Here is a 72,089-nt window from a genome sequence, read left to right as displayed (position 1 = left end):
ATGAATATCATCTCCTGCAAATGAAACAAGTTACAGATCCTAAAACATGAGATGTTAAATGGAAATGAAACATGGTATTTTTTGTGTTTTGATGAGATGAAACATGGTATATTAAAGATATAAAGAAGTTATCTACATATATTCATGATTAATATTATAATATATTCAGTTCGTGTTTTTCTAGAGTACAATTCAGAATTTAGAAACGATTGATATGCATTTATTATTAAATAAGGCTTTTATTAAAAAGAAAGGGAAAAAAGGAACCAAAGAAACCCGTCAGAGCACAAGAAAGCAAACTACGGGCACAAGAAACGATTGATATGCATGAAATCAAATAACTACAAACATATTACTAGTTATTTAAAATATGAATTACTAATTTGTACTTAATATGAATCACTGGATAATCTTATTAAATAATTATAGGTATTTTGAATCTGTGATAGGCTATCAGGAAAAGCATGAGACATAATTTAAATCGTGGATGCAGAACTAAGCAAGGCCAAAAAAATCACAACGCTAATGAAATTACATAATTATATGCATTAATTATTCAAGCAATTCTAGTTCGTGCTATTATGAAGAAAAGTCCACACCTTTGATACAATTAATATGTATACCGGTCATGAATCACATAGTTGATTGCATGAATTAATTTATATAGAATTGAATCGGATTTGAAATAATTTTCGATTCGTGCTGTATCAACAGATGATTCGTGCAATTTAATTTTTGATTTTTTCTGTAACAGCACGTAATTCATGCAATTCGTATAAAAGTAATAAGTTTGTGTTGTTTGGCATACATCTGGAAAATAAATAATTAGACTTGGATGATTCGAAGAGAGAAGTGAGAAGAAAAACGTACCAGACGACTCCATATGCAACAACTCTATTACTATATGATTTTTGGATTGACTCATATTCTGTATTTTGCGGCAGAGAGCAAAGAGAATTTCAGATTAATATGTATTTTACGTGTTGGTTAGGATTTAATGTGTAAAGATATGTTTTGATATGAGAATAATTAAATACGATTATGGTAACCGAATCTGCTAAATTAAAATGACAAAGAAATCCCTAAAGCTTATTGGCGTTTATTTAGTGGCTGATCTTTAGGATGAAATCAAGCCACAGGATCTATAAAAATAAAGGGATGAGATCCATTCCTATTTTATACAAAAAAAATTATTTTTATTTTAGCCCACCTCTATAGGAGCGCTCCAATGAGACCCCGTAGTTTTAGTGAGACCTGAGACACGATATCGTGCGTTTATTTCATAAATCCTATGTCTGATATTGTACCTAGAGGGAGAATGTTTTTTCTCAGGGTTCGAATCTTGGAGGGAGCAAAATATTTTAAATTTCGTTATTCATCAGTATATACTGCAATGCTTATCAGTTTATATGTCTTATTCATTACCAATTTTTTAAATTCTGTTATTTATCAGTATATACTGCCTTGTGGCCTTTGTTCATCAGTATATACATTTTATTCATTGTACTCAATGTTTCACAAAAAATAAGGGGTCTCACCGGAGCGCCCATATATATATATATAGGGAGAGGTTCAAATAAGAACCACTAATAAAATAAGAACGGAGAACCATTTTAAGCCATTCGATCATCAAGATCTACGGTGGATGCATCATCTTGGTGGATGGATGCAGGTGCTGGGTTCGAATCCTGAAGGGAGCAAAAAAATTATTTTTTTCGGATGCATTAAATTTAATAGCGGATGCATTAATTTGTATAGCAGATGCAGTAATTTTATTGGTTCTTATGTTCTCACGATAATTGTGGTTCTCACTATAACCGCACCCTATATATATATATATATATATATATATATATATATATATATATATATATATATATATATATGAATAAGTTAGTATATAGTGTCGAGTAACGGTTTTTAGTTAATTGATAAAATTTTTGCTCACTTCATGATTTGAACTCAGATAAAATTTCATCTCCTCAATTTAAATATCAGTCATATGATTTGAAAATTTAACATTTTAGATTCATTCTTATTTCTCATTGCATGTGTCCATTTTCATTGGATCATTTCCTTAGGAAGAGGTTTAAATGAGAACATATATATAGATTTAAAATGAGAACGAAAAACTATTCTCAATGCTTAAACCATGAAAATCTATAATCGATACATAATTTTGATAGATGAATGCATCACTTAAATTCGAATTTTGAAGGAAATAAAAATTTATTTTTATTTTCATTTTTTAAGAGTTCAATCAATTCTCATTATATATGACCAATTTCTTTGGAACCATTCATTTTTTTGTAAACATAATCATATTTATCAATTTTGGCCTATGTAAACTTAATTTATGTACATGTATTGATTGTTTATGTTTCTTTTTCGTGATCTCCATAAGACAAACCATTATGATATTTTGTTACTCGATAATATTGAATAGTACTTCCTTTATCCCTTAATTTAGTATTTATTTAAAAATGATGCGAGTTTTAATAAAATGATTGAGCATGTTCTGAATAAAATAAAAGTCACACGTTTATAAGAGTGTTAAAGTAAAGTAAGGGGCCCATAATTTATAAGATTGTGTGGAGTATTTTTAAAAAATATAAAGTAATATTTCATCCCTCCAATTGATAATGATTCATTTTCCCTTTTCGTCTGTCTCATTGATAATGGTTTGTTAAAAAAAATAACTTATTCTCTCATAAAAAGTTGTGGGCCCCATCACTTTCTATCATTTTTATATTTTAATCACTCTTCTTTTTAATAATCGTGTCGAAAAGTAATGAGCCATTAATAATGAGACGAAGGATTTACTAAATTGGGGACAGTCTGAAATGGAAATATAAATACTCCGTCAGTTTTTCATAAATACCCATAGGTGCTTTCAACACGAGTTTTAATGAAAAGTTGTTTAAAATATTAGTAGTGGAAAGAGACTCTGACATAAATAGTACTCCCTCTGTCCCAATATTCAAGTCTCGTATTCATTTTTGAGCCGTCCCATGTAACAAGTCCCCTTTCCTTTTTTGGCATTAATTAGGACTCAATTAAGCATTTAATTAAATCTCTCTCCTCCCCACCAACCAACCCACCTGCTTCTCTCTCTCTCTCTCAACCCCACCCACCATCCTCTTCCACCGCTTCCCACCTCTCACCGCCTCTACAACCATTTTCTTCGGCCGAACAAACAGAGCCACCACTGCGCCGGGCTCCAACACCTCCGCGCCACCGTTCCTCTCACCCCTCCACCTTCCACCGCCTCCAACACCTCCTGCTCCGCCTCGCGTCTCCGCCGCCAACGCAACTCGCGCCGCCTCGCGCTTCCGTCTTCACCGACTCCAACGCCACCGCTGCTTCGCGCCTCCTCCTGCGCCGCCTTCCACCGCGGGCAGATCTGCTCAAATAAGTTAGGGATTTGCAGGTATTTAGGGAAAATTGAATTATAATTTAGGGATATGCTCATATATGCGCCGCCTTCCGCCTTCCACCGCTTCGAGCCTCCCACTGCGCCGCCTTCCACCGCGAGCTCAATTTTATGATTTTGATTTTGAAGTTAGGATTATTTAATTATGATTTCGTCTATTGGAGTTGATTTTTTATTTTGATTTATGGAAGAGGGAGAAGAGATTTTGCTAGATCTGGGAAATGATGTAGGTATTGCTATGGGTGTGTGTTCGTGTGTTCTGTGAGACCGCCGGAGGTGTTTTGTGACACCGCCGGAGCGAGAAGGTGGTCTGTGAGACCTTCCTTTTTAATTTTGCTATATTCCTTGTTGTATTAGTCAATTGAATTAGTAAATAAAATAACATTAAATAAAGCACTGATAACACTCATGTTTCCATGGTTTTTAATGTTCTTATGATGTTAATTTTATAGGAAATTGAGTGTTTGATGATTGTTTTGTGCTTAAATTGCTTTATCTTGTGAAATATGTTACTTGTTTGTACTTTGATGAGTTTTATAGAAATATGGAGTTCGAATTTGGACTGTTAGTCTTAATGAAAGTTGTAGTTCGTCTCCATACGAGTTCGTGAGCGCAAACGGATCATAAATCGGAGTTCGAACAAGAAAGATATGGCCGAAACAAGAAAGTCGCGCACAGTAGTGAATAGTGTTGACGGAAATTTTCGAATTTTCGGGAATTTTCGGGTTTTTTTATATTTTCCCAGTATTTTCGAGTTCTACACTGTATTTATCTCCTGTGCCTATATATAAGTCCTTTTAGACTTAGAATTTTATTGCTTCCATACATTAGCTTTATTTTTTTACTGCAAGATTTCAGCTGTCATTCAACATTCATTCCGGGTTTTATTTAATTCAGTTTTTATTATTGCTTTCTTTTTAATTATGTTTATGCTTTTGTTTTATTTTGCTATGTCTGGCTAGTTTTTTTTTTTTTTTTTTTTTTCTGATTCTAGGGTTTGTAAATAGTTAATTAGATTTATGTGTGATTTATTTGTTAATACCTTTGTGCCTTCCAGTTTATGATTCATAATTCCTGGTGCTTGTTTTCTTGTGAATTATCTGATCAATAGTTTGCATGTTTAGCTATTCGGTTTAAGACCTAGCGGAGATAACTATTTAGTGGATTCAGGAATGTATGATATAATCTTAACCTTGAGACCTAGCGGAGATAGGTGGATTATAGGGAGCTATTCTTAGGAGCTATTGGGAGTTAGTAGATTTTTCTTGAGACCTAGCGGAGATAGAGAATTTACTAATCTACGATCGTTGCTGCTCTAGCGAGAGTAATTGATTAATTAAGTGATCTCTCATCATAACTGGATTAAACTGGTACATAGGATTAATAGATTAATTGCATAGATTTAGTTAATGAATTTAGTACCCTAGGATCAGTTGTCTTTTAATATTTGATTTTTCCTACGTGTTTTGATTTATTGTTATTTGCGTTTTAGTTTAAGTTAATCAAACCTTCTTTGTTTTCGTTTACCTGTCTACTGTTATAGTCTGTTTAGGAGATAGCTAGAGTTATTTCGTTGTGTCAGTCCCTGTGGATACGATATTCGATTGCTGTTTATACTACAATTACACCGTGTTAGTTGCGGTATTTTATTGCTAATAAATTAGTGATCAACTTTTTGGCGCCGTTGGCGGGGACTGTGTAGAATTTACTTTAATATTTCTGATAGGACTTTGGCATTATTTCAGGCTTTTATTTATTTGTTTTTTTTTTCATTACTTTTTTTTTCATGGCTCCTGATGTTTGACTGATGTGTCCCTCAGAGTATAGGCTTATAGTGGAAGATTTGGAAAGATTGCTCGAAGAATCGGACAGGCGTGCACAACATCAGTCATATTCAGAGCTGCAGGATGCATAGGAGAAAGATGAGGGGATTGAGAAAATAGCAGTTGATGAGCCCTCTATTCCGAAGGAGGATTTTAGCATCCCTCATATTTCTGCTGCTATAGAGCATGTTTCTATTCCTGTTCCTCCCAGGTCCGACTACAAGCTTGCTGCTCCATTCCCCTGCTGCTTGGCCAAGCCACGTACTGATGAAAAAATGACCAAGTTCATGGAGATATCTTTGAAGCAGAATGATCCTGATAGCCTTATCGTTGCTTGTGTGATTGGTTGGCATATTTTTTTAGAGGTGTTATGGGATTTAGAGGTTTATCTTCTTTTGATGCCTCTCTTTGTTTTCCACCGTGTGGGGATAGGATGAGCCATGGGGTATCGTCGAGCTCTAGACGTTAAATTAAGCACTTGTTGGGAGGTAACTCAACTATTTTTCTTTGTTTTGTTTCTTTAAGTTTTTTTTTTTTTGTTTTTTTTTTCTTTGTTTTGTTTGGGATCGAGTTTAGTGCAGTGAGCTTGGAAGATGCGGGAACTTGCGCTTTGTTCATACCACCATCGTGGAGCATGTGTTTCTGTGAGTAGTGACACACATATCATCATCCCTCCAAACTTATTTTCGAACTTATGTTCTGTAATAAGTTTGGGGGAGGGGGGTGAGAGTAGATATGTGTATCACTTTTATCTTTTTGTTAGCTTTATTGTTTTATCTTGCTTGGTTGGTGGTGTGTGTTTGTTTTGTTTTTGAGATGTTTATTGCTCCATTAGATTTCTGGTGAGATGCCAATGATGATTTCTGTGGAAAAAAAATTGGAGTTTGATTTTCTTTGATGATATAAGCATAATTGGAACTAATTTGCATAATTCTAGAGTGATTTTAACCTTGACTTTTAGACGTTGAATAAACCTGTGAGATTTTGAGCCATAGCTGTTTATTATACACAGTTTATTCTTTGTTGTGAGTTTTGTCATGCATGTGGTGATCTTCTAGAACTTGCCATGGTTTCTGTGTTGAGGTTGCTGTTGTGCCCAGGATTAGGAGATGATTTTAGGCCATCTTTTGTTAGCCACATTATTATCCCAAACACTGTCCTTAACGAAAAATTATCCTTTGTTATCCACTTTGAGCCTATTTAGCTTTAATTCTTTAGCTGGATGATATGGGTGATGTAGTATATGGGGATCTCTGTGTGGTGAAAATTCATAGTGGGTTGTGAAAAAGAAGGGATGATATTGTATTACTATTTACTCTTATGAGCTCTAGAAAAGTTGTGGAAAGAAAAGAAAAGAAAAGTTGTTCAAGAAAAAGAAAAAAAAATAGAAGAAAAAAAAAAGAAAACAAAAAAGAAAGAGAAAAAAGTGTGAAGTCGAGTGTACTTTGAGATATTTGTTAGAAAATCGACTTTTTGTTTGTTGTAATAAATGGAGAGCATAAAAGAGCGTTTAGTTCTGCTTTGTGATGATTAAATCCCTTGAGTTGTGTTGATTATGGTGACATAGTTGGGAGGAAGATAGAATTTATTCCATACTTGCTTTGTGAAGTTATAAGGTGGGTGTTCTTAATTTATTTGAGTCACTTAGCCTATATTTCCCTACCTTAACCAATGTTCCTACATTATAACCCAAAAATAGAGACCTATTTGATCTTAGTCTTGGCACACTTTTAGCGATGGAAATTGTAGACGATTGGCAAGCTTATGGTAAGTGATCTATATTGCATTGAATTCGATGAGAGCATACACGTCCTATATTTTCCATCAAATTAAGAGTTGAGTGGTACACATACCTTGTCAGATTCTGTAATACCCTGTTTCCTCGAGCTAAGTTTAGAATAATTTTGAACTTAGATTTAAGATGATTCACGCCGGATAAAGAAAATAAATTTATTTAATTCCAACAAAAATGATTTACAAAAGTATTTGTAAATTTAGTTATTAAATTTATATGCATTGCATATTTATTTAATTTAGCATTCAAGCATTTTCACGAGCTTTTAATTAGCCAATTCTGAAGAATTTCTACAGTTTCGACAATTTTATCCTGAGGGATTTTATTTGTCCAATCAGCCCCAAAAGTTAGCTAAAAGCATACATCCCATCAGCCACCCTACACTATGCTATCCAACTTTTTAGCTAATGCCTTTGCAGGTAATCCAATCCCTCATCTACAATCCAAGTATACAACAGCCAAGTTCCCTTCTCTCATCTCACACACTCCCTTCGTTCCATCACCCCCAAACAAATTTCAAGAGCAGAGCAACCAAGCAAACTCAGCAGCCAACCATTTCAGAATTTGACTGAACTTCTAAAGGTTCAAATTTTAACTTCCGTGTTGCTTTATTTCACATTTCAATCGAGCAACCCAAATTGATATCATGTTAAGATTTCCAGCCATTCAATAATCACACACTACGTATTCCCAGCAACACATTTCAAGCATTTCAAGAAAATGACATTTACATACATGAGCATTCAATCTGTATTTCTACATTTATGAAGCATACTTGTTGAAAAGAAGAAAGAAAAGTTTTGAGCTTTGTCTATGTCTGTCGATTTTGGGCTGGAAGGTCGACGGCGGTGGCTCGGCGCCATTGTCGGACTGGCTGGAAAAGATAGAGAGTCGAAGGCTGTGAGGCGGCTCATCGCCGTTGCTCCGGCGAGGGCTTGAGGGGAGAGCCGAGAGGAGAGGAGGCTAAGCCTAGGGCTCCGGCGGGCGGCTCTTGCTGCTGCTTGTCGGTGAAGAGTGGGGAAGGAGAGGGAGACGGCAGCTCGTCGCTGTTGTCCGTCCGGTGGTTGGGTTTTCACAGAGGGAGACCAGGACGCGGCGGCTCTGCCGCTGTCGCTCGGCCACGGACGGAGGGAGAGATGGGAGTCGCGGTCGGTGGTAGCTTGCTGCTGCAGTCGCCGGAAACAGACCAAGAGAGAGAGAGGTTGAGGGAGGCGGCGACGTTTTCATCGTCGCCGAGGAGGAGAAGGGTGTACTGGGTCTGAGCGGAGGGAGGCGGCGGCGGTACCTATCGTCGTTGCCAAGGAAGGAGGCCGGTCGACGGCTGCCTCGCCGGAGGGAGCCCCGACGGCGGGACTTATGGCTGAGAGAGAGGGAATGTCGATCAGTCGAGAGAGAGAGAGACTGATATGTGTTGGGGCGTGATTGATGAGGGAGGGGGAGAAAAGGGTGTTGGGCTAGGGTTGGGCTTTGAGTTGTGGGCCGAGTCAGTTGGGCTGTTGGGCCTTTTTTTTTTCGGCTGGGCTTCCTTTTGGGCCGATTTTGAAAGGGTTTTGGGCTGTGCAGCTTATTCTTTTAAATGGACTGCACTATTTTAATTAATTAGACTTAATAAGTTTGATTAATTATTTTAATTTGCATAATAATATTATATTATTATGTGCATATTTTAAGTAATTACTTATTATATGTTAAGCATGACATGAAATTGCATTTATTTTTGCAATAAAAGTATTTATGATTTAATTGGTTTTATTTATAATTCCAATTATTAAAGGAAGACGAGTAAGAATATTGTTGGTGTTCTTAACTCAAGAGAATTGTTTTCAATTATTTATTTATTAAATTTTGAAAACCCGGCTAAGTGAATCATAGAATGTTAAGCACTACACCACGACTTAAGATTAGATTCAAGGAGACCTATTGAGAATAGATTTCTTGTAGGCTTTGAACGTCAGGAGGATTAGCACTGCTATTCCGATTCAGAGATAAGGTTAAACGACAGGCATTGCCTATACAGGTGGACTTATTTTCCAAATGTATGATTGAGCTAATGAGCTTAAATGTTCATAATGTATAAACTGTTTATCCAAAAATGTTTATGTGCACTCTGCTCTGTTTAAGGATCGCCACAACGAATCAATTGAGGTTCTCTTATGGCCTAACACGTTATTTGAGAATTGTGTACACCGTTAGCTGACTCGGTGGGTTGATCTCCATTCGGGCACTAACTAAGAGGCGTTATAAGGATGCTTGCTGGATGTGTTCCGAAGCATAGACTGAAAGGGCCTGCCTGGGTAACGTCCCGAGGTCAAAAGTAAACTTGTCTGGGTTACGCCCTCAGTTCAAGTAAATGGGAGAAACGGATCCGTCGGTGGCTAGAGGTCCGGGATCACAGCGAGTAACAGAAATGAGTGTGACATCTGCGCGCAAAATATATATATATATATATATATATATATATATATATATATATATATATATATATATATATAGGGTTAGGTTATATTGAGAAGCTCAAATGTGTTGAGAAGTTGAGAAGCAATTTAATAGATGAACATGCCAATTAGTTTTTATGAACACGAGTTTGATCTGGGGTTCGATCATTGGCGGTGACGTATTTTTTAACAAATTAAATAGATTCGTATGTTCGTCAGTTGTATTTGGTATGTTCAAAGAATTTATTTATATAGTGTCTAATTACCATGTTCATCAAAATGTACTAACATGTTCATCTATTACATTGCTTCTCAACTTCTCAACACATTTGAGCTTCTCAATTGAACCAATTCCTATATATATATATCTATATAAATGAAATGTTTTAACATGCTTAGAAGTTCTTTCACTTTAAAACCTTCTAAGTCATGTCAAGTATGATTGGATAAACTGTTCTTCAGATTATGAAATGTTTTAAAGTTGCAGCCCACTAAGTACATTAGTACTTAGCCCATAAATACTTTCAAATGTTTTTCAGGTTAACGACAGGTGATGACGGGGCGGAGCTGAGGCTAGGGTTCAACTCCTTATTTTGACTTCCGCTGTAGAACTAGCCAGTATCTATCTTTTGTTGAGCCTAAACTATTGACTCTCAAGTATTTCGATCAGTGAATGTTGGTTATCTGAAGCATGACACTAAACTTGTGATCCTGAAGTTGTTATGTTTGTTGATTGATTCGTATCACTTGAATACCTGTCTTTCTTTATCCAAATGGGCTAAGCCCGATTGTTATCCCTTTTATTCGGATTTCACAAGGATTTTCCCTTGTTCATTTAGATGATTAGTCGTGCCCCAGTTATAGTTATTGTTTCAAGAATTGGGGTGTGACAGATTCAATTGTTTGGAATGTCAAGGTTGATTTTGCTATAGGTTGTGTTTATTGGTGAATTTTGTGCTTGATTATTGAAGATTTGAGAATTCCATTATCATTCTTTATTTTTCGGAGGCATCGATGAGCTAGATTTCTTACCCATTCGTGTTATTGATTGTTTTCTTCTCATTATTCGAGGACGAACAATGACTTAAGTTTGGGGGAGTTGATAACACTCATGTTTACATGGTTTTTAATGTTCTTATGATGTTAATTTTATAGGAAATTGAGTGTTTGATGATTGTTTTGTGCTTAAATTGCTTTATCTTGTGAAATATGTTACTTGCTTGTACTTTGATGAGTTTTACAGAAATATGGAGTTCGAATTTGGACTGTTAGTCTTAATGAAAGTTGTAGTTCGTCTCAATACGAGTTCGTGAGCGCAAACGGATCATAAATCGGAGTTCGGACGAGAAAGATATGGCCGAAACAAGAAAGTCGCGCACAGTAGTGAATAGTGTTGACGGAAATTTCCGAATTTTCGAGAATTTTCGGGTTTTTTTATATTTTCTCAGTATTTTCGAGTTCTACACTGTATTTATCTCCTGTGCCTATATATAGGTCCTTTCCCTGACCTATTAGACACATCTTTTTTACATCTCTTTACCTCTTTTCTCCATTTTTTCAATTTTAGACTTAGAATTTTATTGCTTCCATACATTAGCTTTATTTTTCCTGCAAGATTTCAGCTGTCATTCAACATTCATTCCGGGTTTTATTTAATTCAGTTTTTATTATTGCTTTCTTTTTAATTATGTTTATGCTTTTGTTTTATTTTGCTATGTCTGGCTAGTTTTCTTTTCTGATTCTAGGGTTTGTAAATAGTTAATTAGATTTATGTGATTTATTTGTTAATACATTTGTGCCTTTCAGTTTATGATTCATAATTCCTGGTGCTTGTTTTCTTGTGAATTATCTGATCAATAGTTTGCATGTTTAGCTATTCGGTTTAAGACCTAGCGGAGATAACTGTTTAGTGGATTTAGGAATGTATGATATAATCTTAACCTTGAGACCTAGCGGAGATAGGTGGATTATAGGGAGCTATTCTTAGGAGCTATTGGGAGTTAGTAGATTTTCTTGAGACCTAACGGAGATAGAGAATTTACTAATATACGATCGTTGTTGCTCTAGCGAGAGTAATTGATTAATTAAGTGATCTCTCATCATAACTGGATTAAACTGGTACATAGGATTAATAGATTAATTGCATAGATTTAGTTAATGAATTTAGTACCCTAGGATCAGTTGTCTTTTAATATTTGATTTTTCCTACGTGTTTTGATTTATTGTTATTTGCGTTTTAGTTTAAGTTAATCAAACCTTCTTTGTTTTCGTTTACCTGTCTACTGTTATAGTCTGTTTAGGAGATAGCTAGAGTTATTTCGTTGTGTCAGTCCCTGTGGATACGATATTCGATTGCTGTTTATACTACAATTACACCGTGTTAGTTGCGGTATTTTATTGCTAATAAATTAGTGATCAAGCACTAATCATATGGTCCCTACTACTTTTACATTCACTTTAACTCTCCTAAATATCCGTGCCCAAAAGAAAGGGGACTTCATTAACGGGACGAAGGGAGTATTATTAAGTAAATTGTGAGTAAAATGTGTAACTTACAAGTTACAAGGATAAAATTGTAAAAATAATGTTTGAGATAATATCCAAAAATAAAGTGTACATAAATTTGAGGGATGTATCAAAAATAAAATATATATATGTAAATATGGGGGACGAAATGAGTATTAAATTGTAAGAGGGAGATAGTATTAAATAAATGAATTAGTGCACATATTTCTATTGGATTCCAACTTTCATAATTAATGATATGAACCAAATTATGAAACTCAAAGTAAACCTTACTCAATTTTTTATTAATTTCTTTTATAATTCCTTGGTGAAGAAAATGATGCATTCCCCAAACAGTTTATAACAGTTCATAACATTCGAAGTATGTGCGTGCCAAAAATTAAATGAATGTTGATACATTTTTTAAATAAAATAATTAAGAAATCACGATCATAAAGATCCTACATGGACTCCGTCAATGAAGTCTGATTCAAATGACAGAGTTGAGTCATTCAAGTTTTATTTTTTTTGCAAGGTCTTGGGTTCAATCTCATCTGCATACATGTGATTTTTTCGTCTTTGTATGAATAGTGATATTGGTACCTTTGCGTGGATATTTTCTCATCTTTGTATGGATAGTGGTACTAATACCTTTGTGTGGATAGTGATTCCGCCTGCGTGCAATTATTTTTCCACCTTCTTATAGTGTGGATGTCCCACCTTATTTGATTATTGTAGAAATCTCATTTTATTTGATTATATAATAGATATCTATTATAATTCTAAAAATAAATAAATAAATAAATCCTACATGGACCCCACCCCGTATTGAAAGGACCCGACCCGTTTGGGCAATTATTTCCCCCCCCCCCCCCCTTTGTTTATCCTGCCAAAATCGGAGTTGGGCCCGACAGAAATAGCCCATTATCTGTTCATCTTCTAAAACTGAAAGTAGGAGTCAGTATCACTTTCTCTAAATTATTTCCTATTTCATTCCTTTTATTTCACTTTTTCCTTTTAGCTCTTTCAAATTTGTGATATTTGCTTTGCGGAAATCTTTGCAGATTCCGTATATATTATTTTGAAAAAGACTGGTTCGGACTAAATAAGCGGAGGGAGCGGATCCTTCATTAATGTGCTTAGAATCACGTCACGATATGTTGTTCGTTTCAACTTCATTATTTTGGCTTCTATGACTTAATGTTACTCCATTTCTCAACTCTTTTGTATTAGTGATTTATAGGTTGAAGAATTAAAAACAATGTGCATTGCAGAACATCTCTTGTTGTGTTTATTATAAGCTATTAAACATTGACACTTTATTAAGGCGATGGCTACAACTGTGCTAGCAATTACTCCCGTCATCCACGAAATAAACTCCCATTTGCCATAAAATTTATGTCCATCAAATAAACTCATATTCTGCTTTTTGGACAATTATGACATCCCTTATTTCCTATATTTATTATCTCTTACTACTGATGGGCCCACCCCACAACACCTTTATTATTTTTATATTCTATATTTACTACTCCCTTCGTCTTATAAATAATGGCTTGTTTTCCTTTTTAGGTTTTCCCACAAATAATGACATGTTCCCTTTTTAGGTTATAATTAATACTTAATTAAAATTTTTAATTATGCCAACAAAACCCTAAATCTCTAATTATTTCACCCTTCCATTCCAATTCCACCGCCTCCCATCTCCCATCTCACTCTACCGCCTCCATCTTTCCAATTCCACCATCTCCCATCTCGCTAGTTCCATCCACCGCCGCCGCCCTTCATTGGTTCACTCGCCTCAACCCTCTGGCGAAGGCGCGACGAAAGCCAGAGACGACTACTCGCCGGACTTGTAGCAGTAGCAGCAGCGAAGGCGAAGGCAGCAACGCCTCTTCCACCTGAGCCGCATTCTCCTCCATTAGCCTTCCCTCCGCTGGCCGCCGGAGTTCTCTCCTCCGCCGCCTTCTTCCACCAACAACACTCAACTTCTCCTTCAACCGCCAAACCCTAGATCCTTCAAACCCAGAAACTGTAGCGCAGCCGCCTTCACCGTTTAGAAACTCTAGCGCTGCTCCACCGCCTCCGCCATCCTCAACCCTCGCTCGTCTCCACTGTCTTCTCTTGCGCCGCCTTCACTGAAAATCCCCTCCGCCAGCCAAGCCAACGCTGCACTCTGCGTCGAGATCCACGCCGCCAACGTCCTCATACACTGCCTCGACCAGATCCAGGCCGTCATCTGGTAGGCGATGCTCGACCATCCCCTTCTTCGTGTTAGTTTAAAAGACTTTTTTTCCTTTAGATTTTGGATGTAATTTTCGTGTAACATCTTGGAGTTGGAAATGTAACATCTTTTGTTGTTAATTTTGATTTGTGTTTTCGGACCTGTGGATGTTTCTCTGCGTTTTGGTTCTGTGAGTACTTGGAGTTCGAATCTGTGAATGGATCCATTGTTGTTTGAAATGTCTGTAGATGGATTTGGGGGTGGAGAGTGAAGGGAAGGCGCCGGCCTCGCCGGTGATGAAAGCGCCAGCGGCAATAGCAACTAATTTTGGAGGAAGAAATGTTCTTTTATTAACATTATTTAAAACTAATTAACCATTAATTAAATATGTGGGCCATACAACTTATCTACTAATATAACTCTCCTTAATCTCCGTGCCCAAAAGAAACGGGCCATTATTTCTAGGACGGATGGAGTAACATTTATCACTTATGGGCCAACCTCACAATACATTTATCACTTTAGTCAATTACCCTTATATTTCACTCACAACACCTTTATCAGCTTTCTTTGTTTCTGAAATATACTGTTTTAATTCAATAATTACATGTGTTTTCCAATTAATTCTTTTTGTACCGCAAAAGCAGCCCTCTTTATATTCGGACTTTTCTTGATTTATTTAACACACACACACACACACAGATATATATATATATATATATATATATCTCTAGGGAGAGGTTCAAGAAAGAACCATAAATAAAAGAAGACCGGAGAACCATTTTCAGCCATTCGATCATCAAGATCTACGGTGGATGTATCATCTTGTTGGATGAACGCAGATCCTGGGTTCGAATCCTGAAGGGAGCATTTTTTTTAAATTTTTTTAGTGCATTAATTTTAACAGCGAATGCATTAATTTTTACAGTGGATGCATTAGATTTGATGGTTCTCCTGTTCTCACAAATAATGTAGTTCTCTCTAGAACCACACCCTATATATATATATATATATATATATATATATATATGGGTGGGCTAGAATAAAAACACTTAAGTGTATAAAATATAAACGTTTCTTAATGTACGAATTTTATGTAGAACACGTATGAATTTATCCAACAGAGTTACGAATTGCGAAAAATAATTTTTTGTTACCTTTGGGATTCGAACTCAGGACCACGAATTCATCCAACAGGGTTACGAATCAACCGTAGATCTTGATGATCTAAGGGCTGAAAATCATTTATATTTTATACACTTAAGAGTGTTTTTATTCTAGCCCTCCCCTATATAGTATATATATATATAGGGAGAGGTTCAAATAAGAACCACTAATAAAATAAGAACGGAGAACCATTTTAAGCCATTCGATCATCAAGATCTACGGTGGATGCATCATCTTGGTGGATGGATGCAGGTGCTGGGTTCGAATCCTGAAGGGAGCAACAAAATTATTTTTTTCGAATGCATTAAATTTAATAGCGGATGCATTAATTTGTATAGCAGATGCAGTAATTTTATTGGTTCTTATGTTCTCACGATAATTGTGGTTCTCACTATAACCGCACCCTATATATATATATATATATATATATATATATATATATAGGAAGAGGTTCAAATAAGAACCACTAAATAAAATTAGAACAGAGAACCATTTTAAATCATTCGATCATCAAGATCTACGGTGGATGCATCATCTTGGTGGATGAATGCAGATCCTGGGTTCGAATCCTGAAGGGAGCAAAAAATTTATTATTTTCGGATGCATTAAATTTAATAGCGAATGCATTAATTTATATAGTAGATGCATTGATTTTAATGGTTCTTATGTTCTCACGATAAGTGTGGTTCTCACTATAACCGCACCCTATATATATATATATATATATATATATATATATATATTTGTAAATATTTATTCAATTGGACATTTCCGAATACAAGTCTAGTTATTGAGTTGAATATGGAAATAGTAGTATATATTTTCCCCAATTTTCTTTTAGAAGATTATTGTTAATCTAGTAGCATCTAGCATAGGCCCATTAGCCAGCGAACCAAATCAAAACATGGCTTTAAGGAACTATAATCGTGTTAATAATGAGATATCAAGATATCTACATTTTGATGGGATCCGGCAACGGGGCGGAGATTACCTTTCCACCTATATTCATTTAAATCGGGCCGAATTTGGGACGGAAATTACCCAACAAAGAAAGGGTATTCGTCAGGTACCCATCAATTTAATTATTTATTTATTTTATAAGATTTTTTTATACAATAAGCATTTTATCCATTTCATCAAATATATAAAAACTCAAAATAAATAATAGTATTATTCAACATCACAAACAAATCATAAATTTAATAATTAAAACTCAAATATATCTTCTAACAAAAATTCTATTAAATTATATAAAAATACGATCGGGGCGGGTACCTATACCCCCGAATCCGATCCGGGTATAATTTTCATACCCGCCCCCAAAATTTCACCCTCATACCTCATACCCGACCCATTAGAAGTGGGTATCCGCGCATATTATTGCCATCCCTAGGCCAAAATGTAGATATGTTCTCAAAAAAAAAAAAATCTACATTTTGATTTTTCAAAAATAAAATAAAATAAGATAAGATATCTTTATTTTGAACACAAGTAGGATCTCTATTTTTTTAATATTTTTTTGTTAAGTATCTCTCTCCCTCACTTAAATTGAATATTTGAATTTAGTACGATGATCAAGTCGAATATTTGAATGTAAAAAAAAATTTATGTTTTCTAATTAGTTTTCGTAGAATAAAAAAATTAATTGCCAGATGCAGACCACACACAAATCATAATAGAATATTTATAAGTATTATATTAAAGTGTGTAATAAGATACATATAAATATCCTATTAAAATATGTGTGTGTCCACACAATGGATACGTCGGCATGGGAGACTTCCGCCTTGTAGAATATGGACCAATTCTAAAACTATAAACTAGGCATTAATAGGACTCCGGTCTAGGGTTGTAACCGAATCGAATACTGACGAATATCTCAATATTCGATTCGTATTCGTGAAATAATTCGTATATTCGATTCGGTATTCGTTTAGGTTTCGAATACAAAATGCGATTCGATATTCGATTCGAATTGATTTTGAAATTATTCGCTTCGGTTCGTGTATTCGATTCGTTTTTTGAAATTACTCTAAATTAAAAATTTCGAATATTCAATTCATTTTCCCTTCTATTCGATTCGAAACTATTTGATTCGAAATTTTAGAGAAAAAAATATGTGAAATAATATTCTAAAAAATATAATGATATATTTCAATACATCTACCTAATAAAGCCACCCATCAAAAAAAGCTCATTTGATGATTCCACCATTTGAATTCTCAATACACATCATAACATTCAAAAGTTTGCAATACATAAAATAAAGATAGGTTTCAAATTCATCAAAACGACACTTCAATAAAACAATTGTCAAACATCCAATCTTTCTCCACTTCATGCTCTTTCTCTCTAATCTCATCTTCTTGAGATGTATGCTTTATTAAATTTGAAGCATCCATATTCCTGCAAAAATATTAAATAAGCCGAAGACTTCTGACAATAACAGTAAATCTAATTTTACATTTCCAAATTCCAACCATCTAAATTCATATTAACAGTAAATAAAATCAAATCGAAGACCACTTATAATATATCTCACTAGATATTTGACAACTAACATGTGCATTTCTCATTTGTTTTATGCTGCAACTATTGTCCCACTTTTGTTTTATGTACAATAAAATATTAATTAAATATATAGCAAAGTTGCAAGAATGAGAATCAAATTAGGATATCCAATTATTATTGCTAAGATATTCGTATAGTTCACAAACATATCATATTTCTAGTATTTTGATTTAGAGCTCATATTAATACGTGGAGGAAATATGGATCTGCCCAATAACTATAGCAAGGCATCTGTCAAATATGCTACCAAGAATTAAAAGTATACTACAACATACATCACATTCACCAATGCAGCTATTAGATTTCATAAAACACTAGATTTCTTAAACAGAAATCACATTCAGCAATATGTAACATCTGCGTTCTTGCAATAACTCCAAAAATGAAGTAGTGGCGCTGCAGAGGAGAGGGAAGGGGAGATTTCTTAAACAGACATCACATACTAACCTGCTAGTATACGGCAGCAGCAGACGACAGATGGAGGAGAGGCGACGCCGTGGCAGGGTGCTGGCGACTGAAGACGAGCGACGTTAGTTGCTGGCGAGTGGCGACGGGCAGCCCGCAACGGAGAAGACGGACCGCTGTAGCCTGCAGGCGCAGCGTCCGTGGAGAAGAAAGAGAGGGGTTTTTTTTTCTTCCAGATTTCAAAATGAAGGAGCGGCGCGGCGCCTTAGTTAGAAATTAGAATTAGGGTTACAATTCTTTTTACTTTTTTTTAAAAAGGGTTAAAAAGTTAGATATTACAAAAATTATAATTAAAATATAATATCCTATATATATAGTGTATATATATATACACGTTAGAATTAGAATTTGTTTTTGAAAGGAGTGTTACAATTAGATGCTAGATATTATAAAATTATAATTAAAATATTATATTAGAAATGTGGACAGAACAACGACGTGAATGTAGGAACCGATGCAAGAGTTAGACTCTTTCTCCGTAAGACAAAATTGTCCCGCACAGTACACACAGTTTGATGGCAAATGTCCCCAAGATACAACGGTTTTAACGAGTACGAGACCTTGTACTAGGAACTCGAACTTCCAGCGAACTACAGAATACTCGGGACTTGAGTATGAACTAGAAGAGAGAATGAATAATATTAATTATCTGAATTAATTTTGGTGTGTCTAATCTCACTTTGCAGGGCTGTATTTATAGGAGAAGGAAGGGTGCGATCAAGAGGTGTCTGCCAGGAGGTGGCTGTTCGAACCAACCAATGGTCCGAACCATCGCACTGGTTCGGTCAAAGGGTGCGAGCCAACCACCCCCACCTCACCAGTCTGATCCAACCGCTGCCACGTCAGCAACCTCATCCACCCAGATTCCTTATCCGCCACGCGGTGCCACATCACCGAGCCACATGTTCCACGTCACTGCCACGTCACACGAGCCACCGTTTCGTTTGTCAAAACTAAAGGCTCCTCAAAGCTCCTCGCGACGACGCGAACGAGCGAAGTGCGCCTACAAAGCGCCCATTGCGACAAGTGCGACGTGCTCGGCCTCGGCCTCGGACTCGGAAGGTGCTTCCTCGTAGGAATTTGAGTTTTAGCCTTAAAAGGCTAAGTCAAAATCCACTTGGGTGCACCATAAGGTCCACCATAGAGAAACACACTTGATTGTTCCTTTATGGTGGAGAGCACTTTATAAATAGCTTTCAACTTCCTTATTTTTCCAATGTGGGATGTGGGATGACACTCCACATTTCCATTTTCAATGGCTATCTTTTGGCATTTAATTACTCATTCAATTCTTAATAGATTTGAACAAGTAAATATACCAAATTAATCTACTCAAAATGTAGATTCCAAATATGCCATTTAATCCCATTAATTACAAAGTAATTATGGACTAATTAAGCCATTTATTCCAACAGCCTGCAGGCGCAGCGTCCGTGGAGAAGAAAGAGAGGGGTTTTTTTTTTCTTCCAGATTTCAAAATGAAGGAGCGGCGCGGCGCCTTAGTTAGAAATTAGAATTAGGGTTACAATTCTTTTTACTTTTTTTAAAAAGGGTTAAAAAGTTAGATATTACAAAAATTATAATTAAAATATAATATCCTATATATAGTGTATATATATATACACGTTAGAATTAGAATTTGTTTTTGAAAGGAGTGTTACAATTAGATGTTAGATATTATAAAATTATAATTAAAATATTATATTATATTATATATATATATATATATATATATATATATATATATAGAATCGAATATCATAATTTCATATTCGTATTCGTATAATAATCGAATCGAATCGAATATTTGTTATCGAATACGAATAGGGCAATTTCGAATCGAATCTCGAATCGAACAAAAATATTTGATTCGTTTACAACCCTACTCCGGTCCCATGCTAGGCACATGATTTGCAAATGGGATCCTTTGTCCTAAATGTAGTGTGTATTAATGTATCATTGTTAATTTTTTTATATAATTATTTATTATTTATTATTTAATTTTAATTTATTATGCTTTAATATAATATAAAAATAATTAACAAGGATTCACTCATCCAATTAGGATTTATAATTATATTTTTTTATATTTAGTTGAATTAATAATAGATTATTTGAGTTCATTAATTCAAAGTTAGGATATATAATTTTTTAAATTCCAATTTTTAGTGATAAATATTAATTAAACTTCATAATATAATAATAATTTTTATTTTTATAAAAAATAATTATATAAAAAAAAAATTAAAAGTGGTATACGATGGTAGTCACACGAGATGCTGGGACAGATGATCCTATCTTCATAATTTGTAGCACTCACACCGTATGAAGTCCAAAATTAATTTTTGAATTGAAAAATCCGAATTCAAATAAAATAAAACAGGCCCAATTAAAATTTTGATGAAGCCCAATATTTTGATTATCCATCCTCAACAATTATTAGCTCATGGATTAATAAAATTTGCTTTGTTAATTCTGATGAATGATTTGAAAGTTTGAATTTTTTTCATGACTTTTAGACATTCTGTTAATGTAAAATTAGTTTTCTACTCCATCGGTCCCATTACGAATGTCTCATTATTTTTAAGCATAAAAATTAAGAATTATATAATAAATAAATAAAATAAATTGATATAAAAATATTTAAATATTAAGTATAAAGAGAGAATATATTATCAAAAAAAAGAATGAGACATTTGTAATGAAATGAAAAGAGTATTATATTATCATTATATAAACAATTCAACAGTATCTGTAGATATACTTTTTGAACTAAGGATTGGATCTGTCATTGTACTTGCCGTGTTTAAAACAATTCTATGTGCATATTTTTAGCAGCAAGTTTAAGGATAATGTCTATGCGATTCTTGTGGATATACTCCACATCAAATCTTCAGATTTTATTAAGTATTACTCCTTCCGTCCCATCGAGCTTGAGTCGTATTCCTTTTCGGGTTGTCCCACCGAGCTTGAGTCATTTCATTTTTTGGCAAAAATTAGGCAATTTAAAGCACCAATTTACAAAACTAATTGCACCCCTTATTACATTCTCTCTCCTACTTTATCACTTTATTAAATTATCTCTCATACTTTATCACTTTTATACTACACATTTAAAATACTAATCTAGTAATCTACAACTTCTTAATTCTCGTGCCCAAAAAAACGCCTCCGTCCCACCGAGCTTGAAGCGTTTCTTTTGGGCACGAGAATTAAGAAGTTGTATATTAGTGTTTTAAGTGTGTAGCAAAAAAGTGATAAAGTAGGACAGAAAAGGTAATAAAGTGATAAAGTAAGAGAAATAATGTAATAAAGTGATAAAAAAGTAGGAGAGAGAAGGTAATAAGGGGTGCAATTAGTTTTATAAATTAGTGCTTTAAATTGCCTAATTTTTGTCCAAAAAGGAAATGACTCAAGCTCGGTGGGACAGCTCGAAAAGGAATACGACTCAAGCTCGGTGGGACGGAGGGAGTATTAGATTGCAATTATAGATACACTCTATTATCCTCGTTGGAGTTTTATTCAAGACATAATTGTTTTTAGGATTTGCCTATGTAAAGAGAGGGAGATAAACGATTTTTTTGTCGCTTTTATTGATATTCTATTGACCTTTTGTAGAATATATTCGTTCCTATTACCGGTTCATACAGTGCGTGTGTGTGTGAACTTGTTTGTCGCTTGTTTCATCTTATAAGCGAGGTTGTTCTCTTTTGGTTTGTTTTGTTCTTTCACCAACCCATTTGTGGAAGATTAATTTGTTGGGTTTAGGTGGTGAATCTGCGGCATTCACACTTAGAGAGTAACTCGTTGTCTTGCTCTAAATTATTAATCATTTGTGGAGTTTTGGGAAGATATAGAGGCATAGTAAGGTCGAGTCTTATCGTGTAGGTTCTTTATATATCTTGACTTTATTTAGTGGATAATTTATCATGGACGTGCCCCACAGAGATAGGTGTTTTATCACCGAATTGGCTAATCATTCTTGGTGCATTCTTCTTTATTTTAGTACAATCTATGATATTATATCTGTACACGTGCTTACTTTTCTTGTGTGCAAGATTTAATGTGTTTGGATAGGTAACAATCTCACGTTGTATGCACAGATTTTCTTTTATACAATAATTGAGTCTGTGATTGATAATTCGGTCCCATCTAATCACTCAACTGAATGATTATTTATCAGTCCTCTATCAATATTATCTATTCAATCCACTAAAATAGATATGATTGATATGATTTAAGAATGATTAAATAATCTACCAAACTTTAAGGTGATATATAATCGCTCAATTGCTTGATTAGAGTACAAACTTAGTTATCCATCACGAGCCCAGTTGTGCAAACCAAACACTTGATTAAGTTGAATTGCTTTATCAATCATGGCTTATCACTCAAATCAAACGCATCCTATTAGATCTAAAATTGTGATTAGATCAGATAAATTAATACTCCTTTCTTTTTATTATTATTGTCTCATTTATTATTCTTGAATTGTCTCATTATTATTGTCTTAATTCTTATGTCCAAAAATAAACATTATTTAATAATAGAAGGGAAGGAGTATAATTTACTAGAGCAGGTTTATGGCTTGGGCACAAAGTCATCAAATTTTTAGTCAACTATGTTGCCCCCTCACACAACTATAATCATTTAATTTTCTTAAGAGTGCCAGCTTTCATATTATATAATATGAATTTGATCAGTCCCAATAAAACAAAGTTAATATCTAAAGGGCAAACAAAAGGTTATTCATTGGGTATTCGTGATTTTTTAAATTAAAAGTTTTAGAGTTGAATTATATCAATGTTCTATAGATTTGAATCTGACTATGAATTTTATGAACGAAAAAAAAACAGAGTAAATTTCTAATTTTAAAATATCAATACACATGTATGATTTACATTATGCTACTTATCAATTAAATACTAAAAAGGTGTTGCAATATTATATCATCAGAACTTCGGATACATTTTTGCAATTACTATTTTTTAATGGGACAAAATGATATAATACTCATTTTAAAAGATAAAATCTAAAAAGTATCCATTTTTAATAAAGGGTAAATATCATGAAAACCCTCAGAATGTTTTCTAAACCCTCAAACTACTAGATTTTTATCAAATATATTCCACATTTATTTTCCGATCACAAAAAACGTGATGTGGCTCGCCGGATGCCACAATGTAATTTATATTCTATTTTTCTAAAATGCAATGACAAAACGCCGTCGTTTCGTACCATATCAGTTTTAAAAAATCCACTCTGAAATTTAGAATTCACTCCTATCGTGTTTGAAATTCACGCTAATAACCTAAACTTATGGATAAACATGATAGAATATGGTACGAAACGAAGTCGTTTTTTTCCATGTTATTTAAAAAAAATAGAATATAAATTACATTGTGGCATCTGGCGAGCCACATCACGTTTCTGGTAATCAAAAAATAGATGCGGGATATATTTGATAAAAACCTAATAGTTTGAGGGTTTAGAGAACATTTCAAAAGTTTCAGGGTATTTTTGATAAAGTGGATATAGTTTAGGGGTTTTCATGATATTTACCCTTTAATAAAACATATAAATATACTCATTTAAGACATTTTTACCTTTATGTCAAACATTAATGTATTTTGCACTGATGCTCGACTTATAATCGACAAATATCGAGTATTAGTGTATTTTCTAAGCATTAGTGTATTTTCTAAGCGCTCAACTACTAATGCTCGATTGCTCGACTCGCAATGGTTGAGCATGTCGAATATTGGTGTATTTAACATTATTGCTCGACTCACAGAAGTTGAGCATGTCAAGCATTAAGATATTTATTACAAATATGCTAATGCTCGATATATTCGACTCGCAATGTTTGAATATGTCGAGCATGAATGTATTTATCACCAATGCTAGCCATGCATTAGTCGAGCATGTCGAGCAAAGTTTGCGATTTCAGCAAATTTTGTGAGTTAAATAAGGGTAATTTTGTCTTTTCAAACTCAAAATGGATAATTTTATAGTTTTCTTTTGTAGTGGACTTTTTTTTCTTTTTTTTTCTTTAAGAATGGGTAAAAACAACCATTAACCCTTTTTTAAATGTATCAATACTACCTTTTAATTTGGAGCAATCACGACATTCTCATTTTTGTAATTGAAATTTATCTCAGAAACAATGCCGTTTCAACCCCAAAAAACATTGAAAGTGTTGAAATTGCAAGAGATCATATGCCGGAACTATAACTTTTTGGTGTCTAAATTACAAAATGTAATAATTTATTGTGCAATTAACTAAAAAAAAAAAAAAAACATAGTTGTAGTTGCATGATAACGGGAAAGAGAGGGAAGACCCGGGGATAGACAAAGTGAAGAGAGAATGAGTCTCAAATTTGGGCACCAAGAAAAGTTTTGAACATATATATGAGCAATGCATCAAAAATAATCTCAAGAAATGGAGGAGGACAGAATCAGCCAACTCCCAGATGCAATTCTTCAACAAATCTTGTCCTTGATCGACATCAATCAAGCCGTTGAGACAGCCGTTCTCTCCTCAAGATGGAAAAACCTCTGGTTTTCCCTCTCCGATCTCAACTTCCACCTCAGCCGCTTCCCTCACTTCATCTCCAACTTCCTCTCTAATCGCGACGACGCCGCCCCCATCCGCAACTTCCACCTCTCATTGGACACCGGTGGGCCGGTCCACGAATTCGTGGAGGAATGCGCGTACTACGCCGTCAGTCACGGCGTCCAATCCCTCCGCCTCCACGCTCCCGGCGGCCCACTTCTGAATCTCCCTGCCGCGTTTTTCGCCTCGACAACGCTGCGGGAGCTCCATCTCAGACAATTTAGCGGCGGGATTTCTCTACCTGGAAACTTCTGTTTACCACATCTGAAAACCCTGTATCTTGAAAGCACTCGCTTCTTCAAACATGTTTCCTGTATACTATCCTCAAGGAGCCGTTTTCGCGCTTCCCGGAGCTCGAGAAGCTCACCCTGCGCCGGTGTATGCTGTATAGGCTTGTCGTTAAGGCTCCCAAGCTTAGATTTCTTGAAATTATTCAGGAAAGATTGGAGATGGAAGAGATTTCTGCTCCATTGCTAACTTGGTTTAGATATGAGGGGCACTATCCTTTTGAATGTCCCAATGTTAATCTCCCAGTGTTGGAGGAAGTCAATTTGGACATTTATAAAAGATTCTACGAGGAAGGGATGCGTGTGAAATGTGTTAGGATGCTTCAACAACTTGGAAATGCTACCACTGTTGCATTAACTCTGGACATCCTCAAGGTAACTATATATCTGTGTCTCTCTCATGCATATATATATACACACTAGTGCTTACTTGTATGCTTGTTTTTCAAACTGAAAGGTTCTAGGAAAGGATCGTAGTTTGATTGAGCAAAAGCCTTGTCCATTTCCGTACCTGAAATGTCTGAAATTGATGAAAGGGCGTCGCGAAATTCCTACGGTGCTACAGAGCGTGATGAAGAGTACTCGGGAGACGAAGACGACAGTGATGATGAACTGGAACTCCCGCAGCTGTTTGGAATAGAAGATGAAACATAATTATCAAGTTTGATTTTCGCATCATCCACTAGCTTGCACAACCTGGCGGACTCAATTTCTAAACCTGAAATACCAATATCAACAATCTTTACAATATTATCTCTCCTTTTTTTTTTTTAATCCCAGACTTCTAAACCAAAAAATATAGGTAATTGTTTCTTCATCTTTTGGCATTGGGTATCAAACACGACAAGATGAAAAAGACAATTACCATGCTTCTCTGGTGTTGGGATATGCTTCTTTTAAAATGTTTTCTAGTCTAGCACTTCTGAAGTTGTTTAATTTGTTGTATTTGGAGCTTTATCTTTTAATCCCATCTCATTCCTTGTTCGAGGCAAAATTTTAAGGGTTAATCGCACAAAATATCATTAATTTTGCCCGAATTTCATTTTTCCCATAATTTTAAATATATATATATATATATATGTATATGTATATATATTTTTATCATAGATTGAATTAGTTGTTCATTTTTCCCATGATTTTTAGCTCCGGTAACCGGAAAGTTGACGTGGCACTGATGTGGATTTAAATTTAGGGTTAATTGCACCAAATATCACCAACTTTGTCCGAATTTCATTTTTCTCATAATTTTAAAAAATTCATTTTTTTTTATCACAGATTGAATTAGTCGTTCGCTTTTTTTCCATAATTTTTAGCTCCGGTGACCGGAAAGTTGACGTGGCGCTGATGTGAATTTAAATTTACACATAACATTGATGTGGAATATATATTAATTTAAAATTACTCAAATAACAAAATCACACAAAAAGGCCTAATATCACTTAAGCTCTATTTACCACCTAAATCTTAAACAAGCTCGTATCGTATCTGATCATATGCTCAACAATCAACATGCTGCTGCTTAAGGGTCCCAAATTTTTGGGGGTTCAATTTTTTTGAATTTTTTTAATAATATGTATATATAAATTATTTTTTCTTAATAATAAAAATAAAATTTCAAAGCATATATTCGTCTTATGAAAGTTCTTTCCGTCATTTAGATTACACTATTAATGTTGATTTTTTTGTGCATTCTCAAATACTTTTTTGGTTGAAAACTCTTTTGAATAATTGGTCAAAAAAAATATTATGTTAATATATTGTTACTGTGACGTTAATATATATATATATATATAGAGAGAGAGAGAGAGAAAGGTTAAACAGAGAATGATAAATATGTAGAGAATAGAGAATTAATCTGGAGCATCCAAATCTGTCAATCCAAGGGTTCAAATTTTATGCTGATTTTATTCCATAATTATAGCGAAAAGGATATATTTGTAATTGGACAATTATATTAATATCATGAATTAAGATTAACATATCCTAAATTATCTCTTTAATTTTTGGTAATATCTTATACTGCCATATCTTCTTATTTTTATTTTAATTTCGTCCATATCTGATATTTTCAATATATCATTCACGCTAATCTCTCCAAATTATATGAAACTTTCACATTTCTTTCTCTCTCCAATTTATTCAGCCCCCTCCCCCATTCGAATATATTATTAATGTGTTCGTAATTGTTTTCGGCCTGTTCAAAAAGTTCAAATGTTAAATATTTTATATCAGTAAAAAATATTCGAATATTTTTGTTTAGATGTTCGTAATTTTATTAAGATTGTTCGAAATGCTATATGTTAAATATTTTATGTTAGTAAGAGAAATTCAAATAGTTTATTTAGATGTTCGTAAATTTTTAAAGCATGTTCAAACGGTTTATTCAGCCGGCGCCGCACTAATCTGTAAATGTGTAACATAATATCATTAGTACATTTCGAACAGACCTTACAAATATTTGAACAGACTAACTAGCTTAAAGAACACAACAACACCTATGAAATGAAACTCCATTTGATAACAGCATTAGTACATTTCGAACAGAAATCACAACTATTTGAACAGACACATTTATACAAAGAACACAACAACTATAAACAGCAAAATTCCCCAGACCAAAAAATGCACACCAAACGGATTCTCCCAAAATTATCTAGTTTTCTAGTTTTTGCTTAGAACCTATTTTTTGCTTAGAACCCTGTGAGACACAAGGCCGGCGCTGCTCCTAAAGTCCATAAAATGTGGCCCAAGGTCCACAAGTCAATTTTGCCACATCTATAGACAAGAGTATTGGAGTGAGCATAAATAACAATCATATATATATATATATATATAGAATTTGTAGCTATCTCATACTCTCAATACTGCAATATCTCAATCGAAATTAGTCCATGAAACAATGGCGAAAGCTTGTAAATGTCAAACTTATTTGGTATCTAAATAAAAAAATTACAAAATGAACAGGGAGTAATTTATTCACAACTAACCGAAAATAATCATACATACTTGCTTGACAAGGGGAAGAGAAAAACCCGGCAATAGACGTGCACTAAAAGTGAATGCAGAATTTGTTTTTAGTGACGATTGAAATTTAGATACCAAGAAATTAAACTCTCACATATCAATTACCAAGAAGATGAGAATCAATTACAATTCATCATATAAAAAAAATGGAGGAAGACAGAATGAGCCAACTCCCAGATCCAATTCTCCTTGATCGACATCAATCAAGCCACTTCAACCACACCCGCGAAGCCTCCCACCCCTTCCCTCACTTCGTCTCCAACTCGCAACTTCCACCTCTCTTTCCACACCAGTTGGCCGCTCCACGAGGACCAGGAATTCGTGAGCTACGCCATCAATCCCTCCGCCTCCACTGCAATAACCCACGCACCGAGCTCGAGCTCAGGCAGTTCAGCTGCGGGATTTATGTACCTGGACAGTTTCGTTTACCACTCTTGAAAACCTTTTATCTTGACAGCTATCTGCTCGTCCATGGTGGTGAACTGTATAGATTTAGTTGAGCAAAGCCCTTGTCCATTCCCCTACTTGAAATGTCTGAAATTGATCAAACTTCCACGAGCGTATTGAACTACTTGACAGTGGGAACTTGGTCGTTGATGGTGTGGATGTGGTTGAAGAGAATTCGGATGACCAAGACGACAGTGATGATCAACTGCAACTCCAACTGCTGTTTCGAACATAATTGTAGTCTCGTATACGAAATTTTGACATGTTTGACTAGCTTCTTTCGCTCAAATTTGGACAAGATCGATGGTGGAGAAATATCAATATCAACAATCTTTACAATGTTCTCTTGTTTTTTCGTGCTCAACCACAAAATATTGATTTGATTCATATAATATGTTTTCTAATGCACTCTTACAGATTAAAAGATAAAATTTACATGTAATTATATTAGTGGGTAGTATAATTTATCTTTGTTATATCAAAATGGATATATACTATTTTGGCTCTTTCATAATTACCTCTACTATATAACTTATAAAGACAGAAATATTGCGTGAGCAGGCCAGCTTGTAATTTTAACTATGAATTTTGATATCTATTGCGCGTTAGTAAAACTAATTAAGGTTGGTGGCTTGGAGTAAAATAATGACTGTTGGAGAACTAATCGCAGATATATAATGAAAAATTGAACGATGCCATGGAGATGCGAAGATCAAAAAAACAAAAATGGAGATTTGAAGATAAATGGATCTACTCTGTTAAGACAGGGGCTGGTTCCAATTCGCCCTTTCTCTACCACGTTTCAACTTCAAAATGAATTACTATGAAAGTTTACATTGTTACAAGTCGAAAGTTAAAATCATTATGAAGATATCTTCAGATGATGCCAAAATTGGGAAATGATTTACTCGGTTAACCCAAAATAAAATAAGATATCACATACTTGCATGACAAGGGCAAAGAGTAAGACCCGGCAATATATAGACGTGCTTCGCTGAAAGTCAATTGAAATTGAAATGAAAAAAAAAAAAAAAACACACAGAATCAGTCAATATCCAAATTTGGTCACCAAGAAAACTCCTCACATATATATTTATTACCAAGAAGATTGATCCTCCCCCAAAATCAAAACTCATCATCAAAAATGGAGCAAGACAGAATCAGCCAACTCCCAGATGCAATTCTGCTACAAATTCTGTCGTGTATCGACACCAATCAAGCTGTTCAAACAAGCATTCTCTCCACGAGATGGAAAAACCTCTGCTTTTCCCTCTCCGACCTCCGCTTCCGCCTCAGCTGCTTCGCCGCCCACAGCCGCGCCACCTTAAAGAATCGCGAAGCTCTCTCCCACCGCTTCTCCCACTCCGTCTCCCACTTCCTCTCTCACCGCGACGGAGCCACCACCATCCGCAACTTCCACCTCTCATTCGAGCACAGCCATGATCTGCAGCTCTACGCAGACGCAGCATTCGTGGAGGAAAGCGTGCTCCACGCCATCGACCACGGCGTTCAGTCCCTCCGCCTCCAGCTGCGCTGCCGCCCCGAACTCACTCTCCCCGCCTCGTTCTTCGGCTCCACGACGCTGCGGGAGCTGGAGCTCAGGCAGCTGGGCTGCGTGATTTGTGTACCGGAGCAGTTCTCGTTACCACATTTGAAAACCCTGTATCTTGAAAGCTCTGCGTTCGTGAATGATGGTCAGTATTTGTCTTCCTTGAAGGAGCCGTTTTCAGGCTTCCCGGAGTTGGAGAAGCTTACTCTTCGCCAGTGTTCGGTTTATAGGCTTGTTGTCAAGGCTCCCAAACTTAGGTTTCTTGAAATTGTTCAGAAAAATTCGTATTATTATTCTGATCAGCTGATGGAGGAGATTTCTGCTCCGTTGCTTACTTGGTTTAGATACGAGGGTTATTTTCCTTTCGAATGTTCCAAGGTTAATCTCCCAATGTTGGAGGAGGTTTATTTGGATGTTCATAAAAAACTACAACCGCATAATAGATATGTATTTTTTGGTGAAAAAACCATGCTTCTGAAATGTGTTAGGATGCTTCAGCTACTTGGAAATGCTAAGATTGTTGCATTAACTTTGAGCACCCTCAAGGTAACTCTCTCTATTATATAATTAAGGTTAATCATAGTTTCTATTCCCAACTTTCAGCCTTCTCCAAAAATTTAAATATCCTTAATTTACGTTTACATTTCAAGAACCCTCAATTTTTGAAAAAGTTAGATTTATCCCATGTTACATAGCTGGATTCTAAAAGTTTAGGGCTTTTTCTATAATTAATTTTATAATTGCTGCAAGGATAAAAAAAAAAAAAATCCAAATTTGAGGGGTTTTGAAGTCAAAATGAGGATATTTTTCTAATATGATTGAAAGTTAGAGACATAAATTATAATTAACCCTATATAATTAATTATATATACTAGTGTTGCTAACCTGTTTGCGTGTTTGGGGCTGCAAAGGTTCTTGAAATGGACCGTGGTTTGCTTGAGCAAAGCCCTTGCCCATTTCCCTACATGAAATGTCTGAAATTGATGAAAGGGCGTCGGGAAATAGCGACGGTGCTGCGGAGAGTGTTGAATTACTTGACGGAGGAGAATTTGGTTTCGGAGTCATTACTGAAGGTGGAGTTACCTCAAGATGTGGTTGTGGTTGAAAAGAATTATGAAGACTTGTTTGAAGACAACAGTGATGAACAACAACTTGAACTGTTGTTTGGTATAGAACATGAAACATCATCGTCTGCAATCTGATCAAATACTTCCTCCGTCCCATTGATCATGTCTTGTTTACATTTTTCGGTTTGTCCTATTGATTTTGTTATGTTTCTGTTTTTAATAGTGATTTTACACTATAAATAATATGGTCTCACACCTTTACACACTTTTATTACACTAATTTAATTCTCCTTAATAACGTGCCCAAAAGAAATGGGATAAGTCTAATGGAACAGAGGGAGTATAAAATAACTTTCTCCGTCCCACTTCAAATGACCCTAAATTTTTCGACACGAAAATTAAGGATTGTGTGATAAATGTGTAAAGTGGTGGTGGGATCATCCAAAAAATAGTATTAAATATTTGTAAATTTGGATTGACTAATTTGAAAGGGGACAACCTAAAATATAATAAGGTATTTTGAAGCGGGACGGAGTAAATAATATTTTGGCTTGCCCCAAGAGCTTCTTACGCCCTAATTTGGACAAGATGGTGGAGTCAAGTTTTAAACCTGGCATATGTCAATATCAAAGAACTTTAAGAATATATTGATGACTGATGACTGTTGTTTTTATCTGATCTCTGGTGTTGATATGCTTCTTTTAATATGTTTTCTAGTATAGTTAGTTGGAGCGTTAAATTTTGGTCCCATCCCATTCCACGGGTGTATTTTATTTTTGTACTTTGATTTGGCTCTGTCTATGTTTCAATGATCACTTCAAAAAAGTTTTCCATCATCTACTCCAATCGCATAATATAAGGACTTGAAATATAATCGTTGAAACTTATATAATTTATTCAATTTATTGGTTCCCTAAAAAAAAAAAAGAATTCAACTTATTGGTGTTAATTATGTTGTATTTAGTGTTAACTTGTCGAAATTAATGTCAACATGTTTCTCTACTCCAATCTTCTCAGCCGGCTTTGCTAGCTAGTTCGAAAATCAAAGTTCTAGGACTGGAACAAAAATTTACTACTCCCTGCGTCCCATTAAAATTGGCTACATTTTCATTTTGGGTGTTCCAATAAAATTGACCACTTTCTAAAATTAGAAATATTTACTTTAATTAAGTCTAATTAATTAATCTAATTAAAAAATTTTAAATAAACTTAAACCCTAATTAAATAAAGGCACACACACCAAAAAAACACACACTCAGCCTCCCTCCCACCCCCACCCTCGCTGCCCACCCCCTGACCCCTGCCGCCCGCCGCTTGACCTCGCCGGACGACCACAGCGCCGGCCTGCTCTCTCTCTCTCTCTCAGCCTCCTCCTCCCTCGCCATCACCCCCAAAACTCCACCCTCTCTCTTCCTTCCCGTCACCACGCCGCTTCAGATCAGGCGATCCACACCGAGCCCTAGCCCTTTGTATTTCCGGCGAGTTTCCGCCGCTCCAACACCACCCTCTCCACACCAGCACCCCCGATTAACCAGAAATCGGGGCTAGGGCTGCGATCGACTGCGTGGCGGCTCATCTTCTCCAGCCATGCGATTTTGGGGGTTAGGGCTGCGATCGAAGTTATCTCCCGCGGCAATTCCAGCCACGGTGGCGCCGCTTCCTTTGGGGCTCGATGAGGATGATATCTGATCTTCAATTTTGGGGGATTTTACGTGTTTGATTTTGGGGGAAATTTTGAATTTTTAGGATTTGGAGATTGAGAGTGGTGGTTGTTGTTTTCAGATCTGAGGGTGGTCGGTGGTGGTGGTGCTCCAGTCGCCGGCTACAATTCCAGCCACGGCGGCGCCGCCTCCTTCGGTACAGCGATTCTTGGTTTGAATCGGCTGATTTTGTTGAGGAAATCACTGATTTTTCTTGGTTTGCATGTTGGTGAAAATTGGAACAGAAAATGGTTGGAATGGTTTGGCTTCTGGTTTGGTTTGGTTTGGTTTGGTTTTTGGCTATGCGTTGCTTTGTCTGGATAATCTGGTCGCCGGCGTCTCTGTCGCCGGTGCTGCCATCGCTGGAGTCGGCCAAATTTTTGGTGGAGGTTGAGAAGAAGACAAAGATTTAAGTTGAAGGAAATTTTAATTAATTTATTAATTTTGATGGACCACATTTAATTAAACACTAACTATCTCTTTCTTAATCTCTGGCCCGAAAATAATTTGGCCAACTTGAATGGACGGAGGGAGTATAATTTAGTATTTGTCAAATCGAACAATCCAAAAAGTTTGATTTGGAATAGAGGGGTTAATCTATTTGAAAATCAAAGTGGTGGTGGTGGTGGTGGGATCATCCAAAATATTAATTATAACACATTTTCACCACTCTCAATACACTCAACTACCTTTTCTCCACTTTTAATACACTTAACAATATTTTTTCTTAAAACCCATATCACTTTCTCCTATAAAGTTCTTTCATGGACGGAATAAGTATATTTTTATTTTTAATATGTTTTTTAATCTTTGTATAAATTTTAATTAATTTATATAAATGGAATAGAAGGAGTAATATATTCGACAACTAACCCATTTTTTTTTTACTTGAGGGACAATTAAGCCAAAATAAAAAAAATAAGTACATATTTGCAAGTTGCAAGATAATGGGAAGGAACGTGCTTCCCTGAATTGAAAGTCAATAAATAAAAAACAGAACCGGTCAAAAAATCAAATTGGGACACCGAAAAGACTATCACATATGCAATAACCAAGAAGCAAGAAGATTGTTGCATCAAAATTAATCATTCAATAAAAAATGGAGGAGGAAGACAGAATCCCAGACGCAATACTCCAACGAATCCTCTCGTTGATCCACACCAATCAAGCCGTTCAAACAACCATTCTCTCCACAAGATGTCTCCCATCTCCACTTCCACTTCAGTCTTCACCCGCCACACAATCTCTCTCCCACTTCCTCTCTCACCGCCACCCTCCGCAGCTTCCACCTCTCGCAGCTTCATTCGTGGAGGAATGCGTGCTCCACGCCGTCCAATCCCTCCGCCTCCATGGATCTGACGCTCCCCGCTGCGTTCTTCGCTGCACGAACGCTGCGGGAGCTTGAGCTCAGGCAGTTCCGCTACGTGATTTGTATGCCGAAGCAGCCATTGTCTTGAAAGCACTGCGTTCGTCAATATTATACCTTCGTGAAGGAGCCGTTTTCGGGCTTGCCGGAGCTAGAGAAGCTTACTCTGCGCCGGAGTTCGGCTTGTTGTGAAGGCTCCGAAGCTTAGGATTCTTGAAATTATTGATCAGGATAATACGTATTCTCATTTGATGGGGGAAATTTCTGTTACCTCGTTTAGATATGAGGATTATAAACCTTTGGATTGTTCCAAGATTAATCTCCCAATGTTGGAGAAACTTCACTTGAACATTACATAGAAAATGAAAGAATGATGGCTCTGAAATGTGTTAGGATGCTTGAGCAACTTGGAAATGCTAGATTGTTGCATTGACTTTGGACACCCTCAAGGTACCTAACTCTAGCTCTCTCAATCTCTCACATACAATTATGAATTATTCTTAAATTATAGTCCCAACTTTAATTCCATAATAACTTTTAGCTACAATTTGAGAAAATTGTTAAATTTGGCCTATACTTAACAAGGTTGTCAACTTAATGGCATGTGGATTAGAGTTTATCGGAAATTCGAAGAACTTGTGAAAACTTGAAAACTTGAGTCAGAAATCCAGCTACAAAACTCTAATTCACGCTAGCTTTAGTTGGACGAAAATTTTGACATAGATTATTAAATGAACAACATAAATAAGTATACAAGTTATATATGTATCTTTTCAAAATTCAAGCTAAAAAGTCACTACGAGACCAAAATTCAAGTATATTTTAAGAAGAACCCTATAATCTATACTAATGAAAAAAGTGTCTTAGGCACAAAATATCGATTGTCTATTATATCCCTATTAGTATTTATATTTAAGGGTAATTATGTAAATTATACTACTTTATGCATCCCATTACAAATGTCCCAGTTTTTAAAATGGGATGTCCTATTACAAATGTTTCATTTTCCCTTTTTAGCAAATAATTAAGAGACTAATTAATTATGGACCCACCACCTATCTGAGCTATCTCTCTATACCTACTTTTACAAATTTCAATTTATTTAGCTCTCTTTACCAACTCATTTTATCTACTAATTACACATCTCTTAATTTCTATGCCTAAAAATAATGAAACATTTGTAATGAGATGGAGGGAGTATTATATATTTAGAAAAATATATTAATTTATTAGATATTAAAATACATACTATAAATTTATTAATTAATTACATTATCTTATCCAAAATCTATTTGATATATATATATATATATATATATATATATATACTTAACTAGATAAATGAAAATAAATAAATAGGGTACATATCATGTATACATTGAATTGTATATAAATATTATCATACCTTGATATGTATGTGTTTGAAAATTCAGTATGAAATTTCTAAGAAAATACAATAAAATCTCAATAATTAATAATATGTTAATATATCGATAATTTAATAACTATCTAATCTATAAAAAAAATTCTTAATTTTGAAAATTACAATTTTAAATCAAGTTATATTTATTAAAAAATGAGACATAATATTTAAATTAAATAAATGCATATATCTATTATCAATTCATTGTGTGACTGATATTACTGAAGATCCTAATGATGATCAAGCTCAAAATGATTCAACAATAGACTCGTATTTTAACAAGTAACCATATAGTATTCATAGTTATAATATTTTAATATAATTCAAAAAAAGTTATAATATTTTAATAATTATTAATTTATAATATTAATGGGACCTATAAATTTACTAAGGGTTCTCTAAAATATTATTATTTTGTTAAAATTAATTATGTTTTGAATTGACTCAAGTTGGGATAAGAGAAATTTATTTAGTTTATAGAGTTTATTAATTTATTGAGTATTATTTTAAAGAGGTTTTACTATAATTGTAAATTCAAATAGATCAAATTGCTAATTAAAAAATTAAATAAATTATATCTGTATTTTTACTTTTATGCATTGATTACCCGTACACTATACCCTCTTTTAGGTATAGTTATATATAGGTATAGTTATATATATAAGCGTTCGCTAACATGTTAATTTGGTTATTTGGAACTGGAAATTAAGGTTGACACTTCAATGCACCCCCGCACGCGCCGCGTGGACTAGTCCATCATTGGATTGGGTTGGCTCTGATACCATGTTAGAAATGGATATTGGGCCCATTTCTCCCTTAAAAGGCCTTATAAGAGAGAAAGTTGCCTCACCATATAAAGTGGCTCATGCCACTATCTCCAATCCAATGTGGGACACTTCAATAGTGATGAACTATTTGACGGAGGGGACTTTGCATTTCGAGTCGTTGGTGGTGGAGTTATCTCAAGCTGTGGTTCTCGTTCAAAACAATGACGACCAACAATTTCAATGGTTGTTTGGATTAGAAGATGATGAAACATCATCGTCAAAAATGCAAAATTAATTTTTGACATTAGAGTGTTATCTTTTGGTCATATCCCATTCCTCGTATATTTAATTTTTCTTTTTAGTACTTCTTTTATTATATTTTGTCTATGTTTTAGTGAAGACCACATTTTTTATTTAAAAATAGTTTTACATCTTCTGCTCCAATAATTACCACATGTATTATAACATTTAATAGTTACTTTAATTAAGTCTATTTAAAAGTTATAAATTACATATGTATTATAATATTGCAAAAATATTTTTCTAGCCTGACAAAAACAAAACAAAGTCACTTTCCTGGAGTTCCCGTCTCCCAAGCAATGTGAATTGAAACCCAAACAATACAATTATATTGAAAATGATTTATAGAGGCTGTGATCGCCTGTGAGCGAGTGTATATAGGCTAGAAATCTACTACTATCATCTATCAGAATTGCTTTGCAAACTGAAGTTGCTTTTTTTTTTTTGGAAGCCCAAAGGAAATAATTGTACCTGGGGCTGTCGATCGATTCAGTTTCGATTATTCGTACCGTAATTTTCGATTATTCGAACTCAAAATATGTCATATTTCACTAATCGTTTTCGATTCGGTTAGTGAAATTTTCAGGTTTTGGGTGATCAGTTACCCAATAACCGATTCGGTTAACCGAATCAGTTATTTGAGTATTCGAACACCCATTTAAAAAATCAAAATTCAAATAAGGTGCAGATCCCATAGTCAATATTGGATCAAATAATTAAGCTCCCGAAGTCCAAAAAATTGAATGGCAAACAGAGTTGGCGACGAGACAAGACTGAAAAGTTGCATGAGGGCTGAATGGCCAGCAAGCAGGACGAGCAGCTGCATTGCAAAGCTTGGCATGATCTTCCGTGGGGCTAGATGGCGTGTGACGTTGATGCAACTTTCTTTACTGCCCCAGGTGCAACGAGAATTGTGATGGTGCTCAGGACTAACAAAGTTTTATACAGCTCGCACTTGTTGTTTCATGTTTGCCTGGTCGGAGTCGTGTTGAGAAAGGCAAAGCAATGAGAATTCGAGAGACGCGCACTGTCTTGGATTAAGAGTTTGGGGTTGGGAAGGGTGTTTTTGCAGTCGAATTGCAGAGTGGTTACAAATGCTTTGGCGCTTATCAATGAGGAGGACCGAACAGAATTTGGAGCTCTCATTAGTGATTGCAAGGCCTGCTCCAAGAGTTAGATACTGTCCATGTTAAGCATATTAGTAGAGATTGTACTCTCATGGCTCATACTATTGCCTGATCTGCTTAGGATTTTGCGAACCCTCATGTGTGGACTGAACCACCAAATTATGTTCGGGTGTCACTACTCATTTTAATAATATTCCTACAGTTTACCACAAAAAAAAATATTAAAAAAAAATAAACAGAGATGGAAGCAAGCCCGGATTAAAACATCATACATAGCAATAATAACTAAAGAAATGAACTATTCTCTAATGGCACACCGACACACCGTATATATACTCTATTTAAACTCGATCATTGTGTACTTGCAGGTAAATCATAAAAGAGAGATATATATATGAATTGTACTAAAAAAATCACCATGATATGTGAAGTTGTCACATATCCAAAGACATAAAATCGAGCACACAGAAAAGTAAGTACATGTGCAGATACAATATTATAGATTGTACTAAAACAATAAAGAACATTACGCCAAAAACGATTACTCAATTATGTGATAAAACACCTACGCATGACGGCTTCAAATTCACACAAGCCCAATCAATCGCTCAAGAACACAATGAAAAAGCAATTGACAGAGATCACACACTCACACACAGTATGATCTGAACTAAAGCACGAATATATTCTCCTCAATATCAGTAGAATAAAAATGAAAGTGTCAGCTTCAAATCGTCCTCTTTTTAGCTCTTAAATAATCGAACCCTAGCAAGAGTTATAGCTTGAATAGGACTCCACCAATAGAGGAAGAGTTATTTGTAAAATACGATCCAATAATGCACCAATAGATTAAGATATTCGAAGCCATGTATATCCAAAAAAATAACTCTCCAAAAGCTGCTAAAAATCCGCAAAGATAACTATCATAACGTTTCATTCAAATTCAAGTATAATGATAGATATTGGAATGACTCCAAAAATACACCCGTTGATATTTACAAATTATTTACATAATGATAATATAATAGAGTATAACTTATACTCTAACAATATGCTCGATTTATAAAGCATGGGTGAGATTTGAATTTGAAATATTTTAATTAGAAGTACCCCTTATATTACCATTTACCCCCAAGATATATTGATATCAAAGAGCCCGTTTGTGGCCCACTCAAGAGGAGTCACCACTACAAAAAAACGCGTAAATAGCGACGAAAACTACCGACGGCGGCGCCGCCGCCGGCAATTACCGACGGCACGGCGGCGGCAAAAAAGGCGACCCGCCTTTTGACTATTACCGGCGCATTACCGACGGCAAAACGGCCGCCGCTAATTAGCGGCGGTTACGCCGTCGCTAATTTAAATATATATTAATATAAATATATATTATTTATTACCGACAGCAATTGCCGTCGGTACTTACCGGCGGCAACCGGCCGCCGCTAATCACCACCGCCGGTGACATCCGGCGATAGCACCACCGCCGTCCGGCCAACATTACCGACGGCATTTTTCGGCAAATGCTAATTACCGACGGCAAATGCCGTCGGTAATTAATTTTATTTTTTTTTCATTTTTTTCTTCATTTATCATCTAATAAATTGATCAAAGATAAAAATACAAAAACATTAAAATCAAATATATATTGAAATACAAGTGAAAATTTAAACATTGATTATTACTAATCTAAGATTATTACTAAGAATTCAAGATTCTTAGTAAAAAGCTTATAATTATAACTTAAGAATGTTAATTTGATTAGTGATTCACTCATCAATCATCACCAATCCAAGATTATTACTAAGAATTCAAGATTCTTAGTAAGAATCTTATAATTATAACTTAAGAATGTTAATTTGATTAGTGATTCACTCATCAATCATCACCAATCCAAGATTATTACTAAGAATTCAAGATTCTTAGTAAAAAACTTATAATTATAACTTAAGAATGTTAATTTGATTAGTGATTCACTCATCAATCATCACCAATCCAAGATTATTACTAAGAATTCAAGATTCTTAGTAAGAATCTTATAATTATAACTTAAGAATGTTAATTTGATTAGTGATTCACTCATCAATCATCACCAATCCAAGATTATTACTAAGAATTCAAGATTCTTAATAAGAATCTTATAATTATAACTTAAGAATGCTAATTTGATTAGTGATTCACTCATCAATCATCACTAATCCAAGATTATTACTAAGAATTCAAGATTCTTAGTAAGAATCTTATAATTATAACTTAAGAATGCTAATTTGATTAGTGATTCACTCATCAATCATCACTAATCCAAGATTATTACTAAGAATTCAAGATTCTTAGTAAGAATCTTATAATTATAACTTAAGAATGCTAATTTGATTAGTGATTCACTCATCAATCATCACTAATCCAAGATTATTACTAAGAATTCAAGATTCTTAGTAAGAATCTTATAATTATAACTTAAGAATGCTAATTTGATTAGTGATTCACTCATCAATCATCACCAATCCAAGATTATTACTAAGAATTCAAGATTCTTAGTAAGAATCTTATAATTATAACTTAAGAATGCTAATTTGATTAGTGATTCATTCATCAATCATCACTAATCCAAGATTATTACTAAAAATTCAAGATTCTTAGTAAGAATCTTATAATTATAACTTAAGAATGCTAATTTGATTAGTGATTCACTCATCAATCATCACTAATCCAAGATTATTACTAAGCATTCAAGATTATTAGTAAGAAACTTATAATGATAACTTAATAATGTTAATTTGATTAGTGATTCACACATCACTCATCACTAATGTAAGATATTACTTAAGAATTCAAGATTCTTAGTAAGAATCTTATAATTATAACTTAAGAATGTTAATTTGATTAGTGATTCACTCATCAATCATCACTACTCTAATATTATTGCTAAGCATTCAAAATTGTTAGTGAGAAACTTATAATTATATCTTAATAATGTTAATTTGATTAGTGATTCACTCATCAATCAACACTAAGGTTATGAATGGTGTATAACTAGATTGTTAAAAAAAAAATTGAAAATTAATAATAAATTATTTAATAAATATTTTTCCGACATAAAAATAAGAACGGAAACGAGCCCAATCCGTAATTAACAACATTTTTTGTATATCATCTCGACATATTCTAAGGTTATGAATATATATGATATTGTATATTGAAGTAGACTTTAAATGAATTAATAGATACTATATATATCAATAATACGAGTGTTCTGTACTGGTGACCATTCGAAAAGAACTTCAAGGTTAAGCGTGCTTGACTTAGAGCACAACTAAGATGGGTGACCGACTGGGAAGTTCGTCTAAATTATGCAATACTGTATAAATACCGAAATAAATTGTGGATATACAATAAAATAAATAAATAAATAAAATAAATAAATAAATAAAATAAAATAAAAAAATAAATTAAAAAATATTACCGAGGGCAAATGCCGTCGGTAATGCCGTCGGTAATGCCGTCGGTAATTACCGACGGCATTTTGCCCTCGGTAATACCTTGAACAACTCCGGCGTGTGCGCCACCACCGTCCGGTGGAAATTACCGACGGTGATCTCGCCGCCGCTAATTACCGACAGCATTTGCCGTCGGTAATTTTCCGGCAACTCTCCGCCGTTCAACGGCGGTATTTAACGGCGGAAATGCCGGCGGCTTCGCCGCCGTTAATTGCCAGCGGCGGCCGATCGCCATCGGTAATGGCGTTACCGACGACCCGGTTAGCGACGGCGAGTTGCCGCCGGTAACCTTTATCACCGGCGGCCGTGTCTTATTACCGACGGCAAAATGCCGTCGGTAATCGTGCGTTTTTTTGTAGTGCACGGCCTCCACCTCTCATATAACCAAAATTTTCAATACAAAATCCATCACAACTCATCAATTATTTTTCATGACATTATTACTATCTAAAGCATCCTATATACCCATTTTATTTATATTCTTTTCTCTCTTTTATCTCTCTCTTTTTTTTCTCTCTTTTTTTTTCAACGACTTGTACTAGGATTTTTCAATAAATATCAAAGTTCATAATCCATAATCACATATCTCCACAAACCAACTACCCCATAACAACAATGTCCAAGCTCCCACCCATGGCTAAAACAAAGAATATGGATAATAAGGCTCAAAGGGGCGAACTAGGATCATTTAGTAAAAGGAAAATTATGGAAAATATAGGCTAGCAAAGACGGCTTTCTATCATCTCAAACTTATTAAGCACACCATGTGACCTCGAGGGAGAAACTAAGACAAGTTCTAGTGAGAAACATGCATGCTTGAACAATCACTCAAGAATAAAAAATAAGACTGTAAAATAATGACAGTCAAGGCTCAAATCCTCACAGCTTATTTCATTGATTGCAACACATAGAGACCACGCTTATCATTCATCATTCTTGCTCAATCTCAACAATATCAACACAAACGCATGCGATTCCAAAATTTTAAACAGAAACCATCATGAGCCGGTTATCCAATCAATCTCTACACTACTCACATCTTCATCAAGGTATCATCACAGAGAAACCACCAAAACAAGACTAAACGACTCAACGACACAAACAAGAACAACCGAAATAAAAGTGCACCCACAAAAACACATCCCCCCAAACTTATTCACCACCAAGGAGAATAAGTTTGAAAAAGAATTGTGGGACACGAAAATGAATAAACAAACGAAAAGAAACGAACTAACCAGAATTGGGTTGCCTCCCAATAATCGCTATTTTTAACGTCGTTAGCTCGACGATCTAGCAGGTATAGGTGGCGGCCACTTTTCATCAAATGTGAGTACATCATCTGTTGTGAACTAATGATAAGGTGACTTTCCAAGCTTCCAAATATCTTGAAAACAATGGCCATCCTGTGAACAATCAAAAGTACTACCACACTCCAAAAAGTGTTCATTAGATGAATCAAAATTAAAATCAAAAGATGGAGTTAGATAAAAGCTAAAGAGACAAGCCTTCAATGATTTCACTTGGTCGATGCAAGTGCCGACTACATTTAGGACATTGCACTCTTCAACACTTTTAAAAATTTTCATCCTCCAAGCTCATCTCAACTTTCTGAACTTCTTGCTCGTCTTCTATCACTTGAGGCACTTCATATGAAGTTTCATTTTCAAGCTCAATGGTCTTACTCTGCTCTTTCAGACTCAACACGGTATTGCTTGGGAATTGGCTATAGATTGCTAATAGCAGTGGTCATTTGAGTCATCTGAGTCTCAAATACCTTCATCTGAGTCCATAAAGCAGCAGTGGTAGACTCAAGCTTCTCCATCCAGTCATCCGACTTGGAGATAAATTTCATCAGCAGCTCTTCCAAATTAGGCTTCTTCTCCTCATTAATGACTCCATTGGTGATAGAGAAGCCTGGTGGAGCCTGAAGTGCTTTATTCAGGAACCCTCCATGATAGAACTGTTGCCAACTCTGATTGTTTCCCTGTTGTCCTCTTTGAAATCCACCCTGCTGAAGATTCTTGAAATTCCAATTGATGAGGAGTAATATATGCGGAACAGAGGAATGACGTTACCAGGGGAATCACGGGGAGCAGCGAGATGGTTTTCGCCAGAGGGATCACACTCGCCAGAGGAGTCACACTCGCCAGAGGAACGGCTTACACCAGAGAAGCCTCTCTCGCCAGAGACATGGTCTTCACCAGAGGAATCCCCAGAAACGCGGGAAAATCTCCCGCGTGAAGGCGATTTTACTATTATACCCCTGATCACGCAAGACGCATGCTCCAGTGTTGATTTTACTATTTTACCTTCTACATGTAATCTATAAATAGAGGCCTACGTGCTCCTTGTAACATTACGCTATCTTTTACTATCAAGCAGCAACTCTACTCTCGTGTTCTCGAATTCCGAATACTCTCTTTGTCTTCTCCGATCAAAACTAGGTATAGTCCGCGATTCCTTAATAATTTACCGATTAAATAGATACCCATCCTTTTGAGTTTCACCACCAATTGCTGCCAAAATTTACCTATTTCATCATCATCGGATTTTTCACAGCTGACACCATCTTAGCAATAATCAAAGCATTTATCTTGGAAGTCAATGCAGCGATTTGAGTGGCTAACAAAGTAACCGAATCAGAACTTGTGGTGGCAGCAACATTCTTCAAATATACCTTCTCGGCTGGCCATTGATAGCATGTAGTGCTCATGCTATCAAAAATCTCCATAGCTGCTCATGCACTACCTGAAAAAACTCCAGAACAAAAAATAAGAACTAAAAGAAAAATAAAGAACATAAATAAAAATAACAAAAAATAAAAATCCAGATTAGTCTCAAACAATCTACAGATAGTACTGATAAATAATCAGTCCCCCGCAACGGCGCCAAAAACTTGTTCGCTAATTTCTTAGCACACCGCAAGTGCACGGGTGCAACTGTGTACAGTAGCAAGCAAGGTCGTATTCCACAGAGACTAATTAATATCAATTCCTATCCTAAATCCTAATCCTCTATCTAGATAATCGAAATTAAGAGTTTTATTTTTAAAACTAAATAAATAAATAACAGAAAACAAATAAATCAAGCTGCGAAACAAAGAAACAGATATGAGAAGAATTACCCAAGGCAAAGGTTTCAATAGATTCTCATGACTAACAAGTTCATTTCAATCATCAAGATGATTCCTAAGGCATGCAATCTCAAAGCTAGTCTATACTCACTCTCATGGCATACAAACCGTTGATTACATGCAAGGCTATCGTCTCCGGATCACACTTCTAATATGCAACTCCTAAAAGCTCCTAGGATTAACGCCCTCACAAATATCAATTCCCTTTATAATTAAAATAAATGTGTTCTATGTTCTTTGTTCAGGTAATAATTATCATCTCTCGATATCAAATTAAAACCTATGATTATGCTAAATTGGCGATCAAGCAATAAAGCAAACAATATAAACAAGAACATAAAAAGGAATAACAATCTCGATTGATTGAATCAAACAGTCAGAAACTCAAATCATGTTTACTCCTTAAACCCTGGAAAAAAAGATTCTAGCTAGACATAGACATATGAACTAGAATCAAAGTCTCAATAAAATAGGAAAACATTCAACAATAAAAACCGTAGTGAAATCGAGAATCTTCAGTTCTTGCTCTGGCTCCGTCCTCCGTCTCCCTCAGCTCTCAGGAAAAGTAGAATATGGTAAAAGTTGTTTTCAATATGTTTCTGGGGAGTATTTATATGGCCTAGGTCTCAAAATATAGGTCAAAACTGTGTAGGATCGAAAAATAGCTGAAATGATAAAAAAAATCGCGCTAAATCTATGCTGTCACGCGGCCCGCCCGAGGCGAGGCCGCGCGCCCAGCCCGCATGCGGCACCGAAATCCTGACAGCTTTGTGCAACGATTTTGTTTTTGGCTCGTTCTCTCTCGTCCGAACTTCGATTTATAATCCGTTTACGCTCACGAACTCCTCTCGAGACGAACTACAAGTCTACAATTTGTATTTCAGCCAATTCTTCCAAAAACTGCTTCATTATTTCTGAAAATTCGTTCAAACAACAAGGAAGTAACAAGTTCTTGACCATAAATTAAACCAATTTAAGCTCAAATAAACCATCAAACACACAAAATCCTCATAACTAAATATCAAATATGACACACCAAGAGGTAAAAATGCATGTTTATCAGCGGCTCAAGGCTTCATCAAAGAAAATTATTATGTGAATGATTGTGTAATAATAAGTATTATGTGTGAATTATTGTGTAATAATCCTCATCAGTTAATAAATTAAATCAAAGAAAATTGTCTTCTAAAAATTTCAAATTTAAAATTAACACCCCCAACGAAAAATAAAATATAAAAAGTATTTATACGCACTTACAGCTATCTACTTATGATTGTATAAGGCAAGGGCTAGCTACTTAGAACAACTACAGCGGGGCTAAATCGAGTAGCTCGAGTCGATCCTCGACGAGTCCCGACCCGCGCCATTGCCGAGCCCCTAGTCTCGATGTGAGGCGTGATGTGGAGAGCCTGACTCTAAGGAGGAAATGTGGGAACCTTGCATTGCACACACTCCTCTAAAAAAATTAAATTTCATTTTTTAATATTAAAAAAATGAATTGATTTCAATTTTAATTAAATGTAGCTTATCTTTTTATAATGCCCTTCACATTGTATGCCTTTTGACGTGAGATTCAATATAAAATCAAACTAATGTAGTTTAACTATTTATAGTACACTCCGCATTCTAGAGAAATATATTTCAAATAGTTTTAATTGTAATTTTTATTTTTTTTTCTATTTTATATATTGTAATTTTCGAATTTAAATTTAATAAAATTTTTAATTTTAAAATTAAATATTTATTTTAATCTTTGAATGCATTAATTTTACAAAATTGAATTAAATTCTATAGAGTCCTACTAAGGTGGAGCCTATCTATATCTATATAAAAGTGGAACCAATATGCATATACTATTTTCCCGCCCAAAGTGTAGCATTAATTTTAACCTTAATTTACACAATTCAATATTAATATCAACATTTATTTACATAATTAATGCTGATTTTTATTTATACTAGCAAGTTCTATTTCTGATCTATTAAATTATGACTATAATTTGTTCTCATTTTCAATATAAATGCTCAATTGAATTAGCATTTATATTTATCTTAAAATATTGGATTTCATAAGAATTAATACTACAAAAGTATAATGATATTTTTTTGGTAAAAAATAATCTCTCATATAATACACTAATAACATTAAGTTCTTAAACCACATTAATTTATTCTAAACTTAATAATTATCGTCAAAATATATATAAAAAAATTGTTTTTGTGTAAAATGATTGTATGGATAGGAAGTTAGTTGAAAATATGTTCAGTGAGACATAAATAAAATTAATTTTTTTAATTATTTATATAGGTTAAAAGATTAAAAAAAATAAAAAATCAATTTCACCCTAAAATTGAAAACGATGATATGGAAAAAAAATAGTTAAGATGGAGTATTTTTTTTAGGTAATATGCATTTTCTTCATGAAATTAGATGATAATTGTTCAATTGTTTAGATTTTGAAACAAAATAATCAGCAACACTAATTTGTCGTTTATAAAAATAGGTAAACAATTAATCAGAACACAAAAACTTAGGTGCTATTGGGTGCACTGTAGAATCAGGTTATACCCGCACTCAGACTTTAACCTGCATCTTCATTCAAATCATGTAAATGACACTATTCAGTTATACAAATGTCACTGCCTATAATTAACATTATTCAGTTATACAAATTACACTATAACATTTTGAAACATTATAGTGTCATTTACAATTTTATGATGTCAATGACATGAAGTGTCGTTTATATTTATGAATAGTGTCAATTATACACAATGTCATTTACAATATTATAATGTCAATTATACGCGGTGTCATTTGTATAACCGAATATAGTCAATTACAGACACTGTCATTTGTATAATTGAATAGTGTCATTTACAAAGTTCGAATCAGGAAGCGGGTTTGTATTTGAGCGCGGGTCAGAGTTTGAATGCGAGTGCAACCGTCTAATCAGAAAGCTACATTTATATATAAAAGCATATCATGTATTCATTGAAAAAATTGTAAATACATTATTTTTAATGGCTATGATAAAATCAACAACAAAATATGTTTAATTTTATGGATTTCAATAATAAATTATTGTTTTCATAATTATTATTAACTTTTAAAGTAAGTGTATAAAATAAATGATGTGTACATAATAGTGAAGCTTAATAAATATGATCGCAATCAAACAAAGACTTCGGAATTCCAAGGACCTTGGGCAAAATCCGAATGATTTTATCATTGAAGAATCGGACAGACCTTGTATCACTACGATGCAATACTTAGCCAACAAAAGTTGGGCGGACCAAATGGAGATGGAGGACACTCCATCACCTCATCTCTAATCTTTTGATGAATGTTCTTGTTTGGAACGTCCGTGGCATCTCGGACGAGTCTAAACAGATTTTGAGGGAGCATTGCCGTTCCTTTTCTCCTCTTATCTTAGGCATCATTGAGCCTAAGTCAAAGTTTAACAAAACGCGTCCTGGTTTTTGGAACTCCTTGAACCTCACTCCGCGTCATCAGAACTGTCGTCTTCCGCGTCGTTCTAATATTTGGCTCTTCGCTCAACCTTCGGTGGCCACGACTATTATTTTTTCTTCTTCACAGGTGATTGTCGCCAACTGCACTTGGCAGAACATGCATTTTAGAGTCGCCATCATACATGGCGCTAATGACTACTTACTCCGGCGAGTTTTGTGGAATGATCTCCTGCATTTTACGGACGGCCCTACTGTCTTCATTGGGGATTTCAACGCCATCAAAGGGGCCCATGAGCGTATTAGCGCTGTCCTTCCGTCCAGATCTTCCTGCTTGGATTTTTGTAATTTCATTGACTCTACAAGCTTTTTGGAACCTACTTCTTCGGGGCTCTCTTTCACTTGGTCGGGAAGAAGGTTCTTGCCCAACCATGTGGAGTCTCTGCTGGATAGGGCTCTTATCTCTCCCTCTTTTGCTGATCTCTGGAATTCGGTGAACACTCACGTCTTGCCACGGCTTACTTCGGATCACTCTCCTATTGTCCTTCAGTGCAGGACGCAGCTTCCCCCGGCAAAAAGATCTTTCCGTTTTCTCAATATGTGGATAAGTCATCCCGACTTTTCTAACATTGTCACGACCTCTTGGAACGAGGAGACTGCCACTCCCTGCCCTATTCTGCGTGTGATGCTCAAGCTCAAACGCCTTAAAGGTGCTCTCCGTGAGTGGAACAAGATTGGCTTCGGCAATGTGGATGTGCAGTTGACTAATTTGCAGACGGAGCTCGAGGGTATTCAGGAGAGAATTTCTAGAGAGGGCTATCATGGGAACATGTTTGATGAAGAGGTGTCTAAACAGGCGGCAATTAATACGATTCTTTCTCGCAAGAACACACTCTTGCAGCAGAAAAGCAGAATATCCTGGCTTCAGGATGGAGACCGCAATACGGAATTCTTTCATAAGATGCTGCGTTTTAGAAATTCCAATCTTCTCATTGGGCACCTGTATATTGATGGGAGTATCACTTATAATCAGGAAGATATTGAGCGCCATATTGTCAATCATTTCACCAACCTCTTCTCTCAAGGGGCGAACGGTAATATCGATTTAACTGAGTTGGAAGCCAATTTGGACGTCAAAGTTTCTGAAGAACAGAATTTAGAGCTCACGGTTATTCCTTCGGACCTGGAAATCTATGACGCTGTCATGAGCATGGACACCAGCAGTGCTCCCGGTCCCGATGGGTTCTCGGGTCTTTTTTTCCATAATTGTTGGAGTACGGTCCGCGAGAATGTGAGTAGAGCGGTCCGATGCTTCTTTCTTAACTCTTATTTGCCGCACGGCTGCAATGCGAACACTCTTATCTTGATTCCTAAGGTGGACGATGTCAAATCGGTTTCTGATCTTAGGCCGATTATACTTTCGAACTTCTTCTTCAAAATAATTTCGAAGATTATGGCTGCTCGGTTGAATAAGGTGGCGGCGAATGTGGTCTCTCATAATCAGTTCGGCTTCATAAGCGGGCGTTCTATACATGACTGCATCATGTTGGGCTCCGAGGGTTTCAACTGTATGGATCGTACGGCTCGTGGTTCTAATATGGCCTGCAAAATCGATATCAAGAAGGCTTTTGACACCATGAGCTGGGACTTCATCCTCAAAGTCCTGAGGGTAATGGGTTTCCACCAGCAGTTTCTCACCTGGATCTCCATTATTTTCAGTTCGGCCCGTATCTCCATTCTTTACAATGGGCGGTTGAGTGGTTATTTTGCCTGTACTAGAGGGGTTCGCCAAGGAGATCCTTTATCTCCCATCCTCTTCGGTATTGCCGAAGATATGTTAAGTCAGATCATCATGAATTGTGTTGCTTCGCGCCATCTCATTCCCATGAACTATAGCCGATCTCACTACTTCCCCACACACCTGCTCTACGCGGATGACATCCTGCTCTTCTGTAGAGCCTCGACTCGTAATGCGAAGAAAGTTAAGCATATTTTGGAGTATTATGGCTCTCTTTCTGGGCAGATATGCAGCCTTGAAAAATCTCGCATAGACTATGGGAAAGGCGTAAGTACTTTGGTTAAACGCGACATTAACCAGATTTTGGGCTTCACGCAAGGGGGTGAACAGGTGACCTACTTAGGAGCCCCTCTTTTTGTGGGAAGGCCGCGTGTCTCTCATTTTATGAGCATCAAAGACCGCATTGTGCAAAAAGTTTTCGCGGTGGGCGGGTCTTCATCTTTCGATGGCTGGGCGTCTATGTCTTGTTAAATCTGTCATTCAGAGCTCCATCATTCATACCATGATGGTTTATCGCTGGCCTAAGTCGCTCCTTCATGAGCTTGATCGTAAGTGCAGGAATTTTATATGGACTGGAAAGACGAATCAGAAACCTTCGTGTGCGGTGAAGTGGGATCGCTGTTGCACCATCAAGGAGGAAGGAGGCCTTGGAATCCGCTCTTTTACCCTTATGAACAAGAACTACCTTATGAAGCTCGCGTGGAATCTTATTAAAGGCAGTACTTTTGCGCATCAGTTGCTTCGATCCAGATATCTCACGACGTTTGGTTATGCTAAGAACAATGTTGCGAACTCTTCGATTTGGCTTGGGCTCAAACATGAAATTAATGGGTTGGTGGAGAATTCTTACTCTGTGATTGGAGATGGGAAGTCCACCCTTTTTTGGATGGATGACTGGCTGGGCTACAAGATCTGTGATCGTTTGGGTGTCCCTGATTATCTGTACGATAGACTCACGCATTCTGTTGCGGACTACTACTTCGACAACTGTTGGCATTTTTCTGAAAAGTTTGTTGAGAATTATCCGGATATTGTGGGCGATATCATTCTTCTTCATATGGATAACTCTACGGATGCACGGTTTTGGAAGTACTCTCTTAGTGGTGATGTGACCTCGGCCCTGGCCTTTACCAACACTTGCCATCGATACCCCAAGGTCTCGTGGGGCTCGTGGCTTTGGGATGCGGCCATTCCTATCCGCCGCTCGCTGACTTGCTGGAGGCTCATCCATGGTCGTCTGCCAACCATGGATTGCCTGATCCGCCAGGGGCTTGTGGCTCCAAATATCTGTTGTTTATGTTTCAGCGATGCAGAGAACATTTCACACATTTTTTGGGACTGCATGAAATCGCAGCAGGTGTGGGCTACCTTCCTCAGCTGGTTCGGTCATCCGGAGCTCCTGGATTGTAGGGATATTATGAGTTTTCTCGTGATGGCGTGGAGCATGAAATTCAGCTCTCTTTTGCAGCGGCTTTGGAAGATTGGTATTATCAACTTGATTTGGATGACTTGGACCAGCCGAAATAGTGCGATCTTTGATGATATTTCCTTCAGTGAAACAAAGGTTCTTAAGTTCATCAAAATTGTTTATAAGGAAGTGGACTCCTCTAGCCTGAAGCTGGGGCATATGGCGAATGACTGGAAAGAATACCTCACGTTACGTGAGCTTGGTGTGAGGTCAAGATCGGCTCCTCCTCCTGAGTATGTCGATGTCCATTGGTGGCCACCGGACTTGAATTGGATGAAAGTTAATACGGATGGCTCGGTGTTAGGGGCGCCGGGAAGGATCTCTGCTGGGGGTGTTTTTCGTGATCACCAAGCTGAGGTTCGTGGATGTTTTCATGTGAAGGGGGGATCGGGCTTTGCACTGGAGGCTGAGCTGTTGGCGGTAATCAAAGCCGTCGCCATTGCGGAGAGCCGCGGGTGGCGCAAACTTTGGCTGGAATCAGACTCTATGTATGTCATTGAGCTGCTTCGAAAGAAATCGTTGGAGGTGCCTTGGAGATTTCGGTCTAGTTGGAAAGCGACGATTTTCTCCCTCAACAAGTTCGAGCTTCGTATTTCTCACATCTACAGGGAGGGTAATGCGGCGGCGGATATCATGGCTCACACTCGCGTCAAGAGGGTTGGTGGTCGCATAGCATTGAGGCCATTGAGTCGGCTGTCATCCGGGACATGGCTTCGCACAGCCACATCAGACGCATCTAATGGGCCGCTGGTTCTGGTTTTTTATGGCGGTGCTGTTTGGTGGGGTGAGGGCTGCTGGGTGTTGGCGGTGCTGCTCTTTTGTCGAGCAGTTAGTGGGCAGATCTGTTGTTGTTTGGTCGAACACCTGGAGAGAGATGGTGATTAAGGCGAGGTGTGTTCTCACCGGGTTGAACGGCTGCTGGAGTTACATGGTGGATGGTGGGGCGCGTACCGTCGAGAGATGGAGATGCAGCACTTTGTTCGAGCAGGTGGTGGGTGTTGCTGTTGATTGGTCGAACACCTGGGGTGCGGTGGCTTTTGATGTGAGGCATGCTTGCTTTCGGATGAGCTGCTGCTGGAGCTACGCGAGGGAGGCTGCATGGCCAGCACATCTCTTCGAGAGGACACACGGCTTTTTAGTTCTCGGCGACGGCGTCTCACCGGCCGAGACTATCAGCTTTTCTTCCTCGGCTTTTCCCTGTACGGTTTTTTCGGCGACGGAGTGTAACCGGATGATTTTTTACCCTTTTGTTTTGGTGTCTTGTTCTGTGGATAGCTCACGGCGACGGCATATAACCGGCCGTGTTGCTTCCTTTTGTCTCTTTTGTTGGTCCGAGCTAGCGGCGACGACGTCTAACCGGCCGCGTGGCTCCTTTTTCCTTTGTTTGGGCAATTTGGCGACGGCGTCTCACCGGCCTTTTGCCCATGTTTGGTCTGTTTCCTTTCTTTTCTGTGGGAGGAGAGCCGGGTTGGTTTGGGGACGATGGTTAGGCCGGAGTTCTGGAAACTTACCCTGCCGCTCTCTTTCTTTCTTTCTCGACTGTTTAGACGGGTACTCTTTTTCCTTTTTACGGTTTTTCCCATGTGGTTTTCCGTAAAGAGGTTTTAACGAGGCTCGGCCCTTAGTCTGCGCTCCTGTGCTTTCAAGGTTTCTTAGGTTTTCCTTTTTTTTTTCTTCTATAAAATCGCATTTTATAATAAATATGATCGCAACTCATCGTTTAGTTAATTTCACTTTAAACATTTTTTAGACAATTTCACTTCAAATTATTGATATAGTATATGATTGGTGATTTCATGTCACTTACAAAGATATATTCCTAAATTTATACCACTTAAAAAAAAATATTAACTCATCACAATTACATTATTTTTATATAATATATAATTTAATTAATACTAATATAAAATAAAAAATATAATAATTTTTTTAAAGAAAAAATAAAAAATTATAATATCTAAAAAAATATAATACTCGTGCATCGCACGAGCAAAATACTAGTTTCTATAGAGTCCCCGGGGTCTCTCCATTGTAGTTGCTATTATTTCAAAAAGAAGAAAAAGAAAAAGGACGGGTAATCGGCTATATGATCATATCCAAAGACAAACAAAAACAAAATAGAAAGAAGGAAAAGCATACGAGGTCTAGTCTTGTATATAGTTGTAGATAATGTGTAGTGATGAAAACATGTAAAATGGCTGTCGATTTATACAGCTGGGTGCAACATGTGGACCATTTATTGCACGGGAAACACATGCACCTTTCAATTCACCCATTATTTAATTGACGATTAATGTGTCCTTTTTCAAGCAAGGGATCGGAAGATCAATTATTTGGGTTGTTACGAAACTAATTTGCATTATTTTTATTCATTTTTCCTCCATCTAAACCTTTCTTTGTTCAGGCTGCTTCCTATCCAACTTTTTCAAAAAACACTCATCAATATTAAAATTTTCTGCCAATTTAGTTAGGAGCCAAATCTCTCTGTTTCGATATGTTTTCATTGCGAAAAGATTATTTAATTAATCCGTGGCCTGAATTTAGTTCATGGAATGAATAAGCAGAACTACTTGAGTTGAGTTCCGTAAAATTTTTTAAATTAGCAAAGCTTGAATGATAAATTGAGATTTTGTTATTTATAGTGCTGTAGTTTCACGTTTTTATGTATAAATTATAAATAAAATAAATGTATTAAATAAAACGAAATAAAGTTAATTAACATAGGCTAAACATGAACGGTGGTTACAGAATGTGCTCATGGAAATGGAAGATGAGCATATTTCTTGATATGTGTATTACGTTTGGAGGTTAAAATATTTAGATTTGATCACTTCCTAAAAAAACTAGTAGCAAACTTTCAAGGTAATGTATGCGATCTATATATTCATTTCCATTATAAAATTAAATATACTCGAGGTCGAGGGGGATATGCAAAATATTAATTTGATTGAACTCTGACATCAACTCCGCAATTTTAAACTAAAAGCTTTACTATATAATGGGACATTTGCAAAAATGCCCACATCCTTATAAAAACTTATAAAATTGCCCACTTTCATAAACAAAAATGGACAATTTTACAAGTTTTTATAAGAAGGGGGCATTTTTCCCAATTAACACTAATATGATACCACTATTTCTTGATTTTATAAATAATTTTTTTTAATACGACAAGATAAAGCATGGAGAAACGTGAACTTCGATTATGTTAAGGACCTAATAAGTAGGTCCACCTAACTGTATGCAGGCTGTATCCCACGAAATTAAATTTGAGAATGGTAGGTGGGGTTTCTCATATACTATCATTTTGTTTCCTTTTTCCCTTTTTGCAGTACCTCAATGCACCGGTCTCAATAATATATATAGTGATCATGTTTATTCATGATCATCTACGATTTTCTACGAAAAAAAAATAGAAGAAAAAAGTTAAACATTTCAAATAACTTGAGTTGTTAACTATATATATTCCCTATTGATAAATTCAACAAACTTTTTAATCTCCTGGATTTGGGCCAATTTGCATAGCTCAACATTTTGATAAATTAATACTAGTAGTATATGATTTTCTAATGACTATTAGATAACTATATATCGTCCCATTAATACCATAAATTGATATTGTTTATAGAATATACTATACATATATGTTGGGCAATTTTATTATGATTTTTGCCTATTAACACTTTTATTATTTTAATCTAACATCTCCAAATCTTTGGAATGTTATGCTGCAAAATTGAATGCAGATAAGTACGTAGTTATCAATCTTTAATGCTTCAAATTGAGAGCTCATTGGCTGAGGGAATTGTTTCTCTTGACTTGAGTAAAGAAATTATTTTTCCGCCCCCCTAAAAAATTAATGCTTCAAATTAAAAGCTAAGTACATACATATTAATACTGTTATTTACTCTTTATAATCTTTAGTACCACTCTTTTGAACAGTTACAAATTGAGATTTAAAATATAACAATTGTAACTTTACACTCTAGTTTGATAAATCATATTGCTGGAAGAATGACCTCCAATTAAATTCTTGAAAACTGATACAGATGATCCGAAATTGCTACATCAAGAGATATCAAAAGTATTTCTTTAAAAAAAATCAAATGGGAATTTTGTTTATTTTTATTTCTTTTAGTTTATTTACAAATAATAACTTCGAAAAATGTAACTAAAATTGGTGTTGAACCATAGTTAAAATGAAAAAATTCAATCATTTTTATTTTTTGCAGCTTCAGATGAACTTTTTTCTTCTTTGGTTGCACATACAATGTCGTCCACCTGGTCACTAGCTTCTTGAACCTGCGCAATTCATTCAATAATTTTCATCAAGTTTTTGGCACAAACTGAATTTGATTTTCATGAACTCTGATAATGAATTAAACAAAAGTTAGAAAGTCATAGACGCAATTGTAAATAATTATGTGCAAATCAATGTGAAATCCTTAATCATAATATATATAATCCCACTAGTATGAGCTGTACATTACGGATTATATTATTCTTTATTTTGGTTTCTTGCAGTCGCTATGGCACATGATCAACTTGACAAAGATAGTATTTAATTACACCATCTTACCTAATAATTTAAACTTCAAATTAGCATAAAGAATCAGTCAAGATTTTTACAAAAACGAGATAAGAAGGATTTTATAATATCTTTCAAGGTCTGTTTATTTGTTTTACTTTAGAAGAAGACGCACAATAATGACACTATCAGTAGGCTATATGTATAATATTAATTATTTCATTCATGGCGTGACATTAATTTTAATTAAAAAAAATTAGGAGTAATTAATTATACCTTGTCGATGACGTTGTCGAGAGAGTCAGCCGTCTTGGCTGTTTTCTCAGCCAAATGTTCGACCTTCTCAACAAGATCGCGCAGCTTTGATCCCTCGGGAAGATCGTCGGCGATGTCCTCGGCGATTTTGTCGACGGATCCCGCCACCTTCTCCACCGCCTCCACTATGTCCTCCACCGTTTGAACTGCATTTTCCAGCTTATCTGCGTGCGTATTCTATTTCTCAGCATCCATCCTTGACCAAAAAAATTAAAGCTGGGATTTGAATTTTCTTACTTTTAATCACCCATAATGGCCCCCATTTGTTGGTGAAAAAAGGTAGAATAAATGATACCACTAGTCCCAGAATCCAGCTCCTGTTTCATTGTCATGTCAGAAAACAAGAGAAAGAAAGAGTTGTAACTTTAAAAAAAAATTATTTTTTGGCGTCTGCCATGTTTGCAAGGATGGAATATATTTACTAACATGGGTTTGGAAGAAGATGGTGGGCCAGAAGCTGGTGGAACTCCAGGTGCAGTGTTGGCACTCACAACAAATGATTTCCTAAAATAGAAAAAGAATATGAGTTCATTAAAAGTTATGTTAAAAGCTGGAAACTGGTGATCCCTCTATTGCATATCTCGTACGCACCTGGTGTATTGGAGTGTTTTCTTTCGGGCCCAGAAGCTCAATTCGTGGTTCTTGCACTTGGAAACGGCTAATCTCGAGATGGGATTCCAAGACCTCGTACTCGTTGGCTTTGCAGAGAAGACGGTGATGGAAGAAGAAGTCGCCATTGACATAGCTTCGAGCTTTATGGATATGTGGGTTTGTTTTCCAAGATTCTTGCAGTTGCAGATGGTGTGTTTGGGAAATAATGGTTAGGGTTGTGGTCTTATTTTATAGGAAACCGATAATCTGGTGGAGTTGTTACAAACATATAATGTGGACTGGCGGTAGTTTGACAATTGAAACGCGGTGGAAAGAAAAGAATAAATTAATTAGGGTTTAGGTGTGTGGTAAAAACAAATAAATTGTGGAAATGAAACACATGATCGTTTAAACAGTCAAATTTGACGACCTGGTCCACATGTTGTCTACTCATTATAAATTCAGAAGCGTGGTTTCTCTCTCATTTTTTATTTTATTTTTGTGGAAACGTCGAGGAAATTGTTAAGGGGATATTATTGATTGAAATAACATAATTAAGATAATTTATTTCAAATAATAATAATTAATGGAGTGATGAACCTTATTAAGATTTTTCTTCTTTCCTAAATCCTAATAAATATTTTATTTTAAAATTGAGAGTGTAATTATGAAATTATTCCTATCCTTATTTAATATTGGGTTAAGTACCAAATACCTCCCAACGTTGGGGCCCCTATCGCGTATAGGACCCTATAGTCAGGGTAGGCGCTGTTTACTACCTCAACATGGCTAAACCAAAGCAAATCCCCCCCTCAAATACCAAATACCCCCCCTGCATTAAGTCGCCGTTGGGGGGGTATTTGGTACTTAATACCTGACTATAGGGTCCTATACGCGATAGGGGCCCCAACGTTTGGGGGGATTTGCTTAGGTTTAACCACGTTGAGGTAGTAAACAGCGCCTACCTTTGACTATAGGGTCCTATACGCGATAGGGGCCCCAACGTTGGGGGGGTATTTGGTACTTAACCCTTTAATATTTTTTAGAATATGGTAATTAGTTGTATATATGTATTTATCATGATAATTAATAAGATTACAAATATAATTTTCTTAATTCCTTGATACACATAATTCGAAAACTAGCATGACACTTCGTTAAAAAAAGGAGGGAATGAATAATTACTACTCTATCCGTTCCTTAAATAACTTCTTAGGAGGGAGGGACGAGTTTTAAAACGTATTGAAAAAGTGAAAAGTAATGATAAATGAGGTATTGAGAATAATGAAAATGTGAAAATTAAGGGTAATGAATTATTTAATGGTGAAGTATAGTTCAAAAATGGAAAGAGAAATTTTTTTGAGGACGGACCAAAAATAAAAGTTATGAAGTTCTACAATAAATCTATACAGTCACATCGTGGCCACCTACAAACTAGTTTAATAGGAAATTTTTTGATTTATTTATAAAAATATAATTTAATTGTTTTATTGTATTGTCTATATTGTAGTTATGTTTAAATTATTTTTTTTGCACTTTTTGTTTTTATTTTATATTTTAATAAAAATAAAAGAAGTTACAAAAAAAATTACTAGTAACTAAATAAACAATATAATAAAATAACTAAATTTTATTTTTATTTTAAAAATAAATTAAATAATTTAGAAAACTGTTTAACTAATTTGTAGGTGCTCGATGTGAATGTTAATTAGCATCACTCCAAGTTATTTGGGTACGGTGGGATTATAGGGCTGTCTAATTGGTTATCGGATTTTGGATAATCCGTTAATCGAACCGAAATTTCCGAGTTTGGGTATCCAATAACCGAATTTTTTGAGTATCGGTTCGGTTTCGGGTATCATTTTTAGAAAAATTTCGAGTATCGGTTAACCGAAATAACCGAAAATTATTTAATATATATATTATATATATTTTAATTATTAATTCATTAATTAATTTATTTTTTATTTAAAAATCGAGTCTTAGCTAAAATAAAATTATGATATGTTTAAAGTTTAAGAATAAGCTTTAGTCTAGTGGATAAGTTTTTTTGTGTATTTTCTAGAGACTAAGGTTCAAATCATTTATCTAGCAAATTATTTGAATTTTAATTTTTTAAATGGGTATTTCGGATACCCAAATAACCGAATCGGGTAACCGAACACCTAAAACGGTTCGGGAACGATTAGTGAAATATAACAATTTCGGGTTCGGGTAACCGAACCCTAACCGATCGACAGCCCTAGGTGGGAATATAATCTTATTTTGATCTAGCTAGTGGTCCCACCGAAAATCTCGCTCAAACATAATACTATCTCTTTTTGTAATAATAATTTTATTAATTATTCCGTAAGACGCAGCCAGATGCAACGACACATACACTTAATTAATGTGTGTAAGTGAGTTATTTTGTATTTTTAATAATAATTTTGACATAAAATGAATTTGACTAAACTAACCAGTCTTTTGATAGCTCAGCTGAGCGAGTACCGTAATCTCCATTTATATGATAATTAAACAAGCTATATATATGGTATAAATAATGAATTATTTGAAGTATTTGTTATGCATTAAATTTTAATTTTAAATAATGGTATATTGACATGAAACGTACAAATAAGACAAGTCGATCTATTAAAATGCGAGTACAAGGTTTTATTATTATATAGAATTAGGAAATAGGGCTTTTATGTACTTAATTAGGTCCGTGTGTTTTAGTGGGCTCATGCATTCAGGAATTAAGTTGCGCCAACCTTATAAAACTTATTTGGGCCTTAAAACTTGTCTACTCAAGCGAACGATGAACCCATACTTCATCCTCCGCCAGTCACTCGGATCGAGTAAGTTCTCACGCCCAAATTTATGCTTTCTCTCTTTTCTTCCTCTCACTCCTTTCTCAGTTGCCATGTCTATGGAATTTGGGATTTTATGATTGTCTCTAAGCCCATGTTTGGTTGGGTATTTTTAGAAGTTTGAAAAGAGATTCAATTAATTGAATCTATTACTTGTTGTTTGATTTGAGTAATGGGTTAACTATTACCCTTACTTGAGGATAATCCAATCACCCAATTTATTACCCCTCAAAATAGATGGGAAACGAAAGAAAGGGAATCCCTTACTAATAATTCATTTCCATTGTTTAACCAAACAATCAATAAAAGTAATGGTTATTGTTACCATTCCACTCCTTTATTTGATTTCATTCCCTTTCCATTTCTGTACTCGAACCAAACGAGCACTAAATGTTTTTGTTATGAAGGATTTTGATCAAAGACAAATTTTCTAGTTGCATTTAGGAAGGGCTACTTGTTGAAGATCCTAGTCATGCCAAGTGTTCTACACTTCAACATGATAATCCATCTCAGCATAAAGATCCACATCAGCAAAATATCTCTTGAAGATTTCTGATTCTGTATCCTTGGCAGCACATGCTTTGACTATATCCAAGACTCATTTTGGCTATTGTAGTTTGTTTTACTTTAACCATAGCAGCAACTTTATCTTGTCCTTAGCTAGGTACCGTTACATTGATGTATTAAGGTTTGTAGGTGATACTATTCTAGTATCTTCGATTGATGTGTATATATAGTGAGATAGGGATCACTCATTCAGCTATGGGAAAAATTTGATTTCACTATGCCAATACAAATCTTCGTTATGTCTTATTTCTTGTTTATCACAAAGAGTAATGCTAAACAGTCACATTGTGGCCACCCCCAATCCACTTAATTAGAAAAAATATTAATTTTTTAAACTTATTTTTTAAAAATAAAAATAAAATTTAGGTATTTTATTGTATTCTTTATATTGTGAGTTTTTTTTATAATTTTTTATTAAAAAATAAATTAAAAAAATGCAAAAAAAATAACTACAATAAAACAACTAAATCCTATTTTTATTTTAAAAAATAAATTAAATTAATTGAAATTTTTCTATTCAACTAAATTATGGGTGACCACAATGTGGCTGCATAGATTTATTGTATCACAAATTCTATCATGGTATCAGAGCAGGCCGATTAGGACCTGACTCTAGATACTCACCACCATTTTCTTTTTCTCTTTTAATCTGTCTCTATCATGGCAGAAGCTAGCAATCCTTCTTCATCTCATATTCCTATATTTCCTGAAAATAAGCAAATCTCTGTCAAGCTTAATGACACCAACTTTCTTATCTGGAAGCAGCAAGTCATAACAAATATTCGTGGCCTGGGTCTGGAGAAATATCTCACAGAAGATCCACCATCTTCAACATTACCTGAGTTCCATGCCTGGGTTCGTCAGGATCAACTCCTATCTGCCTGGATTTTATCTTCTCTCACAGAGAGCACACTGATTCTTATTGTTGGCCTCGACACCGACAAAGAGATCTGGGAATCTCTCCTTCAAAACTTTTCAAATCAGTCAAAGGCCAAAGTTATGCAGTATAAGTTACAGCTACAAACTCTCAAAGAAGATTATATGCCTATGAGAAATTACCTCAGTAAAATCACAATTGTTGTGATTTACTTGGGTCAGCTGGATATCTTGTCAATGAAGACGACCAGATCCTTTCTGGCTTAGGTTCTGAGTACGACTCTGTTATGGTAACTATTACCTCTAAGCCTGAAGTCTGGAGTCTTGGTGATGTAAGTTCTTTACTTTTGAGTTTTGAAAGTAGGGTTGAGTCAGCCAAAACTCATGTTGTGAACTCTGAAGGCTCTCAACCTTTTGTGAATTTTGTATCCTCTAGTCATCAAGGCAACAACACTCCTTCAAATCAGACAAGCAGAGGCAAATGATATCAAGGGAACAACTATAACTCTAGACGAGGTTTTGGTGGAAGAGGTTGTGGCAACAACAGAGGTGGTGGAAGATCAGGTGGAAGGTATGGTAGAAACAAACCAATCTTCCAAGTTTGTGGGATTCCTGGCCACACAGCAGATAGGAGTTGGCATAGGTTTGAGCCGAACTTCATACCTACACCAAGGAACAACAACAACAGGCCTCCTTCTACAAATCAACAAAACTATCCACCACCAACCTCATATCAGCATAACTTTGCTCAACAACCTGGATTGCATCTTGCTCAACTTCCTACCTCTTCTTCTGCATCAGATTTCAACTTTGATAATGGGAGCCTTTCCAATTGGTACCCTGACTCGGGTGCCACCAATCATGTTTCCAATTATTACAATGCTCTTCATTCTGCCTCATAGTATCATGGAGGTAAGTTTTACAAATGGGCAATGGATCACATATGTTAATATTGCTCATATTGGTGATTCAGTTTTTAAATCTTCTCTTCATTCGAAAAATTTCATTCTAAAAAATCTTCTCCATGTTCCCTCCATAACTAAAAATCTACTTAGTGTCTCTCAGTTTGCTAGTGACAACAATGTTTTCTTTGAGTTTCATCCTCTTTATTGTCTTGTCAAGGATCAGGAAACCAAGGCAATCCTTCTCAAGGGCACCCTTAAAGATGGCCTCTACCAGTTCTCCCTTCAAAAGCTTCCACCTGCTGTCTGTTTCAAGAATTTGTCTCATTCAATCAAGAGTAGAAATACTCATTCAACTACTTCTAGACCTATGGTTCTCTCTATTAGTAATGTTGATATATTAGTTTCTAGTTCTTGCTTAGATACGTGGCATAAGAGATTATGACATTGTGCTCTTGATATACTCAAGAAAGTTCTCCACAACTGTAATGTCTCTTATGTTTCTAGAATTCACAGATTGCCTTATTCTCACTCTCTCTCACAACACAATGAACCTCTTGCTCTCATACACAGTGACCTTTGGGGCCCTTCACCTGTGATATCTAGAAATGGTTACGGATAGTATGTTTTATTTATGAATCATCATAGCATATTCACTTGGCTATATCTTCTTAAACAAAAGTCTGAAGTTAATACTATCTTTCAGAGATTCAAAACCTTGGTTGAAACACCGTTTCCAAGAAAATAAAGATGATCCAAACTGATTGGGGTGGTGAGTATCAAGGGTTGACTTCTTTTCTTCAAAATTCTTGGATTCTACATAGGATTTATTGCCCTTATACACCTCAACAAAATGGTTTAGCTGAAAGGAAACATAGACACATTGTTGAAGTAGGTCTTTCTCTTTTAGCTCAAGCAAACCTTCCCCACATTTTTGGGATGATGCTTTTACCTCTTCAGTTTTTATCATCAATAGAACTCCAACCAAAATTTTATAGTTTTCTACTCCTTATGAGACCATTTTTCATACTAAACCTGACTACTCTCTCTTAAAAGTTTTTGGCCGCCTATGCTATCCCTACCTGAGGCCCACTAACTCACATAAGCTACAATTCAGATCTTCACCAGGCACATTCATTGGATATAGCACCCAACATAAGGGTTACAAAGTTCTACTTTCCAATGGCAAACTTGTAATCAGTAGTGTCACAGCCCGCCCTAACTAAGGATAGTTAAGCCGAGTGATCTATGACTAGGGATGGGGTTAAAGAAGAAGGGGAAGAAAAGGGGCGTCATTTATAGCCGTAAAACTTACTCATCTTAATAAAACTCGTCATTTTTATTCATGAATACTCAATTGAAAATAGTCTATGAAAGACAGCATAAAACTTAATTAATATCATTAATCAAGTTATACATCATATGAAACCATTCTCTTAAGACTCAAAGTATGACATAACATACTATAACATCAACAACATCTTGCAGCGGAAAGTAGCCAGACATATGTATGAAGACATATTCTAGACAGGTTAACTATTTATTAACAACCCTGGAAACTCCGCTCATTGCAGCACCATCATCACATCAGCTCAACCTGCACATTTAGAAAACATATGCAGGGCTGAGTACAAAAGCACTCAGTGGGCACGTATGCCTAGGTATAAAATACATGCTTAAAGACTGTAAACTGTCATGCCATCATAAATAGTACAGCAAGGGGGTTTTTCGCTAAAAAGGCCCAAGCTTACTAAGTTCATTTGTGATTCTTAAAGTTCGTCTGATCAGACTAAGTTCTTTTGTAATCTATCATATCTGAAACTGTGTGCCGGAGAGGTGGCCACCTCTCACGGTCACTTGACCGGCCAACCCGCTAGATGACTCACGGTCACTGGTGTACACTAGCCCTGGCAGGATAGCTATCAACTGCTCAGGACCCGAATTCGATTGCATCATTGGCAAAGCCAAAGCAGATAGATATCATACTAAAATTTAAACATTTTATGGCAAGACAATACTTGAAATAACTTTAACTCAAATATTTTGTAACGAAATAACTTGCTCAAATGTAACATTAAACTCATTTGATAGATATATAAAACTGAAATTAACAGTTAAATCATCTCATGCATTCATTCGTATAAGAGGCCTACGACACGCAGGGGATCTCTATATACGTATAGTAAAAGTAATGCCCACCTGGATAGGCAAAGCCTGAAGATCATACACATAAAAACCTGTCTTGGGAAAGCAGCGCTAATCCCCCTGGTCACAAAGCCTTGTGTATTTTGTGCTTGATTGGCTGCTGTTATTATTGAATTCAATGGGGAAGGAACTCTCGATACTTGGCAGTTGGCAGCAGGAATTAACTTCTCTTCATCTCCCTTTCTGGTGGTTGGTGTATGAGAGAAGGAATGAAGTGTTAGGCTGGTGCTTTAATGCGTGAGTTGTTGGCTGTAAAGTCAAAGGATTGGAGATGGTGGTTGGCTGAATTGAAGGGAGGAGCCGATTGGTCTTCTCTCATTTTTCTTCTTTTTACACTCACGCGTTATCTCCCGCATGCTTGTAGGTATGTAGCTGTAGTGTTTTGTGATAGTGATAGGTTTTGATTGTAAGTAGGGAATAGTGGTGATGTAAATAATTCCCTACAGTCATTGTGTAAAGTTGTATCTGAAAATCTAATTTCTTTGTATCATCGCATATCTATAAAATTGGTTCTAGGTTTTGCTGAATAACTATGCTTCGATGTAACATCTCTACGAATTAAATAACTAATTTAACTCGTTCTCATTAGTCGGAACTAAATCACGACTTTCAAGTAACTAATAGAAATAAAATCTCTATCGCATATAAAATAACAACTTTAACTTGACTTTGCTAAGTCAATTATAAATCTGAAAATATAAATTATTGACTGGCTCAATAATTTATATTGCGGTTTTTCTCACTCGAGTTAATAAGCACAACTAAAATAATAATAGGCATAGTATACATACAATTTAGAATCATAGCTGAATTTTAAACATAAATAATTACTGGATTTCATTTACTGAAGAATGCGATAAATAAATATCGCATTTACTTATCTTAATCATAGAATAAAAGAGCGGGCTATTACATACTACCCCTCTTAACAAAAATTTCGTCCCGAAATTTGCATATCATCACAAAAGTTATGATATTTTTCTCTCATCTTGCTTTCTGTCAGACTATCTCAATCATCTCATTCATCGTGTCTAGTCCTAAAATTCTCCTTACACCTACTTTATCTCAGTAGAGTGGTGATCTATATTTTCTTCCATACATTGCCTCATAAGGCGCCATATTGATTGTTGCCTGATAACTATTATTGTAGGCAAACTCAATCAATGACATCACTGTTCATCACTTTCACCTTTTTCCTTGTACTACTTTTAACGTGTCTTCGAGAGTCTGAATTATTCTCTCAACCATCTATATGTTTGTGGGCAAAAGGTGGTACTGAAATCTAACCTTGTGCCTAATTTCTTCTTCAAGTTCATACAGAATCTAGATGAAAACTTTGAATCTCAGTCCAAAGTGATTGACACGAGCATACCGTGGAACGCACAATTTCCAAAGCTAGGTGACAAAGCCAACCTATACGCTATTGGACCTATCTTTTGCAATATCTCGTAAGGACTTATAACTCTGGGTCTAAGCTGTCCTTTAACTCCAAATCTATTCATCCCCTTTGAGGGTGAAACCTTCAAGAAAACTTTGTCTCCTATCTCGAAACTTTGTCTCACATCTTATAGGCAAACTCAATTAGTGGCAACACATTCTCCCGATTTACTCCTCTATCAAGGATAGTAGTTTCTATCATATCTTCTATCGTCTGCTATGCTAAAATTTATCCTTGTACCCAACTCTTTCTGTAACTCATCCAAAAACGTGATGTAATATATATATATATATATATATATATATATATATATATTTTTTTTTGAGGTGATCTACACCGGTACTCAATGCAATCTTATAATGTCACGAACATACAATTGTGCTAACTTATCTGGTCCATACGCGAATAGGATCGGTATGAAATGTGCAGATTTTGTTAGTCGATCTACAATCATCCAAATTGCTGTATTTCCTCTTTGACTTTTCGGTAAAGCTATCACAAAATCCATCGCTATGTGATCCCATTTCCATTCGGGAATCTCCAACGGTTTTAACTTCCCATAGGGTCGTTGGTGTAACGCTTTCACTTGCTGACAAGCTAAGCATCGCTCTACAAACGAAGCTATGTCTCATTTCATTCTGTCCCCCAAAAATCTATTTTTCACAACCTGATACATCTTTGTGCCTGGTGAGCGGTGTAAGGCGTGTCATGAGTCTCACTCATGATCGTATTCTTAAGTTCATCATCGCGGGAAATGCATATTCTTCCCTCAAATAAGATAGCATTGTCTGATGCTTTTTGGTAACTCTTGAGATCTCATGCTCTTATCCTTTCTCGTAACTTGTTCATTGTCTCATCTTTCCTTGTGCTTCAATCACCATTTTCCTCAAACTAGGCATCATCGCAACAATACTCGCTATCGTCCCTGGTGGTTTTGTCATCTCTATCCTCATCTTGTCAAAGTCCTTTATAAGCTCATCCTCTCTCGTGAGAAGACATCCTTACTTTGACGAGACCTTTCGGCTCAATGCATTGGCTACTACATTGGCCTTGCCAGGGTGATAGTTAATGTCGCAGTTAACATCCTTTACTAATTCGAGTCATCTCCTTTGCCTCATGTTAATATCCTTATGCTTGAAAAAATATTTCAAAGTTTTGTGGTCCGTGAAAATCTCACATCTAACTCCGTAGAGATGATGTCTCCAAATTTTCAGGGCATGCACAACGGCTACAAGCTCTAATTCATGCGTTGGATAATTTATCTCGTGGGGTCTAAGTTGATGCATAAACTATAACTCTTCCTTCTTGCATCAAAACACATCCTAGTTCATTCTTTGACGCATCTGTGTAGATGGTATACTCTTTATCCATTTCCGAGACTAGCAGCACTGGTGCTGTAGTCAATTTCCTTTAAGCTCTTAAAAACTCTCTTTACACTCTTCTTTCCAATTGTACTTAACTTCTTTTCTCGGTCTTACTATCATGGGAAATCCTTTAATAAACCTCTGATAGTATCCTGCTAAGCCTAAAAAGTTGCGAATCTCGTTAGGCGTAGTTGGTGATCTCCACTCATGTACAGCTGGTACCTTGGCGGGGTCAATTTTAATTCCTTCGGATGATACAATATGTCCTAGAAAAGTTACTTCGTTCAACCAAAACTCGCACTTGGTGAATTTGGCAAAAACTTCTCAACTCTTAGCGTTTCCAACATCGTTCTCAAATGTTTTGGCGCTCCTTCTTATTCTTCGAATAGATGAGAATATCATCTATGAAAACTAGGATAAATTTATCCAATTATTGATGGAACACTCGATTCATGTGATCCATGAAACTACTGGTGCCTTCGTCAAACCGAATGGCATAACTATGAACTCATAGTGCTCATACCTCATTTGAAAAGCTGTCTTAGGTGTATTCTTCTGTCAAAATTTGAACTGGTGGTAATATGATCTCAAGTCAACTTTCAAGAAAAAGTCGCTCCTCGTAATTGATCAAACAAGTCATCTATCCTTGGTAAAGGATATTTGTTCTTGAGTGTCAATTTATTCAGCTCTCGATAATCTATACACATTCTCAACGTGCCATTCTTCTTTTTGACAAAAAGGACTGGTGCTCCCCACGGGATACACTAGATCTAATAAAACCTAACTCGAGCAATTCTTGTAGCTGAATCTTCAGTTCTTGTAGCTCCTTAGGCGCTATTCCATAGGGTGCCTTCGACACTAGTGCTGATCCAGGTTCTAGGTCGATAGTGAACTCCAACTGTCTTGTTGGTGGCAAATCCTGGTAAGACCTCGGGAAATACATCTCTATATTCCCTTACCACTGCTACATCCTCAAAGTTTTTTTTTTTTTTTTTTTACTTGATTCTTCTTCATCATTCAAGTAAATTAAGTAAGCTTGTGCTCCTTTCTTCTTTACTAATTTCGACGCCTGAAGTGCCGAAACGATTGGAACTCTCTTCTTTCTATCAATGCCGTGAAAATATGTCCGTTCCTTCCCAGGTGGTTGGAAAGTTATCTGTCTCTTCTTACAATCAATCGGGGCAAAGTTCTCTGCTAACCAGTCCATCCTTAGAATAATGTCTACGTTCCACATAGGCATTAAGTGCAAGGTTCTTGTTTTCATCTTTAGTGGTCCTAACTCAAACTCTAATTTAGAAATCATGTGAGAAACTGTAGTAGCTCTTCCTACATGAGTGATTACTCTCAACTTGGGACTAGCTCGTTTTGGTTCGAGTTTGAAGGTAACATGCTTCAAACACTTAAAGAATGCAAGGCTCCTGTATTAAACAGGATTCTAACTGGTGCATCCAATATCTTGCCCATACTACCTTAAAGTCCTGCCTTAAACCAGCACTTAAAACTCAAACATCTCTTCATCAGTATCCATCTTCTGATGAGCGAACGTGATAGCTCACAGAGTTCTCAATTATACTCTACAATCGATTTCTTTCCTTGAATCAAACTTCGATAATAAGTCTCTCGCTGCTTACTGTACTCCTCGGTACATATTTCTCAAGAGTAGCCTTGAATTGTTCTCAGGTGTAGTTTACCAGTTGCTCGGGTGTTAAAGTCCTCTGACGTGCCTCTCACTAGTCTTATACATCAAAAGAATCTACTAGGATAACTCAAAAGTTGTAAGAGTTCAACCCTAGAATGACATCAAAACAAATTGTTCAAGAGACTCAAATGAATGACCAGAGGGTAGAATGAAGTAACTACCAGGTCGAACAAAAATGACCTAGAGTAAGAACCCATCTGGCTTTTCAACCGAAAGTTGAAACACATGGGTTTATAAACCCAAAACACGTCTACTGAGATTTGGATCATGCGGACTGGCCAGGTCCAACATAATCACTCCCCAGTCACACGGGATATACTATCCCGAACTTGGAAATTCTGTGTCTTCTAAACCCTCAACATACTATATTTAACAAAACTTAAGTTCATACCAGCAAGCTAAAAGCTTAAACTTAGGGTCCTATGTTCTAGACTCTTGTTTCGAAAGTTCAATATTTTTGTTTTGACTCTCCTCTCATGTTGCGGTGGTGGTGGCGGAGTATTATCCCGCCTATCCTTCACATCACACTCTTGATGACATCTTTGAGGCATTTTTGAAATCACAACGACCAACGCTCTAAGCATCCTCGAAACTCAAGTTCAATTTACTAACTCAACTTTAAGGAAACCCTCACGGTCACCTTAACATTCATCTGTAAGGCAATAAGCACTCACGAAATGCTAACAAAAAGACCACTCTGGTCAACCTAATATATCCATCAGTAGAATGCCTCTTTTTAGAGGACTTACATAAAGGGGTTATATAAACCCTACAAAAAAAAACCATAGTATCTATCGTAATGTCCCTTCTAAACCGACACTATTAATAGTACTATGTCTCGGTCTGGACCTCTTACGGTAATTTCTACCAGTTAACTCATCTAGTTGCTACTTTAGCACACTAGGAACATCCATCTATTTAACATCAGTAGGGTACTATATTTGCATGCTTATCTATCAGCATGTCAAAAGCTCAAGTACCAGTATCTCCTAAGTAAGTTATATACATCGCAATGTAATTGAAACTAATCAACAACGAGGGTGTACCGCTCATACTCTCAAGATCATCCTTAACTCTAGTCTACATCGACTTTTCTTCTCATCCTCATCAACTCTAGCCCTCATCGGCTACTTCTCATCCTCATTATCGTTTATCATTTATCATCTTTGGTAACTGATACCCAAGGATCGACTCGATATCTACTACACTCTTCTAGAGTCCCTGGTAGAAAACAGGCATCCGGTCAGTAGATCCGCATAGAAAATCTGGGCATCTGTAATAAATCTCATCTCCTGTGGGTCCAGCACTCAAGACTACACGTCCCATCATATTGAGAGGCTTTCTTCCTTGCTCAATCCTACCACTCGATTGGTAGCAAGGGGACTAGGTGCACGATGCCATCCAGTCTAGTAACAACCATAAGGCTTTCATCCTTTCATAGTCTATGAACATGTGTTTGAAAATATGCTAGGGTATCTCTGTACCACATACTGTACGCCTCATCCTCGTATCCGATCTTTCCTGAGTTCGATCTCACAACAGTCCACTTTCGTGCAGTGCCAACAGTCCTGGCCAACCTATAAGGAGAACTTAAAGGTGACTCTAGGAACTAACTCTACTTGGCTCCAGCAACAGAAATAAACAAAACATAACTTAGCAAACTCCTACTAAGTAGTACTGTTATCTTAAAACTCAAGCTCAAAACATCTAAATTCTCATCTCGTCCCATCTTTACTCAGTAGGGAATCTCTCTAAACAATGATATTAGATCCCTTAATCTAAATCATCGTGATTCAGTAAGACAACTCAACAATTCTCTCTCAAAGCCATCTCCAAAGACTATGGCTCATGATACCTCCTTAAGTACCATTAAGGTTGCGTGAGCAAAACTCGCGTCATAAAACATCTCAAACATATCGTACAATATCTCATTGCAGCATGTTAATAACTCATCATTAATCATGCTATTATACTCAAGCTCATAACTCAAACTCATAACTCATACAAACAAGTACTTAAAGCAATTGCTAATTCTCTCAAGCTTTAGCTCTAAGTTCTCATTTCATCCTTCTACTGAGTAGAAAATCTCTCTTAACAATGACATTAGATTCCTTCATCTAAATCATTGTGACTTATCACAACTGCTCAAACAATTCTCATCACAAAACATCTCAAATACATCACATCATAACTCATAATTATGCATCCTCAATCATATAACATCATATGATATAAACGCTCTCATGATTCATCATGTAACGTCAACATATGCTTTTATAACATAATAACTCATTATTAATCATGTTGTAATCCTCAAACTCAAACTATGCATCTTCAAAGTATAACATCATAACTCATCATATAACCTCAACATCATGCTCTTCAAAATTTAATGTCAAATAAACTTTGAAATTTTACATACCTCGTTGAGTCTGGTGTGATGGTGCGCTGAGCTCACGGTTGTTAATAACTATTAGTCTAGTGACTCATTCTAGACTAAACTCAAGACTTATAATTCAGAGCTTTCCTTCGCTCTGATACCACTTTGTCACAGCCCGCCCTAACTAAGGATAGTTAAGCCGAGTGATCTATGACTAGGGATGGGGTTAAAGAAGAAGGGAAAGAAAAGGGGCGTCATTTATAGCCGTAAAACTTACTCATCTTAATAAAACTCGTCATTTTTATTCATGAATACTCAATTGAAAATAGTCTATGAAAGACAGCATAAAACTTAATTAATATCATTAATCAAGTTATACATCATATGAAACCATTCTCTTAAGACTCAAAGTATGACATAACATACTATAACATCAACAACATCTTGCAGCGGAAAGTAGCCAGACATATGTATGAAGACATATTCTAGACAGGTTAACTATTTATTAACAACCCTGGAAACTCCGCTCATTGCAGCACCATCATCACATCAGCTCAACCTGCACATTTAGAAAACATATGCAGGGCTGAGTACAAAAGCACTCAGTGGGCACGTATGCCTAGGTATAAAATACATGCTTAAAGACTGTAAACTGTCATGCCATCATAAATAGTACAGCAAGGGGGTTTTTCGCTAAAAAGGCCCAAGCTTACTAAGTTCATTTGTGATTCTTAAAGTTCGTCTGATCAGACTAAGTTCTTTTGTAATCTATCATATCTGAAACTGTGTGCCGGAGAGGTGGCCACCTCTCACGGTCACTTGACCGGCCAACCCGCTAGATGACTCACGGTCACTGGTGTACACTAGCCCTGGCAGGATAGCTATCAACTGCTCAGGACCCGAATTCGATTGCATCAT

At 35.9% G+C, this 72,089-nt stretch overlaps 2 protein-coding genes, 2 long non-coding RNA genes and 1 pseudogene across 4 annotated transcripts in view; 2 read left to right on the top strand and 3 right to left on the bottom strand.

The window, feature by feature from the left end:
• Window positions 1-24,792: 24,792 nt before the first annotated feature.
• LOC131009653 (uncharacterized) lies at window positions 24,793-31,673 on the top strand. The gene is made up of 5 exons (XM_057937065.1): window positions 24,793-25,340; window positions 25,472-25,696; window positions 25,779-25,922; window positions 29,820-30,887; window positions 31,253-31,673. The coding sequence occupies exons 1-5, from the start codon at window positions 24,861-24,863 to the stop codon at window positions 31,541-31,543; spliced, it is 2,208 nt and encodes a 735-aa protein (XP_057793048.1). The 5' UTR covers window positions 24,793-24,860; the 3' UTR covers window positions 31,544-31,673.
• Window positions 31,674-55,443: 23,770 nt separating this feature from the next.
• On the bottom strand, window positions 55,444-57,372 carry LOC131011927 (uncharacterized). The gene is made up of 5 exons (XM_057939828.1): window positions 56,889-57,372; window positions 56,724-56,801; window positions 56,535-56,614; window positions 56,259-56,461; window positions 55,444-55,756 (listed from the first exon to the last, which is right to left on the bottom strand). Exons 1-5 carry the CDS (start codon window positions 57,038-57,040, stop codon window positions 55,664-55,666), a joined length of 606 nt encoding a protein of 201 aa, XP_057795811.1. The 5' UTR covers window positions 57,041-57,372; the 3' UTR covers window positions 55,444-55,663.
• Window positions 57,373-61,413: 4,041 nt separating this feature from the next.
• On the top strand, window positions 61,414-61,543 carry LOC131013747 (small nucleolar RNA Z247; annotated as a pseudogene).
• A 1,868-nt stretch (window positions 61,544-63,411) lies between these two features.
• Window positions 63,412-64,800, bottom strand: LOC131011926 (uncharacterized). The gene is made up of 2 exons (XR_009097140.1): window positions 64,285-64,800; window positions 63,412-63,682 (listed from the first exon to the last, which is right to left on the bottom strand). It is a non-coding gene; the product is annotated as an uncharacterized LOC131011926 (long non-coding RNA).
• A 6,653-nt stretch (window positions 64,801-71,453) lies between these two features.
• The window catches only part of LOC131011925 (uncharacterized), a 1,365-nt gene continuing 729 nt past the window's right edge, over window positions 71,454-72,089 (bottom strand). Inside the window, exon 2 of the long non-coding RNA XR_009097139.1 lies at window positions 71,454-71,730. This is a non-coding gene — a long non-coding RNA (uncharacterized LOC131011925). The remainder of the gene's footprint in view (window positions 71,731-72,089) is intronic.

This window comes from Salvia miltiorrhiza, chromosome 2 (genome assembly GCF_028751815.1).
Source record: "Salvia miltiorrhiza cultivar Shanhuang (shh) chromosome 2, IMPLAD_Smil_shh, whole genome shotgun sequence".
NCBI classification, from domain to species: domain Eukaryota; kingdom Viridiplantae; phylum Streptophyta; class Magnoliopsida; order Lamiales; family Lamiaceae; genus Salvia; species Salvia miltiorrhiza.
Note: the sequence above shows the minus strand (reverse complement) of the source record. Positions and strands in the feature narration are given on the sequence as shown.

What these genes read in the sequence shown, in the direction of transcription:
- LOC131011927 (XM_057939828.1), bottom strand. Translation starts at nt 57,040, where the DNA reads ATGTCAATGGCGACTTCTTCTTCCATCACCGTCTTCTCTGCAAAGCCA. An exon ending in AAAACACTCCAATACACCAG is followed by an intron (nt 56,802 to 56,888) that starts GTGCGTACGAGA and finishes TTTCTATTTTAG; the next exon opens with GAAATCATTTGTTGTGAGTG. An exon ending in CCATCTTCTTCCAAACCCAT is followed by an intron (nt 56,615 to 56,723) that starts GTTAGTAAATAT and finishes ACAATGAAACAG; the next exon opens with GAGCTGGATTCTGGGACTAG.
- LOC131009653 (XM_057937065.1), top strand. Translation starts at nt 24,861, where the DNA reads ATGGAGGAGGACAGAATCAGCCAACTCCCAGATGCAATTCTTCAACAA. An exon ending in CTCGGGAGACGAAGACGACA is followed by an intron (nt 25,923 to 29,819) that starts GTGATGATGAAC and finishes AATGAAAAAAAA; the next exon opens with AAAAAAAACACACAGAATCA. An exon ending in TAACTTTGAGCACCCTCAAG is followed by an intron (nt 30,888 to 31,252) that starts GTAACTCTCTCT and finishes GGGGCTGCAAAG; the next exon opens with GTTCTTGAAATGGACCGTGG.